This window comes from Pagrus major, chromosome 3 (genome assembly GCF_040436345.1).
Source record: "Pagrus major chromosome 3, Pma_NU_1.0".
Taxonomy (NCBI): Eukaryota; Metazoa; Chordata; class Actinopteri; order Spariformes; family Sparidae; genus Pagrus; species Pagrus major.
In genome coordinates this window covers 17,393,629-17,451,395 of record NC_133217.1, presented here as the reverse complement: position 1 = coordinate 17,451,395, position 57,767 = coordinate 17,393,629, and the positions used below count along the sequence as shown (strand labels likewise).

The following is a 57,767-nucleotide window of genomic DNA, read 5'->3' as shown; positions in this document are numbered from 1 at the left end:
TTGACCAACAGGATGTCCTTCTTCTTTTTTTTGTTCAGTTGTCACTGAGATGTTAAGGTGGGATATTAACTTGGGTCATATGAGATCATTTGGTTGTGTTCATGACTGTGACCAGTTTGAAGCAGCACCTGTTAGCTCATGACCAAAGTTCTGTGAGTTTCAATAGAATACAGATGACACTTACTCCGTAGTTAACAACTATGTATTCTCCACATCTCACCTCCATGATGATGTCGGGCTGTTCTAAAGCCCTCTTTACATTGCCAGAACCATCACTCTGGTGCAGGAATGCTAAATCCTTTTTCCTAATCCCATTTTTTGCAATGAAACTGTGAAATGTAAAGACATTCATTTAAAGAATCCGAATCATTTATTTGTATTTGCATATCATTTGCTCCTTCTCCTCAAGTCATTAAAAAACCCAAATTCAGAGAAATAAAATCAGAACATGACCTCTGTGTCCTCAGTTGTAGCTTCAGCCCTGAACACTGTTGTTTTCTGCTCACACCATTTATGTGTAATTCAGACAATCAGTGTGTTCAGCCTCTCTATCTCTACCGAAGTGCGTGACCGACATGCATTAAAGGGAATTGATTTTCTTTTATATAACACAGAGAATTCAGTAAATATGTAAAATGAGAGTCAGGGACCATGGGAAGGCTCGTTAAGATAATCTTAAGAGATGCAGTTATGTTCGGTCAAATCAAATAAAGACACTGATCGTCATCCAATGAAAGAATTATATAAAGTAAAGACATAATTTAGAATAACAAAGGAGTTCATGTCATATTCATTGGAATCATTAAAGCTAAGATTCTGCATGTATTGATTTTGTTGATTTTATATTGTTTGCTGTGAAGCAATGTGACACAGTTACCTTGTTAGTGTTGCTGGTATTGATGTGTGGATGATGTATGACAGTCTGCTGCACAACATGCCTGTGGCGTAGGCAGGACAAAAGACATCGGTGCAGGACTGTGAAGAGAATGGATGGCACCTGTTTTCTATTTCAAATTCTGCTAAGGTGATACCAAAATACAACACTATACACTTAAATATTTCCTCTTTTTTTTTTTTAATCAATGCTACTACCCGATTGTGACCACAGGCTTGACGTGATAGGCTGTAACATGCACTTGGCAGGCATAACTGTGATGAGCTCTCAGAGAAAAAAATGACAGCTGAGATGTGCAGACCAACAACAAAGCCAAAGGAAAACCAACCAGACCAAAAAAAACACACCATCAAGCAGCTTACACATGTCCTCGTACAAGCAAAGCCAACACATAGTGACAAACAATACAACAATGTGTAGACTCAAGTGCACTTTCAGTAACCGCCTCATATTCATCATTAACTATTAATGACCAGGGTCATTCATGAGCCACAGTAGGAATAAAAGTAGTGTTTAATTTTACCTTGAGACACTGCCAGCGTGCTTCACGGCATGAAGGCGGCATGGCTTTGAGTTCAACATGGAGATCATAATCCAATGAATCTGCCAACTCATGTCCAGGGACAGTAAAGTCACTGAGTGCAGATCAGTGCTGACCGGAGACGCTGGAAGATGTTAGTGGAACTTTAGCAAAGACCCTTGAATTCATACTCAGGCAAATATCTTGACAGCAACCGTCCAGCATCCACCATGAAATAGTTGAAACTGCTTTATTTATTTTCTGTATATAAACAGAAATAATAATCTGTTATCATCAGATATAGGCAGTTTGAACATTTTCTCCCACCCCACTGTTTGTGTCACCTCAACTCCATTACACCATTTCTTCACCTTACCAACACATCACAACCAAAGTCCAGTCCAGTCAAACCTCCCACCCACCAGATCTTGCACCCCAAACAGTAAGGAACAGAACAAAAGGCACATGAACATGAGCAGAGTACATGCAAACATATGTATATACATATAAGCAGTAACTTAAATTGATACCAGGCTATGAAATAAACAAAAGAGTAAATTAAAAGAAAAAAGGTATAAACAGAGGGGCTGGTGGAAGACTCCGCTACTGCTCACACTGTCATCAGGCGAGTGTGTCTATGAATCTAAATAGAGTCCCCAGGTCTCACCTAAAGTTTTTAGGGGCCTTTAAAAGAGAATCTTATTTCCAACTGATTTGCTGCTTATGTGGTAGTGGATGTCAAACAGGCAGTTCAGCTTCAGTTAAAGGGCCAGTATGTAGAATTTAGGGGGATGTATTGGCAGGAATGGAAGATAACATTCCTCATTATGTTTTCATTAGTGTGTAATCACCTGAAACTAAGAATCAGTCTGCTTTTGTTACCTTAGAATGAGCAATCTATATCTATATCTATCTCGTTTTGTGCACTTCTCTTCTCATGGATCCTTTCAATATCTTTGCTTTGAAATGTTAATTACAGAACGTAGTTCTGAAGCTTTTTATTACATTGCAAAGTCTGAATGTTTCTGAACCTTGACTCCTGATGGCACTTGGCATCAGCAAGCGCACACAAACATTTTTTAAAAGCAACTGTCAAAGGCCGCCCGCCCACACTGATACTCCAGACTTTAAGTTGGCGATCACACACTGGTGACATTTCCAGAAAACAGATCATATTCACAGCTGTTAAAAAATACAAACAGAAACAGATTTCCTGTCTTCTTTGAATTATACAGCAGGTCTAGATGTTGCATGAATATTGTAAAAGTATCAAAAAGCTCAGTCCACAAAAAAATGTACAAAGCTTGTATCCAGAAACTGCACCTTTAAACGAGCTGTCAGGACTTCTGTAAGGTTGTGATGTCACAACTATACAGTCACTGCCCTCAGCCACGCCCTCAGCATGACCAGGGTCATTATATCACATGCACAGCTGATGCCTGCTCAGGCCTGTGAGAGCTGACCAATCAGAGCAGACTGGGCTTTTCGGAAGGGGGGCCTTAAAGAGACAGGCACTAAAACGGAGTGAACAGACAAAGGTTTAATCAAGGTGCTGCAGAAATGGACCTTATGAGAAAAATATATGTTTTATGATTATTAAAGCGTATAAACATTTATACACCCAAAATATAATTATGAAACTGAAAACGATCATAAAATGGCTCCTTTGAAAGTGAAAGATTTATCTCCAGACTGTGGTCAGTATTATCAGTTGAGGCTCAGCTGTCAGTGAGTTAATCCAGCTGTGTTAAAGCTCCAACTTCTCCCATTCATCACTCCTAACTGTGCGTGTCCGATGTGGCTGCTGTCAGTTCAGATCATATGTGGAGAAAGTGTGCCATCATGCAGCCTTCACAAAGGATTTTTCTGTGTCTGCGTCAGCCCTGTATGATGAGCGGCGCGATCGCACTGAGTTCGGTGTCATTACCATGGAGACAGTTGCCGTTATTAAACTTTTTCTCTCTGAGCTTCTCCAGAAATGCATTAGGAGTTCTGTAGGTGGGCTGAACGGGAACTTGAGATGTGAGAAAGGGGAGCCAAATATAGCACGGCTACATATCCAGACGCTGTTGATTAGTGGAGCTGTTTAGACTCCTAAATGGCTGCGATTATGAAACGCTGTGGTTGATGTTCTGGCTACTGCATGCACTCAACTTCTTACTGACGTGAGCTTGTTCCTGTTTGTGCACATGAGTGTGTTTTCATTGAGAAGATGGACCATTTGCTGTTTTTAATTTTAAATCTGAAATTAGCCAGGCAGGAAAAATGGCTCCCGAAAGTCTTTTGTGGCAAATAAAAGCTACGGGATTGGAAATCAATGTGAACAAAAAGACTAAACACAACATTAGTGATTCGTAAGTTGATAAAAGCTTTTACATTTGCTTTCCTAATCACTCGGTTCCCTCTGGAGGAAGATTAGTTTACGTTAAGAGACAAATTATTCACCAATAGGAAGACCGAACCTTTAAATAGCTGTAATAAAATAACATCTATAAGGTTTTTTTCTCGAGTTTTCCCCCAGCTCTGTCCCTTTCCCTTAATGTATGAGTTGAGGTTTAGGCCAAGGCTCTCTAGCTCCTAGTCTGAGTGCATAAAAAGGAGACCAGTACAGGATTTGGTTTTATGGATTTATTCTCTGATGATTTCTTGGTAAAAATGAGAAAAGTAGTTGAACATTTGCCTCAGGTCCAAGGAGACCATGGAGACTGGTCACTGGCACTAAATGTGGACAGGATGGTAATGTTTTAGGTGGATTGTTCCTGGATGTTATATGCAGTTTTCATTGGTACTTTATATAATGACTGTGGGAACTTCTCCCTGTACTGTCCCCTGTAATAATCTGTAATATGGTTTTATAGACAGATAGAATTATAGATTCTTGCCTTCTCTTCTGGATGATTTTCTTACAAACATTTTTTCAGTCTGAGTCAGAAAACAGAGTGTCCATTTGCACTCAGGTGAGAATAGTCAAATGGCAGTTATTTAGCTATTTAAACCTGGGAACCTAAGAGTATTTCGCCAAGTCACGATCTAATGTGCTATGATTGGCTTGTACTTGCTTGCTTGATCAACCTTGTGAGTCCCGGGTAGAGATAAGAGCAGTTGGGATAATGTTGCGGTAAAGGTGATTGAGTCAAACACAGGAATTGGTGCTGGTGTCCAACCTGAAGCCAAAAGTCAACACTGATTTATTATTTTAAGACTTTGTTGACTTCACTTGTCTTATTGTTATGTTTTGGTTTTTTTTTTACAGTTTGGTTAGGTTCAGGCGCCACAAACTACTTGAGTCTGTTAAAGACAAGATCATGGTTTGGATTAAAATTATAAGTCAACTTTTTAGTTAGGTTGATAAAAACAACAACAACTTGGTCATGTTACCTGATTAGCACTGTTGTTGGCTACAGACACTTGTGTTTCAAATAGCATCTGCTGTCTAATGATCTCATTTATGAGACCAAAGTATGAATTTCCAGTTGTGGTTTGGTTCTCCTTCTCATCCAGGATGAGTTTTACAACTTTGTACTTAAATTTAAAGAACTAAGCTTAACAATAGAGAATTAGGTTGTGATAATACTCACTGTCAAACAAGACAACCTCCTGTACATCAAACCTGCACGATGCATAGGGAGGAGAGAATCTATATTAAAAAAAGCTTTGAAAAAAATATTCAAGGTTAGATTTATTATGATAAATGGAGCTTTGTTGCCTAATGTTAATAATTGCACTTACAGTACTGTAGTATGGTTATCTCAGATCAGTTAAATGCAAAATGGTGGGGAACCAAATGGAAGACACTTAGGTAGGAACTGTATACACAGGGGCTGACTGACAAACAAGACACAGGTGAGCACAGAAACAAGGGCGGGAAATCACACAAGAGGAGGAAATGAAAAGCAACACACGACACATGAGGGCAAAACTTCAAAATAAAACAGGAAATAAGAGAACTACAAACTGAAACATGACTGGCAGCTCAATAGTAAATGATGTCATGATCCCGATTACTTGATCTTTGCAGTGAATAGACAGCGAGTGAGTCAAACAGCTCCTTCAATGAGATGCAAAGGTTTTATGATTTACACCAGAAGTCAAATAATACGCTTCACAAGTCAGATTTAATGAGGAGAGAACTGGAAGTAAATATTAAAGACTTACACCAGGAAATAATAGAGAGTAGTTCTTTATTTAATATAATCCTCTTGCATGTTTAAATGACTGAAACTATATCCTATTGTAATTATAATGTCTTATTAAAATGTATAGTCTATGTTCTATACAGTCTTGATGTCTGATCTTTGGTTTCCATGGATCAATAAGGTTTTATCAAGGTAAGTCAGGCTCTCCATAATATCAGATTCTAAACAGAATGAATACAACTATGAAAGCAAAACAAACCCTTGTGTTCATTTAGCAGCTGTTTAGTAGCTTTCAGTCAAAGCACTTGACCTTCACCGGCACGCTTCACAACTTCAAGTGATTGCAACAGGCACTGAGACATTCTGTCAGAGGCGAGTAAGAGCACAAAAACCAATGCTAATGAAACAAAGTTAGACTTATTTAAAATATATATATACATATTTTATTAGTCTGACGGTTGTTTAAACTGCACATACTGAGCCTTTAGGTTTAGCAGAAGGGAGCGTGCCTTTTCAAACCTTTCCTGAAACCTTCCTGTCATCATTCTGTCCTCTGCTGATGCCAGGAGGTGAAATTCAGTGGTCACGATCATGTGTCAGTTACATAACAGCAGTGCTTCAGCTGCAGGGGATTAACTGCCTTGCTCAAGAGCACTTTGAGGTTTCGAAGCTGGTTGTGGAACAGGCTCTTCATGTTTGGATCCTGTTGTCCTTTTCTCTCTGCAGGGCTGAAGTCAGCTCCTATGGGGCCCCGAGGCAAAATGAACTGTGGGCGCCTTATACTTCCCATCTTTCTACTCTGTGTGGATTGTGTGTGTGTGTGTATTAATTGTAATTATTATTGTACTGATTATTTCCTGTTTTTTTAGCTGTGATCATACGTATATAGGAGTGCAGTATTGTATTATGCTGATTTACAAGCTCTGCCCTCAGCACACTGAGATTTAGTGACTACAATAGGGTGATTTGGGGCAATAACTAATAACTAGTAGAGCTCTGTGTAAATCACAATAACACTAAAGGAAGAACCCACATGAAGCCAGACTTGTCTATCAGTCTGTTGCCGCAGTGCATGCTGGGAGGCTTCCTTCAGGCCTTGTAAACTCATTTGAACTATAAATATCAGGTTGACTCCAATATGAATTTTTAATAGTTTTCCTCCAGCACAAATATAATATAGTTAAAAAAAAGACACTTCAAAAACTATAAAATCAAAACTTTCAGGCTAGGCAAGAATGAATAAAACACAAATCATTTTAGACTCTTGGAACTGCAGGATTTATTGCATCAGCAGCTGCATTGTTACATTTTTCATTTAAAAACTGAAAACATAAAGGCTTTAGAAATAGGTTGTGGGGCCCCGACAAGATGAGGACACAAGATCAGGTTTTCTTTAAAGGAGCAGCTCATCCAAAAATAAAAACACAGTCATTATCTACTCATCCCTGCACTGATGGAAAGTAAGGTGAAGTTTTGTAGTCCGCAATGTTTTTCTGGAGCTTCACGAGAAAACAGCGTGGCAGCATTCTCCTAAACAACTGAAACAGATGGGGACTTGTTTTAAAATGTAAAAAACTACAAAAGAAAACCCCCAAAATGGCTCCATACAGCTTGTCCGACCTAGTTAAAGTCTCTGGGAACCCCAAGATCCCAAGTTGATTTAAAAAGATGTTATTTACTCTCTTTTTTTGTCTCTTTGGCTGCAAAGCTAAAAGAGTGAGTAGAAGCAGATGGGGACTTATTTTAAAAAGTAAAAAAAAACAAAAACAAAAACAAATGAAAGAAAACATAAACTTATTTGAAAAACATGAAAGATTAAAAAAACAACATTATTCACACCCTCAACCATCATGCATCCACTTCAGACGGGGTACATGCTAACGCTTTTAGCTTAGCAACTAAGGAGAAGATTTTGGCTTTAAATTGGGTGTAAATAACATCTTTACAAGTCAGTTTGGGATCTCCAGGCTTCCATAGACTCCGGCTGAGCTGTGTGGAGCCATTTTATGTTTTTAATTCAGTTGTTTTTTACGTTTCAAAACAAGTCCCCATCTCCTTCAGTTGTTCAGGAGAATCCAGAAATGTTTTGTGGACTACAGAACTTCACCTGATGTTTTTATCAGCACTCTTATGAGCAGATAATAACTGGATTTTATTTTATTAACAAACAATTTAGCAATTACTCAAATTTCCACAAGGTATTTGCTACACTGTGAACTTGGAGTGAACCTTTGGGGCCCTTGAGGCTCAGAGGCAGAGGTGCTTATATTTTTTAAATTTATTTTTAAAATTTCTTTCCAGGCTGGATTGTCTTTAAACATCTCTGTGTGTTTATTCCTCCCTGTTGCATAAGACGCGTCTCTATGATTCCTCAGAGTGTGTGTGTGTGTGTGTGTGTGTGTACAACAAGTTAGACTGCATGTTGCGCAGCAGCGCTTCAGTCCATCAGCCTTCAGCACCTCGGACAGCGCAGCATTCTGAGCATCTCAGCCTGAACTGGAGCGCTGATCTCTCTCTGCTGCCGGAATGTAAAAAAAACACTAATGTGAGCATCCGAGCCTGAGTAACCCATCTCTGTCCATGTAATGAGTAGGAGTGGTCAGTGTGGGAGGGGTCGCTCGGTGTGCAGACGAGGGGGGGGATGCAGTCAGTCAGCTGTGCCCCAGCAGGTTGTTTTTTTTTCCCTGAGAGAAAGCTTCCCAGAGTCAGCAGCAGATACTCAGGGCCAGAATCTGGATGATTCGTGACACTTGGAAAGAGAGAAGAACACAGAGACAGGAGGAGCAACGCCCACCGATTAGAGTCTGGAGTGTGTGGAGACATAAAATGTGGAGCCTTCAAAATACGAGCAGCTCGTGACACGCATGGTTAAAGTCAGAGGCCCCCGCACGACGAGGGAAACACATGTATTCTATTTTTTATTCCTCTTTCTCCAAAATGAGCTGAAACTGATGAGCAGAGGAGGTTTGGATGTGCGCAACGGAGCATGAGTGCCACTGCGGGCACGGAGCGCGCTGTAGCCTTTCATCAGTGTGTTTACTCCTGCTGTAAAGTCTCTTCTTCCTCATCCTCCATCCTCTTCACAGCCTGATAAAGATAAAGATTCTCTCTCGTGGAACCTGTTGTCTGCTCTGATCTGTTGCGTGCTTGGAATATTTTTTATTTTATTCCTGTAACAAGTGGCGAGTTGATCCAGGAGCAAAGCAGCTGGAGAGGGAACTAAAGCTGTGTTCCAGGGGTTCGATGCGCTGATCTGCGCACTGTGAGAGCAACATTTCACAACTTGATGCTCCTCCGCGCTGCTCCGTGACCCTCCCGTCTTATCGGCGACTCAGCACATTTCCTGATGAGGATGTCCTCTGTTTGCGGGGAAGATTTGAGGATTTCACACAAATGGGATCTTTTGTGCGAGAGGGATGGCTGCTAAAAATAGGCTGACTGCTGATGAGGCTACAATGAACAGGTTGGTGTTTAGCTGAAACTTAGAGCCAGGATGCTCAGTGATAGGACATTTTAAATCACAGCACAGACAAAGTGAGAGTGGAGCATCAGAGGAAAAGAAAAGGAAAGAAAAAAAGGATCCATTAACGATTATTTAATTGGTTGGAAGAATTCACTCAGATCAGCGTTGTTCACTTGAGGGGAATAGAGACCAACAGGCGATCTTGGAAGCAGCTTGTTGATGGCACTGCGCACCGGGAGGACTTGGTTTGGGCAGGTCTTGCGCAGGGTCTTTCGGCTGCAGGGCTCCTGGTCCAGGCGATCGAGCAGTCTCTTGTGTCTCTCCGCAAACCAGGAGCAGGATCTGGGCTTCTGTCACCGGGATCACCACAAGGCGGGGGGGTACCACCGCTGCTCCGACTCCGGCGTCCACCGCGGCCACCGTCACCGGAGCGCACCTTTCTGCGCCTCCGCCTCCAGGCGCCGTCCACACGGCTTCCCCCACGCTTGCTGCGCCTTCCCGGGGAATCCGAGGGGACATGAGCCCCTCGGTCGCCGGTTCCTGTTGGCCATGAAGCGGCAAAACGTGCGGACCCTGTCCCTGATCATTTGCACGTTCACGTACCTGCTGGTCGGGGCCGCCGTCTTTGACGCCCTGGAGTCCGACTTCGAGATGCGGGAGAAAGAGCAGCTGGAAGCCGAGGAGAAGCGTCTCCAGGGGAAATATAACATCAGCGAGGATGATTACCGCAAACTGGAGACCATCATCATGGAGGCTGAGCCCCACAGAGCCGGGGTGCAGTGGAAATTCGCAGGGTCATTTTACTTTGCCATCACGGTTATAACCACCATAGGTAAGTGTCAGTCTCTTTTGGTGAGTCCCAGTCTGTAACACCAGTACAACCAAGCTGCCATAATCATTACAGGTGCGGATCATCACTGTTGCGCAACGGGACATGATTTATTATGAGGGGGATCAGTCCATTTTGAAGCACATGTTCATCCAGTCACAAACGTTCACATTGTGCCTCAAGTGTTCACATAAAGTTTTAAAGCAACATGTTGCAGCACTGTCTCCGCTCCACAGGGAGCTGCACCGCCACGATCGTCACACAATATTCAGATTCACACTTTTTTATATATGAAATATAAGAGTGAGGAGTGACGTAGCGCCCACAGAGGACCGTTCAAACGCACACACAGGACTTCCTGCGGTGCAGCTGGAGTACACCGAGGTTCAACTTTGACGGTGCGTCACCGCCACGCAGCTCCAAGTGTGGCAGAGCGTGTGGAGCTGAGGGGGTTAGACGCGCAGAGGTTTTTATTCTGTGCAGCTTGGAGAGGAGGAGAGGAGACGCGGGAGGGTAGCGGGGACTGGTGCGGGCGGTGCGGGCGGTGCTGAACGGACAGCTCCTCACGCAGGACCAAGAGTTCAGAGACTGAACTGTGACGCCGCTCCTCCTGATCCTGGTGCACTTTTTGATATTTAAATACAGGATTCTAACGTTTACTCTCATCATATTATCATTTTCACCTCAAACAAAGTGTGTGGCGTTCAAAGACCTGCTTTACTACAAGAACAGATGAGTAAAAGCATGAGGTCTGGCTCAAGCTCTCTCAGTTTCATAATATCATGTATCCGATGTGACCCCCCCTCCCCTCTAAGGGGAAACAGATTACATCAGTTTGACGCTACTTATGATGATGCATTTTCGTCATGAAGATGTATTCCAAGCTGTGAAGGAGGAGGAGGACGAGGAGGAGGAGGAGGGAGTCCGCTGAGTTTCTCCGTGTTTACGCTCCACAATCAAACCACTTTTCTCTCCCTGCGTTTTAATCACCACCACGGCGACGAGAAACGAGTCGGGAGTTAATTGAATTAGTCCAAATGTGCGCTGCACCAGCACCAAAAAAACACAAAGTTGAAACTGCAAACCTTTCAATCACGAGCTCAGATTGCGTGGCGTGCGCGCGCAATGTTTGAAATTAACTTCCCTCTGCTCAGAGGTCACACTGAGCCGCTGGCTCCATTATGGGAGTCACATAGTGTTATTCAAGATGAGGACTTTTAGCTGGGGGGGACTAATGCACCAGGCCTGTCCTCCAGTTTGCCAGGCAACACTTAAAAGGGGCGACTGCACCGAGCGGCGAAGGTGGATCCACTGTTGTTTCTAGGCTACAGCGACGAGAGCCATTGTAATATTCATGTTGTGTGAAGTGGTTACATTTACTGCAGGCTGCTCTGTAGGAAACAGGCCGCTTTTATGCACTATCATACTCTTAACAGTAGTAGGAACAGTTCAGGGGACATCCAGAGTCTGCCTGCTGAAATGGACAGATATGTCTCCTGTTTGACTGCCTCATTTTTTTTTTCATGCATATCCTTGTGGATAAAGAAGAGACTTTAGGCCCACAGTTGTTTAGACTGAAGGAAAGGAAATTATTTCAAGACAGTGACTGCATTTATTTTAGGAGTAGTAGCAGACTGCAATAAAGAAAAGGGATGAGATAACAAGTCTGGCAGAACAAGTGATTTTTCTTGCTGATTGCAAAAAAGAATACATTTCACTGCTCTGTGGATCCAAATTACACTGCTGTTATAAACACAAACACACCTCACAAACACTGACGACACAACGCTGAAAAACAGTGTGAGGTATATAGAGCTGCAATGTTTAGTTGATACATCAATTAAAAAAAAAAATGATGATGCCAACTATTCTGCAGCTCTTAAAATGTGAGGATTTGCTGCTTTTCTTTGTCTTTTATGACAGTAAATGAAGAGTGTTTGGGTTTTGGACTGGTGGTTAGATGAAAGAAGCTATTTGAAGACAAAACATTTTTCACATTTTTTAATAGACAAAACAACGAATCGAGAAAATAATCAGCTGGCTTATCGATAATGAAAATAATCGTTGCAGCTGCAGCCCGGGTTATGTGATACTATGGTTTGTAAACCTTCACTGGAGCTGTGTGGTGATGATAGCAGCATATTGTGTTATAATTACACACATATTACTGTCTAAGTGAATGAATTAAGGCAAATCATCATTAGAAACTCACAAAATGAGAATCTGAGAGGCTTGTTTTTACACATTTGCAGACTTGTGAATCCTGTGAAACAACAGGAGAACACAGTGCACTGGACTGAACCTCATTTTAATCAGTCCGTATATGACATTTTGCCTTCGTATGACATATTCTCATATGGAACCAGTCTAATAAAAAATACTTACCTCTTACCTTTCTTCCACTGACAATCAAAAAAACCTGTCTGATCTCATGTATTAGGATAGTGATATTCCACACTTTCGTTTTCATAAAACCCCACGAACAGACCATACTGTCACACTGCCACACTGTTGCACTGGGTTTGACTTCATGACCTTAAACGTTGTACTTTCTTGTGATTAAATCCTACAGTATATACAGACTTCTGTCGTGTCTATAGAGCACCAAATGTGTATAAATCCACAGCTGAATATAGTCCCAGACAAATGCACAGTACAGAGAGTCATTCAGTCTCATTTTGTGTATTTTGAAAAAGAAACTATACGTCTGTGAGCCTTTTTTCAAGATTTACGTCTTCAGTGGGAATAAATGGGCTGACAGTGTTTGAAAAAGTACCTAAAAGTCTTACTTGAGTAAAAGTAAAAATATCATGTTAGAATATTACACTGTTAAGTATCATTATACACATTTACATGTGTGTGTGTATATACTGTACTCCAGGGGCTGACAGATTATCAGCCTGGCTAATTATCAGAACGTATATATTTTTCAATCTGATTGCGGAAAAATTAAACCAATGTGAAAATGTGCTACTTTGGCTGTGATGCAGAATGAAATCTGCAAAGTAACTAGTAACTAAAGTTATGAAATAAATGTAGATGTAAATATAAAAAGAAACAAAGTTTGCCTTCACAATGTAGTGGAGCGGAAGTATAAAAGTGGCAGAAAATTGAAATAGTCAAATACCGATACCTCAGAAATGTACTTGAGTAAATGCAGTTACTTTACGTCAGTGGGGGCTGAGAGGAAAACACAGGCCGGAGAAGAAGGAAGGTACTGAAAGACGAGTGGACACACTTTTGGTTTTGGACTTTTCATGAGATCTGATGACAATAACAGAAGTACAGAATGTCACCAGACTTCTACTTTAACCACATTGTTCAATATTAGAGAGACCTCAGTGGGGCAAAGGCCAGCAGTATTTTTAAATTTCAGCCTCCTAAAAAAACAGAAGTAACTTTCTATAAAAATCAAGGAACTTTTTACAGAGAAAAGAGGAGTGAAGACTGTACAAAGCGGTCATTGGGTGCACTATGTTCAGTACTCACAGTGAAATCACTGCAGATTGGGACAGATGGAATTCTCTGGATGCCTCGGACCATGACGTTAAGACAATCACAGGAAAGTGTCTTGATGTCACTTTGATATCTTTTTGGTGATTTGCTCGACTATCCAGACTTCATAAGGCAGACCCATTTTATCTGGCACTCTGAGCAGGTTAAATCTAAAGCTAAGAAATATTTGCGGGCGGTGTTTGACCCAGCCATCCATGTCTTTAGGCGGTGGAGCTTTGATTTGATGAGCTCGCACAATGATTGGAGGAGCGTACTCAAATATACCGTTCAGCCGACGGTATGAGCTTCATCACCTCTTACTCTCACCTGTTAACTCCTCAGAATGAAACCTTCCTCCGAGAAATAACCAAACTAGATTTATTCTTCGGTGCAGTATCAATAGATTTTCTAATAATTATACCGCCCGGAAAAAGTGAAAGAATTGAAAGAAGCTTTGTGCAATGAATGAAACTCTGCTGTGAAGATAAGGAGACAATGTGCACTGTGTCAACTATGAGCTGTTTGTGGAAACTAATTAAATTTAGTGTCATCATGTGGGAAAGTAAAAATGGTACAAAGATGTCTATTAAGATATGTGTTGCCACATGCTCGAGCTCAGCGCTGGATGTGTAAGTTTACAGCGGGATAAATCACAAGAAAGACCAAACAGCCCTGAAGGAATGTAACAATACAGTCCTGTAAATCATGTGCACACAGAGCCATACACACTGATCATCTGTTCACTGAATAAATGAAGAGCTGGACTTTATTTTTTCTAATTATATCATAGAACTCTCCATCATTATAATTAACTGGGTATAACATATATACATTGTTAGACAGGTGGGAAATTGGAGGTAAAAGCTCAATAACTCAGTGGAGAAACAAAACAAATGGAGATGCTTTATACAGATCATGAGAGGTTGCTCTCTCTCTCCCCCACCATCCTCAAAACAGCCATCCCATCTGTGCATACAGAATCATATACATGTAGAATTGTTGGTTACACAACCAGCTCATCTGTTCTTCCTCACATCAAGTCTTCTTTATTATCTTCCCCGCACTGCGTTATTTTCCATCGTCATTATTATTCTAAATAAATAAAAGAAAATCTTATTTACACAAAATAAAACCTTCATAGCTAAGACAAGAAAAAAGCAGCGTGCGATAACGATGTTAAGGGAAAGTAAATGATGCAGTGTAGAAGAATAAGGAGTAAAAGTATAAAATGGTCTTTTATTTCCATTTCACATTTAACGTCTGATATCAGTTCTGCTGGACTCATCTGATCAGGGATGTTGCAGTTGTTTAGTCAGAGCTGCAATAGAAGTAGTGGTGATATTAGTGGCGGCAGTAATAAATACCCTTGTAGAAACAGTAGTAACAGCATTTATAACCTAAAGCAACACTATGTTACCTTTAAAGCAGTTCTGGAGAAAGACACATACTGATGCTGTGGGGTGGTGTTGGAGCAGAGCCACCAGACCAAAGCGTCAGTGCTTGACATCTTTGGGAACGAGTCTCAACAATTGACAGAACATCTTTTTTTTTTCTTTTTACAGAAGATTACATATTGTTGCTTAGTAATAGTAATAGTAGTGGTAGCAAAAGGAACCAGGAAGTCCCACTGAGATCAAGATCTCTTTTACAAGAGAGGCCTGTCCAAGGTAGCAGCTGTACAACATCACAACATAATAAAATGCAATATATAAAACATGATATACAGACAACCACAATAAAATAGGAGTACAGGTATTCAAACATAGTGGCCTTTTAAGAAAAACAACAAAATGCCCTTTTCACCCCTTTCCTAATGATGCCCTTATATTCATCAATAGATATAAATGTGTCGAATTTCAGATCTCTTTGCAAGTTATTCCATGACCGAGGTGTATAGCATGAACATCCATTTTCCCTAAATTTGTCAAAACCCTAGATACATTAAAAAGCAACCACTTTTGAGAAGCTGAGAAAGAGAAGGGTACAGAGGTAACTGCAACAGGGGTAACAGAGGTAATGCTTTTGTCTGTGGGTGGTGGATGATGTCCGACCCACTGAATCATGAAGATAAGGTGTTGGTGTTTTAGTTATAGTTGCAATACAGGCAGTATTAGCAATAGTAGTGATAGCAGTAGTGGTAATATTAGCAGCAAATTAGTACTAGTGGCAGTACAAATCACAGTAGATGTACCTACATGTCAACAACACAACAAAAATAAATCACTAATAAAACAGGCACTGCATATTTATTATGCAGAACAATTTCAATCAAACAGGACAATCCTGTATATTTTTCAGGCTTCAAGATAAAGTTAGAAAATGTGTCTGTATTAAAATAATATCTGATATTTCAAGGTCCCTTGAGCCAATTTATGGAAAACTGTATAATAAAGAAGAAACAAATGGCACTCACTTTGTACAAATCACACAGCTCACACAGTCTGTACATATATATTTTTTATCACTCACGTTACAATTATTTTTGAATCTGCCTCATTACCTCAATAACTAGAAGAAAACTAACAGCACCATAATAAGCACCTTTGATAAGTGGAAAACACTACATGGCTTGGTTTCAGTTTGGTCTAATGAGCATTTACAGTCTGACAGTTACAGTTGTTCAGTACAGTTCAGTACAGTTGGTTTTGACAAGAAAGTTTGAAAATGTATTATTTGAATTTGAATAACAGCTTCATCGGAGGTATTAATATTGCATAATAACACAAATTATTCCTGTAGAAATTCAACATATCAAAGAATGACTGAGACTCTTTCTTACAGTCATAATAGCGGCACCTGCAGCAGCAGTAGTAAGTTGTATAAAAATTTGTATCTTTGAATGTGTGTCAGGCCGATACAGTGTAATCCTAATGTGATTAAAAATATAATGGTAGATGTAGTAGTGGCAGTAACAGCAGTAACAGCAGTAGTTGTAGTGTCAGCAGCAGTAGTTATGGAAATAGTTGCAGTATTTAAAAAAGTCTGAATCTCAGGCCTGCACTTTAATTGAGTATCTGATGTGTCACACACACATACGCGCGCGCACACACACACACACACACACACACTCTTGGAGGATTAAAAAATCTCTAATCTACGCTGGAGGCCTCAACTGACAATAATTGATAATAGGCTATACACAGTAAAATCTGCAGTTTTAGGGAACTTGGTGGTAATCCGTGCTCATATGCTCATCATCATTATCATCATGCCTACATAAACTGTGTGAGCAAAAAAAAAATTTCTGCGACTGGAGCCCAGCTGTGATACTGTTAGCACATGTCACACCAGCTGTCTTGAGGGGCTCCATGTCGGTCAGCCTGATCAGATCCTCCCCAGCACCCCTCCATCCAGGCTGACCCTGCAGGTTGACGCCATTTATTCGTGTGACTAATTGAACCCAATGTGACACTTGGTGATGACAGCATGTGGTGAATGCAAGGTGTTCTCAACTGTGCTCGGAAGGAGAAAAGCACCAACAGCATGCAGCGGTGCGTTCATATACCTCACTGTCTCACAGTGTTGAGTCGCTCATGTTGCCGGGAGACTACAGACAGCTTTAAAAGGTGAAAGTCATCGCTGCTAAATGTCTGCAAATATCAACATGTGTATATACAGTAGATAGGCGGTTTCGGGTATGGTTGATATTGGAGTTTTGAAGACTGAGACCAGTGAGATTTTTGAAAAATAACTCCAAACGTTAGGAAAACTCTTCCTGCAACCCCAGACTGATGACGTTTAATCACGGTGAGCGGCTCTTTAAGGCAACATTAAATGGCAGACAAAAACATAATTACTTTTTAATGAAGAAGACAATAAGCTACAGACAAAAATCAAATGAAAAATGTTTCCAGAGTATTAAAATAATTGCTGATTTTACAGGCTGTTGCATCTGGAACATCCGTCACTTTGCTCATTAATGTTAAAACTGACCAATATGTAATTTTTAATAATAGACACACAAATGTAATGGCAAACAGATAGCATACATCCCCACTGTCATTGAGCAAATTATGACAGAGCTACATATTAGCATAGCAGTAACAATCTGAACAGAAAAAGAAAAGGGCGCTAATTAAAAGAAGAGAAAATCACAGAAGCTGTCAGAATACTGAAGGCTTTGATTGACAGGCGAGCTCAGAGAAGGACAGTGCAGAGACGCCACAGTAATGAGCCTTTTCACTTTTTTGTATTTGATTACAAATTCCTGATAATGATAATGAGTACGGAACAAAGTGACAAACAAGTAACAGTTGCATTCAGGTTTAAACATTTACTGAAATTAAAAATAATGTACATGTATTAATGAAGATTCTACTAATATAAAAATGTAATCTGAGTACTTTAAGGCCACATTAAACTGTATTAATGGATTTTTTGTAGAAGTTTTGTTCAGCAAATGGACACCACTGATATGATTTTGATGTGTAAATGCGATCGCCAGAAGTGAAAAGATAACATTGGGTACATATGACTACTAAGCTTCCGACTAAACTATACTATACACACTTTACTATAAATTGATCAATCTTGGTTGGAAACTTTGAGCAAGGATAGTTTCCGTGTGTCTCATTTATCCTCTTGTTAGCTACCAAAATTCAAGAGTGGAGCATTTACCGACATATTTTATGTTGTAGGACAAATCGTGAAAATCTCTTTAGCTTGTGTCAGCACCAAAAACCCATTGACTTGTCAAGAGAACCTTAAGAGAACCTTACTTTTTTCCAGGTTAAGGACTCGTTCCTGCAGCACCTCCTTCTATAAAGATTAGCATTTATTTGGATTTGTTCCCGACTACCTGGCAAATCTAGGTCCAATATTGACTCTGATTTTAGTTCTGTTGATTAAAAATATATACATGCATCAGTTTAACTTTTTTAAAAGCTTGGCTACCATGCTAACTTTGTTACTAACTATCTGTCTGCCATTTGCAGTTAGGCAGGTACATGCACACAGTTTGTCTATCAGAACTTTTTTTTGTTGCTCAAAGTAACTTAACCTGCTGGAAATGACGATGAGAGCAGAGTTTGTGGGCTTGTGGACCAAAACAATGAGCTAAAATGCTCAAAAACACTCACATAGCTGCAGAGTTGGATGATAATCATCTGTGCAGTTTTCACGATGAGTGAAGCCTTTCAGGTTCCACACAGTTATCTGATCCATTGTTGACAAAAATATTCATAAGTGCAGCTTTAATCTAATACTTGGTTACACATCGGTGATAAAACACTGTTTTCACACTAAATAAATACATTCACATGAGTCAGTGAATGATTATTTACACAATAGTAGCGTCAGATCCTTTTGCTTTCTATTGCCACACAAGTGTGTAACATCCTCACAGATCAATTAATCACCTGTCCTCTCTGATCAGACTGCTTTGTGAAGATGACTCAGATGCCGTGTCTTTGTTGGACCTGTTGTGCCAGTCAGAGTTTCCATTACGCTGTGCAGTGACTGCCACTTACAGTACAGCACGTCTCTCTGCAGGATTTCTCCACTTGCACTCACACATTATATCCAGTCTACATGCCACGATGAGGAGAGTGCATTATGAATCAACCCACTGAAAAGAAGACTTTAAAGCAAATAAAGTTCAAGGGTTTATTTAACTATAATTTTACAAAACAGGGTTGTGCAACAAAATGTAAGTTGTAGTCCCTTTATACTACTAAGGAAAAAAAAAAATTTGTTGAGGAGTCTCACAGCCTGAGGAAAGAAGCTGTTCTGTAGTCTGGTGGTACGGCAGTGGATACTTCGGTATCTCTTGGCAGACTGCAGCAGATATACAGATATGCAGCAATATCACTGATGCTCAGTAGATGGTTTCCAATGATGTTCTGGGCAGTTTTAATCACCTGCTGTAGAGCCTTCCTGTCCTGGGTCGCCAAAGTTTGAAGCTCTAAGTACCCTTCTAGTGTCACTTGTTGAAGTGCCCCTCTAGTGCAGTAGCATAAGGACCAAGACAGTCTCAATCAGGGGGTGGGTGGGTGCATTACTTACATGACGTTACCTCCGGAGACTGGGTTGTGTCTCGTTTGTGACCAAGAAGCATGAAGTGTTGTTGTACATTAAGTGACATAAGTTACGTCACTTACGGTAGGTATTTTAACCCAAAGTATGATCTTTTCCTGACCCTTACCAAATACTTGTTCATGCCAACCCAACCAAAATGTCATACAGTGCAGACCATTTGTTAGCATGCTTTATTTTGTCTAAAGTTTCTTATGACGTTTCATAGTTTCTGGTAATGTTTCATAGTTTCAAGCTTAAGGCCACTGACCGAGCGGCCGAGTTTGACGAGTTGGTAGTAAGACCGTGTTGGCACAAACCATGCCAGTTTGTGTAAGGCTATTTATAGATGATATAGTGGTTGACAAAAAGGTGTGTAAGCTCTAACTTCCAGTTGGTAACTCAAACTTCAACCATTATTTTCTGTTTGTGCTCTCTGCATTTATTCATCAATTTGCATATGACAGGTGTTTAACTTCCACTCCAAGACACATCTGGTTAAAACCAAACTGGTTCCACGGCACCGAAAAGCATTTTACATATGAATTAGATGCGCTGCAAGAAATATTTTGAATATTATAATATTTGCATAAAACATTGTATATTTGTATAATATAATATTTGCATATTTGAATCAAGCAAGGACATAATATAGCACATACAGTAGTAGTATATAAGGTGCCATTTCCATACCACATTCATGCTCTATGATTTGTCAGATACTCCACACAGACCAAACGCTCTAAAATCTGCACTTTGCCTGCGCTCAGCTGTCATCCTCCGGCTGATAATACACACTGTAATCTTGACAGGGGTTGTTGGTGGAGTCCTACAGATGTGAAGCATGTGGACATTGATTGCTGTGTGTTTAAGCGTGTGAACATGGGTAGCTAAGTTTAAGGGAAAACATGCAGATTGTCCATCTGTGTAGCGTCTCGATGAGCACTGATTTGAGAGCTGGCTATACAATGTTACTAAAGATTGCTTTTCCTGGCAGACAGCAGAGTTCTTCCATTCCCAAAGAGAGGTACTTGTTGGTTCTCGAGCTCTCCTGGTGCCATTTGTTCACGCTCTCATTTGAGCATCAAAAAGCACGACCAAGACAAGGGTCAATAAGCCCGCCTACTCATCTGAATTTCTTGATGACATTGGGGCTGTAATACCTCAGGTTCAAGGGTCTCTGCTAGAAGTCCTGCCTCTAACCTATACCGCTCCTTGATCGGCTGCCGGTTTCTTGCTAACTTACATGTGATTGGCTGTCCCCACTGTCACTCCTTCTGCTTGTAAAAACTACCTGCAACCTGCTAGTTGGACCGGACGAGAGGCAGTGCATGTTATCTGCAACTGCGAGTGTAAGTTGTCAACATGTTCGGCATTTGTTCTTCCTGGGTCACGTCAGCTAGATGGATTTTAATATCAGTGGCGTCATTTACATTTGTGTTTGTGTCTGTTTGCGCGCGTGTACGTGTGTGTGTGCGTGTGTGCCGTATAGGATTTGAAGGATGTCAAAGAAAAGAAAACTGGATATAAGAGACTTCTTTAGGAGTCAAAGTGTAAGTTACTTCAAGGGTGTATAGGTAGAGGCTCAACAATACAGATATTGAATAAAAGAGAATATTTAATGCCAAAGAGATACACTTTTTTTAATTTCTTTTTAATTCTTATTTTCACGTATTTGTGTAGAAGAGAGCAACGGTTTAAAAACACAAATAAAGAAAATTTGTGGTGGAAATACAATAAAACCTCAGATTCTAGATGATCATGGGATTTTATAATTATAAAATATAATTAATTAATATTAAGTAATCTTAATATTTAGTAAAAGCCTTTTTTGCTCAGGCAATAACTGTACCATCAAGCTCTATGATCATTGTATCCCTAATGTATCTGTTCATGTCATGCATCAACATATTTTTGTAAGGTGACAGACAGCAGAGAGGCTGGAGGAGATGGAGGAGGAGAGGCCAGAGAAGGTAGAGGAAGAGAGGCAGGAGGAGGTAGAGAAGGAGAGGCTGGAGCAGATGAAGGAAGAGAGGCAGGAGGAGATGGAGGAGGAGAAGCCAGAGAAGGTAGAGGAAGAGAGGCAGGAGGAGGTAGAGAAGGAGAGGCAGGAGCAGATGAAGGAAGAGAGGCAGGAGGAGATGGAGGAGGAGAAGCTGAAAGAGAGGCTGGAAATTCACAGGTGAATAATGATGGATATGTTAGTCATGAGATTCAGCACTGTGACAAATGTTAGTGTGATGATGATCTGAATAGCAATGCTTCACCCATGTGGCTTTAAAATCAGAGCTTTATATCAAGTCTGGTGTTCTAAGAGGCATGTATTACTAGTGTGTATGTGTTTGCATTAGCAATCATAATTTCACGTCATGCATGACGTGAAATTATGATTGCTAATGCAAAAAAACGTCAACTTTCAGGAGTGCTGCCTTGGAGCACTTTTGTGTCCCCACCAATCTCAAAATCAAACCTACTCCCTTGCTCAGGTTTCCCATTACTTCTATGGATTATGTAAATCTCCAATACATCAATGACACAGGACTTCCTTTCTCAAGCATCAGTCAATAAAATGATCGAGCATATTTTAAACCAAGTTGATTTGCTCATTCATAATGCATGACGCTGAGTTTCATAACAGGTGTTTATATAAGGATTAACGGCTTATGTCATGTTTCTCATGGTGTTCACGCTGTAATGGCAGGAAAAGAGCTTCGGAATAAAATGAAAACGTGTTAATGATGGTCTTTTTCCACAGATTCCATGTTGTTTTTGGCAATCTTTTGCAAAAAAAAAAAAGGAGCAATTCTTTACAGAAAGCACATTTCTGAGTGAGCTCAGCAATTTGTTCTGTTACAGTGCACCATTACATCATTATCAGTCTTGTTTGTGAGACATGATTAGCCTCCAGGCATTTATGTCCAACATATGGTTATTCTTTAGGGATTAGTTGACCAAAATAACAAAAAACTAACTTACCTCTAGAAGCACAAGCAAGGCAGGTAGTTTTGAGGTATCTGTTTCTGAGATTCATGCCTTCACACTAGTACAGTAGAGGTGAATAGAATTGTGTTTGGAGTGCTCACAGAATTGAAAACCTAAAAAAGAAAAACAAACAGAAAAACAACTTGTGCCCTCTTTACTCTACAGAACTGTTTTTTTATTATTATTATTTGTATTGGTTTGTGGCTGGTCTGTGAACAAAGTGTTCACAGGGAAGTAAGCAGAACATCTAAAATTCCATTCACCTCAATTTATTGAAGCAAAACTTTTCACATGCTGCTGTAGGTAGTCAGAATAATGTGTTTTTGTGGTTTGAGCCTGTCTTTTCAGCTGTGTGGCTCAGGGGCGATGTCAGTCTGTCAGTCTGTTCACCGCTTTGATCCATACAGGAATATCTCTGCGACTATAATAGACTGAGATGAAACTTTGGACAGATTTTCATGGATGAATCATGCTGACTTTTTGTGATCCCCTGACTTTTCCTCCAGCACCACCATGACGTTGATATTTTTATTTAAGTAAACTACCTCGACAAGTTGGACAGAATCACTGAAATTTGATTGTGTGGTAGACTCTTCTTGTTGCAATCCATCCTCCAATAGTAGAAACTTATGTTATTTATTAGCTCCTCTCTCCCACAGAAAATACTGCTCCTGAAATGCCTCGTCAGTAGTCCTGCCTTCAAGTCTGTGACTTCTTGACATCACCGTGCCAGACATTTGCATAATTTATGCCTAGCGGCTAGTTTGGCACATGAGAGTTTATTTAGCACAGCTGCTCCATTGTTGTTAGCAATGCTGCTGAGGCATGTGTGAGCTGACCAATCAGAGCAGAGTGGGTATTTGGGAGGGGGGGGGCCTTAAAGAGACAGGACCTAAAACAGGGCATTTAGGACAGAGGGGGAATACAGTGCTCCAGCACTGGACAGTATGAAAAGACTGCTGTGTTTTTGAGCATTAAAGCATGTAAACCTATTCTAGTAGTAACCCAAAATAAAATTTTGAACCTGAAAATGAGCATAATGTCTCGCCTTTAAACATCCACTGAAGCTGCAGCTAGTAAGACGGGAGGAAAATTAGCAGCGGACTAAAACATCTGACTTGTTTTGAGTGAAGAAGACTGTAATGTTCATCAAATAAATACAACAGACACAAACAGAAATGCCACATGACACTGCCCTGACTCTTTGACTGGCATGCATTTAATTACATCACCTTGTTGTACCTTCTTCTTACACAATGAGATAATTGCATATGCCTGGAAAATTGGTGCCATCCACTGCTTATTTCAATGAACCCATTATAACGATAGCAGATGCAAGAAAACAATTATTCACATTTTCTTTCAAAATAGTCTGTTAAAATGTGCGCTTTGTTTGGATGGAAACCTGGCTATATGTACATGAATCTTAATAGTAGTGCTTATGCTAGCTCCAGAAAATGTGAAATAACCTCACAGGGCCATGAAAACCCTAAAGGTTACTTCATTTCAAAGGGTCAAGGTCATTTTACAACACAGAGTCGTCTTGATCCTGGATGTTGTGGTGGAGACAGGTCTCTGTAAAGATGTGAACACAACAGTCTCCCAGTTTATTCATTTCATTTTCCTGCAACCAGACATTAGCCAGGAGCAGCCTTAAATCCAAGCTGGATTAACATGACTCTTATCCTGGATCTCTCCTCTCCTCCTTCGGGTGGTCTGGTTTGTTAGGTTGGATGGTCGAAAGAGGCCGTGAGCAGTGATCGCTCTTAATCCATAATACACACTTTCTTCTTTTCTTCAATGTTTCAGCAACAAAGCTGAAAAAAATAACAGTTAAAAAAACAAAAAACGCCAAATTTGAGGGAGGCACCGGCCACTGCACTTGCATGCACTGACGTTGCCATGGAGAGATTTGCAAGTTGTGAGATAACATCCATATCCACATGTAAAGAGATTTGGTGAGAAGTCCCAAAAGTTTAAATTGTATAACAGACAGCATTTCTCTCATAAGGCCAAATCTCCTGTGCCATTACATTAAATAGCTGTTGATGATCAGGGTGAAGCAGCTAAACACCAAACTCATTATTTAACGCACAACCTATGTAAGAGCATTGTCCTAATTACTTCTCTTCCAATTAATCTGAAACGTTTAACCAGTCATAAGCTCAGAGTGGTTGATGAATATGAACTGTGTGAGTGTGTTTCAGTATTAAAGGGCTTTCACTGAGAGACTTATTTGTTTACTTCAGTATTTGCATTTGGATTTTTGAATGATAGTGTTTTGCAGTTTTTAGCGGTTTGATTTAGTGCTTTAATGAAGGAACATTGATTAAAAACAAGTGGGACTATTTGCTGAATAGGTGAGGATTCCTCTGTTGTTATGCCCTACACTCTCGTGTTTTATTACCTGGATGTATCCAGTGAGATCTATCAATGATTAATGGAGTGTTGTAGTTATGTTCACTTGAGATTTTATTTCCATGTCCCCAGTTTTTGCAAGCTCAAATCTGTGCAGTAAATTAACATCTTGGCAGCGTGCAGTCATTCCTTATAACACTGGCTGCATTTGTACTCGCCGCACTTCTTAAAACAGGGAAGTTGTTAATGTATCGTCTGACTGCTGCTCATTGACAAATGATTCCAGCCGTCCACCCTGGTTGCACTTTGTAGCCAGTAGATTATTTTCACTTTGCTGGAGTGTCCTACCGGGAGCTTGATGGAGGTCCCCACACAGATCGATGGGAATGGGTTCCTGTGGTGCTGATGCTCTCTGTGGGAGGCGTTGGCTGTGGAGCCGGCTCGTCTATTTTCACTTCTCAGAGGGTAAACTGTGCTCACAAGGTCCCTCGCTGCAGCACAGTTTGCCCCCGTGGCTTCATCCTAAAAAACAAATGAGGCGAGCTACTATTTGTCTGAAAGAGCGATATAAGGGACTGTAATAAGTCCAGCTGTCGTCATCTTAAAGGGGAACTCTTTCCATTTTAAGTCGGTTAACTCATCATAAGAAGTATGACTCAGCCTGTGAGAAAGTATAATGTCGTCTGTGGCTCTGAAGGGAGCCTTCTGAAAAAAAAAAAAAAAAAGCCTGGTGATGTCATCAAAGGTTACCTCAGCTCAGGCTGGAGGCAACACATTTATTACAACACCTCTGTTACATACAGGAAGTGTGGAGTAGGAGAGACATGGGCATTAACACTCACCTGGAGACAGCATCCTTACAGCTACTGTATCTTTACCTTTGGGCAGAATGTGCATTTGTAAATCCTGCTGTGCTCCCCTCAAGTTGTTCTAATTCCTGGCTCATACTTGTCAGTCATCTTGAAGAGCTATCTACCTTGAAACAGCAAGTAGCCCGAGGCTGAGGTAAGCATCATCCAGGGAGCTACAACCAGAGGTGAAGCAGCAGCTGGGAAACGTAGGTAATCCGAAATAAACAGGTGAAATACATCAAAATTTGTAAAAACTTGTAGTTGATTTATCCTCTCTGCGCTGTGCTTACTGCTTTCCTCTGATGGTGTCGGCACTATTTGTCTGCAGCGTGCCTGATTTTATCCATCACAGCAACGTCACTGGCTTGTGACCAGCATTTGTTGAGCATCTTGTCATCTGTGTGAAGAGTGAAGTCTCTATCACAGAGAGATGAATGTGTTCAAATGCCCACAGGACAGCGAGAGGGCTTCCTCTCACCCTCGGACTTTCTTAGAGGACTCAAGCGGTGTCGACTGGCTGTTCCACTCAAGCGCAGATGAAACAGAGAAGAGCGGCGAGCACAGTGGGCTCTTCCAGGCTCAAGTGGGCCAGTGCGTGTGAGGAGAGGGGCTGGTGAGCTGTAGCATGATGAACCGTGGTGCCTCTTTGTAGTCGGGGGGGGGGGGGGGGGCCTTGGTCCAGGTGGTGTCCGTCTTAAGCAGCTGGCCGAGAGGGACCATGTTGGCTGAACGCTGAGGAAGGAAATGGAGGTCGATGGTGGCAGGAGAGAAGAGGATAAGGGGAGAAATCCCGTATGAATAAAGGGTTTGTTGGGATGGATTTCAAGGAAAACAAGCATTATTTTACATATCTCTGAGGGCCGCACCAGCTCTAATGTCTGGCTTTTCAAATCTCTCTGTCCTTGTTGAAATTCCTTCTGGTTGCAAATGTCAAAATACAAGAACAACATAGGTTATCAATGCACCTGCTGCACCAACTCTAACAAATGTGCACCGTGAACTCCTGCACTTTGGACTTAATAAAACAAGCACACCTTTTACCTTCCTGGCAGAACATACCTGCACTGAATGCCAATATAAATGTCATATTTGATAGAAAAAGTGGTCCAGGTAGAGAGCAGTTTGGACTGTCATTACTTTAAATCACTAAAGCTCCAGACCTTGATGTGGCAGTTTCATACTGTATCAGACATGAAAATAAAAATATCATGAAGGACACCACCGCAGAGGGCTCTGCTTATCAATTATACAGAAATATTAATGCAGTGGTTTCATTGAAATATTGATATGAGATTTTATAACATGCATGCTGAGCTAAAATGTTATTTAATATATGAAGAGAGAAGCCTAATGGAGATGAGATAAACTTTATTATCTCATTAGTCTACAAGAGAGACATTCTGGACTCTGATATGTATGCATTTACATGGTCTTAAGGCTAATATGAAGTTTAACAACTTGAACGTTATTTTAATAGCTAGGCCATCATTATCAAAGGTTAAAACAACCTTGCATTTCACAAGTTAATTGCTGGGAATGCTCAGAGAAGTCAGAAGGGGCAGGAAACACGAGCAGCAGCAGGACGACGAGACAAACAGACCTTGCAGGTCAGACAGATTCATTTGGAAAGAAAATTGGTAAAATTACTACCAAAAAACTGTGTGTACATCCATCACTGTTTACAATAATTGCATACTATCACCAAACTTTTTGCTCCAGTCACTTTCAGTTTACCTCCAAATAATAAAATACTGGTTTAAATAAATCTGGCTAAGCTTGTTTTCCTCGCCTCATTGGACTTTGTTGCAGTGGTGTTAACATTGGCACTGGGACTAAACACAGCTATTATTTCGAGTCAAGCCAAATATCCTGTATATTACTCCAAGGCTGAAAATGGTCCCCAACAAATGAACTGGTTCTGTTTTTTAACGTTCTTTTGTACTTCAAAAACTGTATTTTTAGTATCTTTTTTTTTTACAAAGTATAATAACCATGATCCTTGTATAACATCAAACTTTATATTTGTGCCCTTTTGTCATGAAATACTTACAAATTTCTTGAAATATTCTTGCTGAAGTTAAATTACAAGATCAACACCAATCTTGCCACTCTTCACTGTAGAGGAGGCCAGGGAGCAGAGAGAGCACAAGTCAACATAAAGGTGATAATGAAACTCAGGGAAGTCTCTGCGAGGCTGTCGTTGTCATGATGCTATATCTCTGTAGGGCTGGGCGATTAATTGAATTTCAATTTCGATTTCGATTTTGGCTTCCCTCGATCATGAAAACAAGATAATCGTAATAAAACGATCATTCTGCCGCGCGCCGTGTCTTGTGTGGTAAATGCAGCGAACCCTTCCATCTCCACCTGTGCACTCCGCTCCGCCCCGCCCCCGCCTGAACAGTTTCGCTTTCAGCCACGCCGGTGCGTGTTTGGAAAAAATGTGTAGAAGAAGACGGTAGAAGATGGCAGAAAGGAGCCTTTGGTCGGGAAGAAAGATAAAGCGAATTCTGTGGCGTGGAAACACTTCGGTTTCGAGGAGTCTGACTCGGAACAAACGAAGATATTGTGCAAGATAGGCATATCCACCCGGCTCCCGCAGGCATGAAGAAATAACGGATGCCGTCACATACATGATTGCCAAAGACATGTGCCCTATCAACACCGTTAGCGAGCCGGGGTTCAATAAACTGATTAACACAATGGACAAGCGGTAGTATGTGTTACCATCACGTCACCATTTCAGCAGAATTGCGCTGCCTGCCCTTTATGACGAATGTCGCGGAAAAGTTGCAAGAGAAGTGTCAACAGCATTATATTTTGCCACCACAACGGACCTATGGTTTTTTATTTTTACATTACATATTATTTAATTCATTTTATTAATATATTTTTCTTATTTATTTGCATTTTTCAGTTCAAACTTATCGTGTTAAAAGAAATACCAGAGTTTAAAGTTCAATAAATGCTTGTTCTCAAATCAATGAATAATCGTCTTTAATAATCGTGATTACAATATCAATCAAAATAATCGTGATTATGATTTTTGCCATAATCGAGCAGCCCTATATCTCTGTTCACCTAGCACCTGTAATTCAATGCGGTCTCTCATTCTGCCTTTCTTTACGTGATCATCCTGCAAAACTGAAGCATGTTCCTGAATGTTTCTTTCCATATTCTACGGTAAATCGGCATCTGCTATAGCACTTTCTTTTCAAGATGAAACCTTTGTGATGTTAACAGTGACTACTTTGTGAACTTACATAACACTACAGCTCCCATGAAAATATACTTGGATTCATCAGTATCCATACAATTCACTAAAGCTCTCTTTCAAAGTCATTTTCCCAACTTTTTGGCTGTAAAAAACCTCATCACCGTTTGGTCCTCCCTGTCCTGCTGTTATTACAGACATGTCTGAGCCCCTGGACTCAGCCAAGGATCGTCATTTCTACCTTTCAGATGTACAAATGGAAAAAAACAGGATGAAATGTGTTAAATATAAGTACATTTGTTAACTGAGGAGTGAGGTAGGCTGTCACCCTCCCTCCAGATAGAGAGATATGAGAGTGGGATCGGTTATGTCATCTAGCTCTCTGCAACAACACGGATATGTGTATTTTGAGAAAATGTCAAACTATTCTTTTGTTAAAAGTCTTTAGTAGCAACAAATGGACCTGGTTGGGAAGTCTAAATGTATTGAGAGAAAGAATACTGCATTGTTGCGTTTGTTCTTGTCAATCACCAGTCAGTCACCATCCTTTAAAGGTCCTGTATTGTAGAAAGAGAGACTTCCATGTCTTTTATGATGTGGAAACATGGCGGGCAGTGCCTGCTCAGACCTGACCAATCAGAGCAGAGTGGGCTTTTTGAGAGGGGGGATCTTAAAGAGACAAGCACTACGATGGAGTGAATAGAGGTGCTGCAGCAATGGACAGTAAGAGCAAAATAATGAGTTTTTTGAACATTTAAGTTTGTGAACATTTTCTAGTTGCCAACCAAAATAAAAGTAAGAATCTAAGCTTAATAATATTGGACCTTTAACTATCTTGCATTGTGAGGATATCTGGTGTGTTCCTCAAGACCTTTGAACTGTATCACCTGAATCTAACAGCAGTCTGTGAATCGAGTGGACACTGCAACAGTTAGTGCAACACTAGTTCTGACATTTATCTCACGTCATCCTTTGGCTGCTGGTTGCATTTTGATCCTCTCTGGCCGCCCCAGGCTGTGAGTCAGCATGACACAGTACCCGGCAGCCGAAGTGCTCGGTGTTCCTCCTCGCAGCTCAGGCGCAACACGGATTTGCATCTTGTCTTATTGTTTTGTACGTACACTGTGCTCCTGCAGTCACACACTCTGCTCTCCTTAAAGACCCTGCACATGAAACTCCAGCGTGTTTTATGTAATTTTGTCAGTGTGTACAGTAAGAGTGCAGATGACCGGTGCCGCTCCATCACTACCACCTGCTGTTAATTCTCTCTGGCTGGACCCTGACAATCATCTTCCCTCTGTATAGCTCTGCACTGTAATGCACTCCCACACGGTCTTATCACAACCACTTTATTCCATCTGCAGAAGGAGTGGGAGTGTGTGGTCTCCTGTATGAGTTATTGCCGCGGAACAGCAGCATGAAATCAGCGTCGGCGGCTTGTGCACAGTGTGTGGTCCGCTAGCGTTTTTTGATACATGAGTAGTGTCTCTGATACTAAATGCGGTACCCCCAGAGGGTGGAAAACAAATACAGCGTGATAGCACAGTGACAGTAGAATTACATAGGGTGGAAGAAACAAATAAAGCAGCAGGATGAGGGCTGTAATTCTCACAGCACCTTCAGTCACCGTTCCTATTATTAATTCATGGTAAATGGAAGGAATTTAACATGCAGCTGAGTTATTATCATGAAGCATGATATGCAACATGAGACTGCTCAGATTGCTGTAACATTATGCATGCAGATGTTCAGTTTGTGCCAAGTAAACATGATATAGAAGATGATTTATGTAAATACAAAGCCTTATTAGTCTCATGTCATTGAGTGTGTTTTGTAAACGCTGAGCTGCTGCAGAATTAATTGCCATGAAAACAGACGTGAAACCTACGGAACAAAAATAAGGTGGAAGAGCCAGTCTACAGTCTCTTCTGTTCCCCATCTTCAGCCTTCAGAGGCCATGTGACACAAGCTGTTGCGTGGAGCCAAGAGGCGACCAGCTGACCATTAGTGAAGGACGCCCGGCTGCTGTGGGTCAACACAATCACAGACCTGCTGGGACTGACATCACATGTCAGTCCCAGCAGTCAGTCTTGCAAAAAAAAAAAAAAAAAAACCCACCCGAGACATCAGTTTGAGATGACCCTCTGACTACAGCGAAACACGTCCCTGTTACAAGTCTGCTGGCAGAGAGGCAGCAGGGCACACTAGGCCAAGTGGTGTCAGTTTCTCTGGGGAGGTGATTTTAGTGAGAACAACGTGAGAGCCTGTTGCTTAGCAGCACTCAATGGCTGTATTTCCCAACGCTGGGCAATGAGCTTCATTAGATGAAGCCTAACAGGGGATATAGAGTGGCACCTGGGACAGCTCAGGGTCCTGTCAGCAGCAGGCTGCAGGATGTGAATCTGACGTGACCTTAAATATCTGAAGATATTGTACTGATTGTGTATCGAGAGGACTGTGATGACCACGCAGGGCTACAGCTGCTGCTGAAAGCATCCAGTGTAAAATTCTCTACAGAGGTTTAATTGGTATTTTATAGGAAGCGAGAGGAGATTATGCTTAGAAGTTAATGACAGTTATCAACACTGAGCAGAGCTGATGCTGTTACTGTATTCCAGGTTTCCCATGATCCTCTTGTTCATCTGGTAGGACATAATGCTACAATTTAATCTTGCCTGAAGCAGTTTTAGTCAGGTTTGTATCGCTATCACCAGAGCTGGAGAACAAAAATGTTAGCTTTCTATTCATATATTCAATATTTGCCCTTATACAACCATCACAAAGGTAACTAACGGATGTAAAGAGACACCAGACACCAGAAGTCAAGAGGCCATAAGCTTATACAGAGGACTTCAGAAATATAAGACTACTGTATACAAAGGACATGACTTAATTCAAAAGAAATACTTCTAAATACACATTTAAATTCAAAATGAACTGAACAAAGTAGACACTGATCATATACATACCCTCATGCAATGGAGATATACTTTCCATACAGTATGTTTCACTTCTAATATATTAACATTCTAGTTTTTTTTCATTATTTGTGTTAATTAGACAGCGTTTTGTTTACCTTTTAATTACATTTTACATTGATATGTAGAGTTGACAGAGGCTTATGTTTGAAATATGAAATAATTATTGCTGTTTTTCATATATTGTTAAATATATTACCATATATTTTCTGAAAATATATGATCTTGTAATATGCAAAATGTATTTTAGGTAATAGATTTTCAAATACATCAGTATATATTACCAATTCATCACATTATATATGTAATAAATTGTTGAAGCACAATGACAAGATATTAGTATTTATTGTCAAATAGACTGCATGTGGATTATTTAAAAATGTTATTTTTAATATATTACATTATATTTTCAGAATAAGTCAATATATGCTTGTTCCGTAAGTGTATAAAAGAAAAGTAAATGCAATGCACGGTGTAAAAACCAGATAATTAACATACCAATGGCAAATTGTTGAAATGTTGAATGTGTGCAGCTCCTTATCTCAGGAAATACTGACAATGCCTACTTTATAAGAAAGGTGAATGTAAATAAGGCTAATCTATTTGGAAGTAAGAGAATGAATTTGAAAAAATAGTTTCAAAGCAGCTATAATCACTGATCAATGGAATACATGACACCATATGAGGGTAAGCGGTTGCTCATGACAACATGAGATTTCATTCCCTCAGCTCCTCCTCAGCATTTTAGGATCTTTCAGCTCATTAATTTGGTTTGACCAGTAACGACTGTTTTCAGTTAAACATCTCTAAAACGCCACTGTATTCTTCCTGCCCAGCATGAAACAGCAGGCAGAAACATTTAGCAAGTAGCTGGTGAAGTCTAGCAGAGCATTTAACTGTAAAAGAGACACATTGTCCTCAGGAGTTGGTGGAGACAAAAAGGGATGTCCAGAAACAAAATTAAATGAATGTTAATGTTGCATCTGTGTAATCTTCACAATTCATCATTTTTATAATGATAACAATGGAAGTGTACCCTCCTTCATGCATAATTGACGCACACCCCACACCACCATCAACTCTACACCTAACACTGATTAAGAAAGCATAAACGGTTCCACACTTACATTTTACACAAAGCCTCAGTTTAAAATGTTCCATCCGTTAACACGGGTTAGGCTGGGTTGCAGGTGTGCTAATGTTCTTGCAAATATCTGAGCATAATTACACTAAACAGGAGTGTTGCAGTGGCAGGGAAATAACCCCTGCAAAGTTTCAAGCTGTTAAATCAGGTACAAACTGTGAGCTGTAACATGGTGCAGAACCCCACTCTTCCATGATGAAGCAGAAATCCATATGGGGCTCTGGCCCATAATTGTCAACTAAGTACAAGTAAGCCTCCCCTGCACAGCACTAATTACTGGCCTTTACATTATTGACAGCCCATCGACATTTTGCATCACTGTTTATTGGTGAAATAACATTGGAGTATCTGTCTCTGGAAATAGCTTTTTCTTTCGATTGCTTCTGTCTGAGTAATCTGGCAGCTCTCTCTGCTAAATGTCAATTAAGATGGTAATATGTTTTTTTTTTTGCCATGAGCTGAAAGGATCCAATAGCAAAGTGGGTGGAGGGATATTGATTGCATGAAGCAGAAACCATATGGTCAGTGTGGCATATTATCAACTCTGGTGAACTTAATGAATAATCTAGATTTATTACAGCTTACAGCTACTGAGATCTGGGAACACAATGAAAACAAAATGTTGGTAGTTAATGCTCACTGCATTGGAATGCATGCACACCACCATTACAAGTATTTTAAGTCAAAGTTGGTCTGTAAACAGTGTCTGAACAGTTTTTACTGTTTGCTAACATTGGTGGTTTGTTTAAAACCTGCCTGATTGTTGAACTGCTCGTGTTTCTTGCCCTGTCTGACTTCTCACCCAGATCTTAGATATTAACTCTATGAGTATGTTATGATCACTTTGGGAAAGTTAAAGCAGCTACAAGGATTTTTTCTTTGTTGTTGATTCTGGCGGCCCCTGTGGACAAAAGTGGTATAATCTGACTAGCGCTTGGTTTGGAAGCAAGTGAGAGGAAGCAGTACTACCTTCCTCTACTCATTACTGAAAACGACAATCACATTGCTGTAGTTTACTGTTCCACGTTAGTTGTTATTACCATTTTTGCTTCATGGACAAAAGTATGTATGTAAGATGCAAGTTGTTATAAGCTTAAACTATCCATTTAGGCTTCCTTCCACATTTTTTTTTTAACTTGGCACTGACAAATGGAAGCAAAAAAATATTCTATTAAATTTTGGAGGTTTGAACACTCAGCAGTCCTGTAGGTGGACATCAAAACTGCACACAGCACAGACTGGTCTGTGATCATTTTTATACCAAGGGATATATTTCACTGGAGGTTTGCTTTTTTGTTCAGTTGTTGTGGCTTTAATAAGAAAAAGTGTCAATCTGTAAACAGACAGTGTACTGTGGGTTCAGCTCCCCGAGGGTTAATGCAGGTTTTTACTCATTAATTCACAAATCAAAACAAACCACACACTTCTGACCCGGGTAATCTCCCAAACCAATCCCTGCGTTCGGTCACCCGCTGCGAGAGTCACACGATCACTGCAGGCTGCCGCTGACAGCTCAGCATCTCGTAGTGAACTCCTCCAGTCATGTTTATCAGCAGAGCCGCTGTAGTAGCTCACTCACAGACTGAGATCAGTGGCAGATGACCGACACAAACAGGCTTCAGAGGGGAGACTTCAAAGACAGCTCACAGCATGCATTTAAAAAGGACAAAATTAGTGAAACATCCTTTCAGATGAAATATGGAATTATGATTTGCCTTGAAGGTTGCAGAAGCATGAGTCACCTTTGTTAATACTCATCTCCCCCGTGGTGTTTTATCAGTGAAATTGCTCCCGGGCAGCGTTGTGCTGGGAGCTGAAGTGAAAAACAGAAGATTGAAGAGCGGCGCTACAATGACTATCTGATAAGGTGTTGGGTGACTCATTGTTGATTAGTGGTTTTCAGGTGTTAGGTAGGCCTCTATCCCCCTTTGTGAAAGTATGTGTGTGTGTGTGACTGAATGCATATGAGAAAGTGTCGGAAAGATAAAGAATTGTAGAAGAGAATCTGAGTGGGAAGCTGTGATTTTTAAATCATTCTGATTTACCTCAGACGCGTATCATTATGTCTTATCACCATCGTCATCCTGACTAAAAGCTTTTTAAAATCTGATACCAAAGCTTAATGCATCACATCAAAAGTTAAAACGTGTTAGGAGGGTGTTAGACTAATCTCCCTGATGGAAAATGAAAGATTATACTTTTTTGTGCAGTGATCCTGAACTTATCTCCTCTGATCCTACAGTATTTGTCCGTTAAGTGTGCTTGAAGTGGAATTTTGTCACAACAATAAGTAATAGTACACCACATACATACCCGAGACGGTTGTCAAGCTCGGCCTCTGCGGCAGCAAGCCTGCTTCATTATCAGAACAGGAACAGTGAAACACAGCAAAGGGAAAAACGATTAATAATGCAGCCAAAACTTGGAAGCTACAAGATGACTGAAATGTGCTCTGATGTTGTTTTGTTATTGTTACTCTATGCATCTGTGCACCATCCTTCATTAGAACTACAAAAGCAAGAACCACTGTATTAGCAGTAGTCTGGGCTGCAGTGAGAATGTAGCCTGAGTCTGTGTTGTTCTGCTGGTAATCAATCTGAGCAGACTGCCACAACGTCATCGTCATATTTGTTAGTCAGACAAGTTCTGGCTGACCTGGAAAAAATGCTGATGGTAAAAAGGGTGAGTGTATTTGTGGGAAATGTCATCGGCTGCCTAGATATTGAGCATACAAATACGTCATAAAACATAAAAAAAAGAATACATGTTTCCAACCTTGGCTGTTTATATTGTCTCTTCATTTACATATAGATGGCAATATACAGGTTTAAAAGAGCCAACTGAAAGAAAATGTCTAAGAGTTAAGTGCACATACCTCATATAAGTACATATAATTAAGTTTAACCTCTAAATTCATCCCCAGCACTTTGTGTCTGCTGCCTTTTTAAATATTTTAGTCTATCTTGCTGCAACCAATCTTCTGCTCTGCACATGAGGAGTAAGAAGACTAAGAGTCTACAGCCATTCAACAGGCTTACAATTACTGTCATTTATATTATTAAGGGTTAGTGCCTGACTTTGTAGAAACCTGACTTGGAATGGAGGGTGGCTGAATATCATCGGTCTTGTAATTAGAGATGTCTGCTTTAATGAGGGCAATTACCTACTCGGAATAATCAAACTAAGTTATGACATCCTTGAATGATCTCTCTTGTGCATTTTAAAACTGATCAGACCGAAACCCACACATTTTTGCCTGCAGAATGCTAATATAGCGCCAACACTTACTGTACCCACAGTCAAAACTGATTTGTATTGTCAGACAGTAGACTGGTTCACCGCCTTCTGTTTCATAATGAAGCATAAGGTCTGGCAGGGCAGTGACATCACTTGCACAATAGCTGATCAGCTCATGCACTGCTACAATCACACTGGTCATTATTTCAACATGTAGGACCTGATTTATATTAAAATAGTCACTGAGATGCTGTTAAAGGGCCTTAGTTTACATTTGCAACATGAAGAATGTGAAGAAACAACAGCACTGACTTTTCATCAAAAACATCTATATACTTTGCTGCAGAGATATCTACTGAACTTAGCATGCTATCCAGCTAGCCGTCCTGTCTTGTAAAACCACATTGTAGGAGGCGATAGTGCAATAGTGTAGCCCCCTGTAGTTTAAGCTGGGAGATGCTGCCAGCAGGGAGTTTGCTTTTTTTAGTCTCTGTCAGCCTTGGAGGATGTGTTCAGTCCCAGTCTGGTGTCCAGCCATGTTCAATTGGAGGCTGCTGAGCTCCGTTGAGCTGAGCCTCGTTGCCAGTGGTGATTCCAAGCAGCCTCCAGTCAGCCTATTAGGGCAGCTGGTTCCATGGCTAACTGAGCTAGTCAGCTAACGGCAGCAGTTATCTTTGTTGGTTGGGTTCTTTTCGTTTGACTCAAACTGTTCGGTCTTTGCTGCTAGAGTGTCTCTAGGCAAGGCAGACAGAATGAACAAGCCGGGTGTCAGCAGGGCGGGCTGCTGCAGGGCTGCACTGGTCTGTTAACTAGCCTAGAGACACTGCAGCTGTGACATCCAAAGAGGGTGGTGTGTTCACTGGGGGGACTACAGCTCAGAATGTTGCTGTATCAGCTCCACTCCTGGCTGTTTGCTTTACAAACCAACAGCAAGAAAAACACAGACATAATCCTTTAACACCAGAGAACCATTGAACAAACTAAACTCTTGTCTCATCGTAGCCCACTGACCTCTCTCTCTCCAGGTGCCTAGTGGACTATCAGGACAAACAGGGGCGTGTGAACACTGGAGAACAAGCACTCGACTGTGGGCACCCCACTGACCCTCCCAGGGCCACAAGTGGCAAACGTGCCAAAGATAGCTAGCAAAAGAGCTGCAAATGTTGGTTACTCAGGTGATATGCTGTCCCCTGTATTTTTAAAAACTACATTTGAATTGTTGCCATATCTTACAAGTTGCCCCTTTAAAAGCACGTTAACCCAGTTTTAACTGTCTAGAAGTTCTCTGACCGGCAGCTGCTTTTTGATTTCACCAATCACGTTCCAAAAACACAATAGTTGCTTTTTTTATTTCAACCTGATAATCTTTGACTCTCACCCATGATGACCTTGATGCTTGTAAGGTCTTACTTCTGCTTGTTACTTCTGCCTACTACACACCGCTGTCTCAGGCTGTTTCCACTGATTCTCCCTCTGCCATACCAGCTCCTTCCTTTCTACTCGCTCATTACCATACTTGGCGATGGCAACTCTTTTCAATGTGTCCCATATCTCAGTGATGTGTGTCTGTTGGCTTCTGTTCTTCGTAGCCTTAGGGGGTTGTTTGTTGCGCTTCCTGCTGAATCCTGCACTGCTGCTCAGATTCACCAGGGAGCACACTCATGAGGAGAGGCCTGTTTCACAAAATAAGGGTATAACCATTCATGAAATAAATGGATCTACATCCTTTGCTGCCAGTGTCATTGAGAGAATTACAGTCAGGATAGGGCTTCCTTGTGAGATGGATTACATACCCAGCATACATTGGCCGTACCTCAAGATTTAAGGAAGCTGAGATTCTCTGAGGAGCAGCAGTGCCCAGCTTCCACAGACAACACCTAGGATTACCAGCATCTCTGTTGAGGCAACTCAGCCTGTAGCCCAGACTCCTTTTGTAAACTGTCCATCTTGTCTCTCCAAGAAAAATCAGCTCTCCAGAGCAAACAGACAACTGAGGGACTCCAAAGTTAAAGCCACACCGTCCTTATTGTAAGTTGACTCTGCAAGGCTCCACTCGCATTTCTTAATCCGGCTGATTATCGCATTTTCTGCTTGGCACACAGAGACAAAATGACCCTTCACGTACAGAATTTGTTTTCTGTTTATTTAGCCTTAATTGCCGGTGCAGGCAGTCCAACACTTGCTTACGCAGTCACCTTGAGAACTTCTAACTTCATTCCCTGACAGGAAATGTGTAAATAAGGATACAGGCAATGAGAGCTTTTGATGTGTTGGAGCACTTTGGCAGGGGCTTAGCATATCCTCTCATTGCATGTTCTTGATTTGGGTATTGGGTCTGTGTTTGCCTATGACTCATTTGTCAAGTCACTCACAGGCATATGATGATGATTTGAGGCTCGGAGGGTGGTGTACTGCTCGGTGTTTTATTTATTAGTAACCATCGGGCCAGAGAATTAAAAACTGAATGAAAATGGTAGAGCCAGGATGGAAATTGAGATGAAAACAGCAAACAGAGACATTTACTCATCCTCTTATGGGGCAATAGATGTTGTTCTCTGTAAAGTAGTAAAGTAGGTTGGAGTGTTTGGGTCAGCAAAGTATTTGACTTTGCTTTTTTTTAAATAACCTTAAAGCTGCACTACTCAATATTTTTATGTTTACAATGGGTTGCAATAACTGTGTAATTGAAAGGGGTCACTCAAAGGGAAAATCAGGAACTGCAGTTTCCCTCAGCTCTACAGAACATTTCAGTATTTCTACGATAAATGTTTTGGTTTTACGGCAGCTGGTTTAAGTGAAAAAGCTCTGATAAATCCATCATATATGCGACCTACTCAGCATCAAACAGCAGACAGACATAGTTAGCAAGCAGCTAGTGAACATAACAGAGTGTCTTGCAGCTACAGAGCCAGATATTTCCCTCAGGATTTGGTGGAGACCAAAAAAGAGTGAAAAGGAGAGTGAATATTGTACTTAGATTCATTACATGGACAGAAACACAACTCCAGATGTGTCTGCTGGATGTGTAAACTGGCAACTGTTTCCTAAAATGTTAGCTAAACAACTTCATAAGGTGATAATATGTGGACATTGTGTTTATGGGTTGTTTCCGCTGCCACCAAGTGATGAGAAATGTGTAAATGCTTCTTTAACTATTATCATTTTTACACCCAAATTAGCACGTATATGTGTATATGTTTTGATGCGGGAAAACCCACTAAAAATAGGTGAATGACTCCCTCCCCATTGCCAGTCGATGAGTTTGCCTTTCTGTTGTTTCTCTTCTGTCAAGTTGGACTTCACGAATGTGCTGAAAACAGGGAGCAATAGAAAGCAGCATGGAGGACAGTGACAATGTTACACTGGTTACTTTTACGCAAGTGTCTCTTTCAAATTTATCACCAACTGAACAATGTTCGAGCGCAGAGGGAAGGAAAGTGATCATGTGCCAAAGTCCTTCATTTCAAGGCTTGTCATAGCATTGTGCTGGAAAAGAGGAAAACAAATATGTTTCCATCACTGTCGATCAGAGCTGGAGACGATGAACATCCAAGACTAGTGGGTGTTAATTGGTTTTTGCCTGGTGTGAAAGGGGTCTTTTTTTAAAACCATGACACAATCATGCCCAAAACGTAACTAGATTTAGTTGCCATAAAGGTGGGAGATCAATGCTACTCATGATTTTTGTAATTTGAATTGAAACTATTTTGCCATTTAGATATGAGAGGTTGTTTGTAATTTGCAGCCTGACACTATGGTCTAAGACACCTGTCAAGTGAACACGTCCTCAAACTAAACCCTGTCCAGTCCTGGTGTAACAGTAGTCCTTAACCACTACCAAGACACACATTAGAATCCATGAAATTTTGACACCTTAACTACTTAAAAATAGTGAAGTACTGTTTACTTAAAATAGAAATATAGTTTTGACTTCAAAGGAGCAGTTTCAGTTTCACACTCACTGTTTTCTTGGAGCCAGAAGCTGCAGTAGCTGCCATCAGTAGAGCAGCATCTTCTGCTGCACAGCACTTTTGTGTCTGCTTTGTCCAAAGCTATAGTGGGATTGTGAGACAATTAAATTGGCAATGAAATCCCCTTCCCTCCATCTTTTCTTCCTTTTGTATTGATTAGGTCTGACACTCTGTACTGTATGTGGAACTCTGTGTGCTCGGCCACGATGGCAATTCACATTAGCTTCCCCTTTTTCCTTCTGAATAAACCGACAACAACAACAAAAAGATAAAAAGCCCTGAGCCAGAGGAAATTTCTCTGGAACATCGTTTCACTCACAATAGATGGAAAATCTTCCGTTTGAGTCATTTTTGTGTTAAATAAGTTTGTTTTTGAGAGCAGCAAAACACTGAAACCATGTAGCATGATGACTTTAAGTTGAATGTGCTCGTTGTAAAGTGCATGTTCCTCTATGTGATCCTGCGTTCATCGTGCGTCTCTGGATAACAACTTTGGACAAACACTTAAAATGTAAATGTGATCTTTCTGAGCTGCAGGCAGGCATCTCTGATATCACTGGAATTGCCTCTTTGTCACATAGAATTTTATGTTTGACATTTTCCCCTTAACAATAGAGTTAAGATGACTAGCAGCTGAAAGACCATCACCATTATGGCACCATAACACAGTAGAATTGTAGGCAGACTTTTGTTTTGTTAAAAAAAGCTGATTGCAAAAGGTTCCCTGCCTGTAGTAGGTAACCATGGTGCTCCCACTTCCCAGACACATTAAGCTCTTGTCGGTGACGTGGTGGAGACTCAGGCAGAGAGCTGAACAAGGTGTTCTCACCTCTGCGCTCCCTGCTCTTCTTGACCTTCATTAAAATGCCATGGCCTGTAGCAATTAATGCCACCAGGGCGGCTGAAATAATACGAGACAGATTAACCTGCGGATCAAACAAGCAAAAGGTGTTGGTTTAAGCAACTGCTTGACACTTGTAGAGTAACTACCGGGGCTGTGTGCGGGTGCTAATGAGGGACTACCTTGATAGGGTTATGAATAATGAATGATACAGATTATATAACCAGCAACATGTGAAAGTGAATGAAAGCCAAAGGGAGATATCCTCTACTTTACTGTACTCTCTGATAAAATGATGTGCTCAGATGTTAAGCGGGTCTCAACTATGTTTCTAGTCCACTTTATATGCTGTTTTCCAAGTGAATACTTATAGATGAATATAGATACTCCTATAGTTAGGTATGAGGCAGCAATTTTTGTTTCAAAAGGTTCAGTTGAAGAATTGAAGTGTATTTGTCTTACATTAAATGAAAGTGACATTTCCAGTTTTCTTATAAAGAATACAAATAACATACAATTAAAACTAAGGTTTGAAGCCATTTACTACCCTTATACCTGCACTTGGTAATAAGAAAACAAGCTGCACTAATCTTTTTTTTTTCAGGCTGCCTCATCAGAAAAAATACCATGTAGATTGACTATGACTGCAGCTTATTACGGCCCATATTTACATTTCTTGTTTGGCCACGATCTCTAGTGGCTGTAATCATTGTTAAGTCAGCGAAGGAGGAAGTGAGGCAGAGTAGTATAAAGAGCGAAAAAGTCAGAGGTCAGGGATGGATGGTCTGGTGAAACAAACACTGGACTGGTTTTCCTAAACCTTATCAAGTGGTTTTCTTGCCTAAACCTAACCAAACTGTGAGTGTATGATGAAGGCCTGGTATGACTGTAGGATCATGTTGTTTTGGCAGTCACTGGCAATCAATCTATTTAGTCGGTAGGTGTGAGGATGTGCTGATATTGTCATTAAACAATGGATCAGATTTTTAACTAAAAAGAGATCACTAACTTTACAGAGACTAATCTGTAGTTCCTAGTTCTCAGCTCTTTTGAACATCTTTCTTTTTCATTAGTAGTAATGAGGTCTTAAATTAACACAGTATAATTTGCCAATAGTATATCTTTTATTTAATGAGAGATTTCTGTATTTGTGCTTTTGTCTGTGCTTTTCTCACTAGTCTGAGTGGTGACAGTGACTCATTAGAAAAAGGTGACGTCGCATATTTGTGTGCACTATTCAGGATCAGATGACAGTTTAGAGGTTGTTTGTTTTGTGTTAAACCGTGTTAAAGGTCTAGTGTGTATGTGGATTTATTGGCAGAAATGCAATATAATATCAATTATAATGTTTTCAGTTCCTCTTCCATGGGGTCTGCTATGTTGCAGCTCCATGTTTATACAGTAGCCCAGAATGGACATACCAAACGCTGCTTTAGCCTTTTATGTTTTTTGTGGCTACCGTACATTCTCCTACACGCTTAGTAGGGGGGTTGGGGTGAGGGGTGTTCAGTTGGTTGAACCTTTAAAATCTTTATAATAAATTCCCAAAGATTTTTTCACACACTTTGACTTTGATCGTCTCTTATTATGTCATAAATAGTCAATGTTTCAGAGAAATACATAATGGATTTCAGTTGCTTTCAGGATTAATGTTGATTCACTACTTAGCAGAAGAGAGGCTGTTGGATCTTAGCGCCTGAACTTTTACTCTTTCAAGGTGGAGGCTGTTGGTTTATTCATTAATCCATTATATGACCGTGAGATGTTCCTTTTTCCAGCACAGAAGAAATTAAATATTTATGATATAATAATAGAATGATATAATAATTGGATTCAGGCTGCCAGCTGTGTCAATTCAGAGTTGCAGCAACAATGACTCACTCTCACTGACACGGACCTATGGAGATCTCATTGTGGGTGTGGGCAGACATTCAAAATAAGTCACCGTAAAGTGGATTGGAGCCAAACACAGGTTGAGTCATGCGGTTTATGATGAGAGCTGCCTTGGTATATAGAAAATGTGTAAAGCATTAGAGGCACTTTGGATATGATTGTGGAGAGCCGCATGGGGAGGGGTGATACGTGTATTCAATTATAGATTTTTTGATAGCTTAAAAAAAAAGAAAAGAATAAAGAGCAGCCACATTTTGTGTGAAATGGATTATATTCATCTGTTTGTGTCAGAGGGTTTGATGAAGTGATACCCATCTTAAAGCACTGGAATAATCTATCTAATATTCTGCTCTTTGGTTTTCAACAACGACAATCTTAGTCACAATCACAACATCCGTTACGATCATTTTTCACCCTGCTGGCATCATGGCTCTAGTCAGTTGATCTACCACTTTAGTCCAGACTGAAAATCTACATCTTTTGATGGATTGCCATTAAATATTACACAGAAATGTACAGTCCCCAGAGGATATGTTCACAAAGACTCCAGTGATGCCCTGACCTTTCCTCTAGCAATAACAAACATACATTGTCCGTTTACACTTTCAAAATAAAGTCACCTATACTACTTTGCTAAGGGAAACATCATTGGTATGCTTAAAATAAGTACTTATTTTCAACAGTAACTATTGACTATTTGCTTCTCACAGGACTCAAACTCGCCATTATCGCCCCCTGTTGGTGTTAGACCTTCATACACGTTCATACTTTCTCAGCTAAGCAAGGCAAACTGTCACACTGATTAGATGTCCTCTAGGTGATCAGCGGGACTGTTACATGCTTTTGTGTGAGACTGGGCCAACCTTCTACCTGACACAGGTGAAGAGACTCCTCAGAGGGAGCTCTGAGGAGAAGAGTTTGGATTAATATTTGCCTGCCTCACAGTGACAGTGGGACTAGTAGTCATTCATTTGCATCAGCCTAAATAAAAGAATTTGGGAAGGTTGGTGCTACAGTAGAAGTAGCTTAACAAAATTGTTCAAAAATGTTTTTAGCTGTTTGATAGAGGATGTCCTTGAGATTGTTAACGCCTCCCTACATTCTGGAATCTTCCCCTCATGTCTCAAACATGCTATTGTAACACCGCTGTTAAAAAAGAGTAATCTTGATCCACTTGTATTCAAGAATTACAGACCAATATCAAACCTTCCATTTTTGGGGAAAATTCTTGAAAAGGTTGTTCACCAACAATTATATAGGTATCTGTCAAACCACAATTTGTTTGATGTTTACCAGTCCGGTTTTAGAGTTAACCACAGTACCGAAACTGCCCTGATCAGAGTTGTTAATGATCTTAAAATTAGTACAGACAATCATGAAGTTTCTATTCTAGTACTTCTCGACCTCAGTGCAGCATTTGATACTGTTGATCATGCAATTCTTCTTCAGCGCCCCAAACACTGTTTAGGCCTTAAAGGCACAGTTCTTCATATCTTACTGGAAGATCCTTCTCTGTGTCTATTGGTAATTGTGAATCTGATGAGGTTGGCATTTCATATGGAGTCCCTCAGGGGTCAATTCTCGGTCCTTTGTTGTTCAACTTGTACATGCTTCCACTTGGGTCCATTATACAGCAACATAATATTTCATATCAATCATATGCCAACGACACACAGTTATACATTTCTGTTTCTATCAATAATCTAAGCCCAGTGAATGATCTCATCCAGTGCATCGCAGATATCAGACTCTGGATGGTCAAACATTTTTTACAACTTTACAACAAGGACAAAACAGAGATTCTTTTGGTAGGTCCTAAGGCTCTGAGGCAAAATATTCAATCCCTGTTAACTCCTCTGTCTGTAAAACCATGTGAGCATGTCAAAAACTTGGGTGTGATTTTTGATGTTGATCTTACCTTCCAAAGGCATATCTCTAATATTTCTAAGACTGCTTTTTATCATCTTAGAAACATATCAAAAGTTAGATGTTTCCTGTCTCAGTCAGACTCTGAAAAGCTGGTTCATGCTTTTATTTCCAGTAGATTGGACTACTGCAATGCTCTTTTTGCTGGACTGAAAAAGCAGACATTAAATAAACTCCAGCTTATTCAGAATGCTGCAGCCAGAATACTAACAAAAACCAAAAGGTTTGAGCAAATCACTCCTATTTTATCATCTCTTCATTGGCTCCCAGTAAAACAAAGAATTGATTTTAAAATACTTCTTTCTGTTTTTAAATGTTGTAATGGCTTAGCTCCCTCCTACGTTGCTGACATGCTCACTGAATACACACCAGAGAGATCCCTTAGATCATCAAATAAAGATCTCCTCACTATACCTAGAATCAACTCCAAATCAGCTCATGGCGCTTTCAGCCACTATGGTCCTACTCTCTGGAATTCTCTTCCACATAAACTACAGTCTGCTACAACAGTGTCCTCTTTTAAAAGCAAACTAAAAACATATCTTTTTTCGCAAGCTTTTAGTTATGTTTAAAGCGTGTGTTTTATTTCTGTCTTTCTCCTTTGCTTTAAGAATTGTTATTGTTATTATTATTATTATTATTATTATTATTATTATCTCCCTTTTTAAATGATGATAATAATACATTCTTGTGTGTTTTTATAATATCCTAAATGTTTTTTATACTTGTAATATTTTCTTATCCTATATGTTATTTTATGTTATACAATGTATCTTTGTTTTTATTTTTGAAGCACATTGAGTTCACGCTTGTCGTATGAAATGTGCTATATAAATAAATTTGACTTGACTTGACTACAGTAGAAGTAGCTTAACTTACAGGTAGCAGTGGAGAGTAATGAAAAATGGAGTGACATGAGTTGCCTTTGGCTGGATGAAGACCGGACGTGCTGCTGCATTTTGGACCATTTACAGAGTGTTTCACTGTGCATATGAGCAGCCCTGCCAGGTGGGTGTTAACAGCAGTCAAGTTGAGAGATGACCATGCCTAATCATTTCAGTGATCCCAGAGTGCCAGCAGCAAGTCAGAGTTTTCACTTATCCAGTAAAATATCTCAACACCATTTTTTTCACAGACATTAATGCTTCCCAGACAATGTCTAATATTTACTGTGATCCCCTGACAGCAACAGTATTGGCTAAATTGCTGTGACAATGTGATGTTTACCCTCATCGCCTGGCTTTTCATCTTGAGCCATCATGATGTCAAAATTTCACCACGGCCATTTCTTTGCTTCTTAACAAAATACCTGCAGAACTAAATGACATTGTGTTTAGTGCTATTTTGCAAATGATAGCATGCTAACATGCTACACTAACATGGTGAACATGGTAAACATTGTACTTGGCTAAAAGCCAGCATGTTAGCACTGCCAGTGTGAGAATGCTGGCATGCTGACACATTAGCATTTAGCTGTGCTGTTAGCATGTCTGTAGACTCTTTGGCTCAATCCCATATCCAATTTTTACCCCTTCCCCTCCATTTTGAGTGCCCGCTTGCCCCCTGGAACAGAGTTACCAGGGGTAGTGGGGTAGTCAGTGGTGTTTATGTAAACTCACGCAACTGGACATTTCCAATATGCCGTCCTCAGCTGTGATTTCTCTTGTGTTATCGGCAATCCTGGTATGGCACAATGCCGTTTGCCATTTATCTGATGGAGATGGAAAAACATGGATCATTGAAACAACATTGAAGCGCAAGACAGGCGTGCACAAATCAGCAATAACAACGTGACATCAGCTAGCTGCTTGGCTACCAAGGCATCAGAAAACTAGTAGTGACTATCTAATGCTTTTTTATAAAGAAGAGGACCATAATACATTGAAACGACAGAGAAATCTCATAACCCTCGGTTTGAAGTGTGCCTTATGTAGTCCGAACACTTCACCTTACCCCTCTATCTTGACAAGAACGGTGACACCCTGCATGAGGACGCAAAACAGAAGGGTAAGGCTAAGTGATAGGGGAAAGGGGTGTGTTGAGTACGAGCCGTAGTCTTGTTTTATAATACAAAAAGATAGTGACATGAAAGTGTATCGAGCTACAGTTTTTATCTCTTCCTACTCCAAATGACACTAAAAATATTCTCATGAGTCAACTTTGAGTAGACATGTTACAACACTTCCCACTCTGGTTTGTTCAACATTTAAAGAGTGACTCAACAGATGTGCAGTGATACAGAAGACTTCAAACGGAAAAGTTCAGGGAGAGAAGCTGCTGTGCTAAACTGCCCTGAAATGCTGTTCTTAGCTCACGCTGAGGTTCACAGAAACTAGATAGACTTTCACTTTACTTTCTGCTGTTTATTTCTACACAAATGGCAAGCAGATTTAGTTTTAGTCCATGGATTGGCTTATGGAGCAATGCTACGAGCATTGCAATGGATTTTTTATGCAGCTGTTTTCTTTACAAAATGTCTTATTGTTACATTGTTTATTATAATCCAACATCCTTTAGTATTAATTTGCACTAAAGGAGGCCCAAAGACTTTCTGCTTAAGGCAAATCTGTTTAGGAGACAATTTCTCAAAGGTTTCTTCTGATCGTCTCCACATCAGATTTCCATTTGGGCAAATTTACAGCATCTCAATTAGTGGATTGTTGAGCTCTTCTCAGTCGCAGACAGACTTTGTGCTTCTGGCAGATAAGACTGATGTGTTTTTGCAAACAAATCTTGTCTGCTGCAGCTTGTAGAAGAGTATAGATTGAAAACATGCCATGTCTTTTTCTTCCCCCTTCAGGACGCCTGAATGGATGTCCAGAACATCAGCCTTCAAATGTTTCGTATTATGTAATATTTGAGTGGCCGCGCCTTCCTTGTGCCTTTTGTCTTTCATTAAAGAGTGTGATTTTCTTTCCGCTGCGCTACACGCCGCGCTGAACACACGCGTTCACCTGTGCACACATGAGCACAAAAGCACCTGTGCAGGGCAGGCCTCTGTGTGGCAGAGCAAATATGTCTGTTCCCAAGACAACAGCAGATAATAGAGTCATTATAACAGGACAAACAGATTACACAGTGCGGCGCTGCCTCAGAGAACCACACATCCCATCAGCGACATCAAAGAAATGCTTTAAGAGACTGGCTAGGAAAAATAAATAACTTTAATATGAATCTATAATAATCTTTTCCCTCTCTTACTTATTCAGGGCTAAGAAATCATTTTTGTGTGTTTTCTTGTGTGAAATTCATCAGAAGTTGTGCAGCAGAGGATTTCCCAGACAGAAAAGCAAACCGAAAACCTCTCATGAACTCTTGTCTTATTGTCTGGTATCAATCAATGATAAACAGTAGCCAAGTGGACATTATTTGATATGATGTCACAGATGATTACATTTACAAGCAATCATACAGTACAAGTATGCTCTTCAGGTCTGCAGGCTGTCTCACTGAGTCCCTGCTGGTCCCTGTTAATCATCCTGTATTATTGCATTGGAGATGTAAGGACAGTAATGAATGTGGGAGCTAAAGCTGAAGCAGAGCTCGAACTGATATGACATCACTGTAGGACGGATTTCATTGTTGAGTCTTGAGTGGTCCTTGTTATAAGCATTAGTTAATAATGGTAATAAGGCCCTTGATGATGCTTATTAACATTACTTTATTTTACTTAGACTATATAAACCCCCCATAGAAAACACTTTCAGCCTTGACTATAGTTAGTGCAAATTCCAGGTTGAGAAGCTGTAAAAAAGCATTGTTAAAGTAAATCAGTGCATAATAAATGTTTGTTTAACCTTAAAGGGGTACTGTATAAGAAATTCAAACAAAGAATTTTAATATTTACAATATTAATGAGGTATTAAAACAAACTCAGAAATATTTCTTTTTTCCATAACTGAATAAACAAGCTGTTCTCAGAGGAAAGTAAGGTCCCAGAACACTGTTTGAAGCTAGAAAGGTGGCAGGGTCAAATATAAACAGTGAAACAGTATACAATTGTGGTGTTCTTTGAGGTCAGTTTGTTTATTTAGTTTATTCAGTCATGAAAACAAAGAATTTGTTTTTTGCTAGTTTGTTAATAATGCAGCTTTAACAAGACAGAGTTCTTGCCTCAGATCGGATAGCTGCAGAAAGGACTGTTAATGGTTAATTAGCACATGATAGAGTATGTATTAATCCTAATAATACAACAAAAACAACTTTGTAAAGGTTTAACAGTGACATTATAGTTAGTTAAAGTCAATAAATGTGTTTGTCATGTCATCTAACTATAAAGTAAGTTCTGTCTGTCTGTCAGTCGCATATCTCGAGAACTGTTCATCTGATCTACTTCACACTCAGCAGGTCTGTTGCTGAGGAGCTAAGGAAGTGCAGTGTCAAATTCAACATTTCTACACGCAACACGTTCAATATGAATACATTTTGAATAAACAGCAAACACCGCTCTGTACAGCAGCAGCGGTGTGGCTTAGGGCCCAACTCAAGTCACCGAGAGGCTGTTAACATTTGGTACCAACATCCGTCCTGAATGGCCCGATCACAAATGGACAGCTGTAAGCCTGTCAGTTCACACCCCGCATTGACATGCGCCCTGACATGTATCTTGAGTAAACACTGCTCTATATGCAAATAAAGACGTACATCAACGGAACAAACGCACATATGCATTTTGTCTTCAGGTAAAACATTTGCCGAAATAATAGGAAGGCCCAAATAGTTAAGAATTTGTTGTAGACAGCGTTTCACTAAGTCTATAAAGTTTCTTGTAACAAAATTTAGCGATTTCTTAAGGGAGTTAAGCTGCTCATGTTGGGAGGGAAGGCAGAGTTTAGACACAGAAGCAGTCAGGCTGGAACAGCGATGCCGTGACAAACTGACACTTTCAAGAAGGCTTATAAACTTAAAAGGTTTTGTTGACTTTCTTAAGTGTCTATAAACTATTAACAAGTGCATTTTTATGTCTTATAATTTCACAATAAACAAGTTAATGCTGCCATTATTAACACTTAAATAGTCTTTTGACACAATAATTTAAATAAGCATCTTAGAAGGACGAAGCATCACCATATACTGCTTTCATGACTTGGCTAAACTGTTATCACTTACAGATCCAGACTTTGCATATCACGGTGCAATCAAGCATCACCCCACGGACACTTAGGTCCAGTTTTAAACTTTTAAAGTGGATGGCAAATCTAACAGGAAACACATACCAGTGTGGTGACCCCGCAGTTGGCGGCCGCTGAATCGATACTTAATACACTCCACTCTGATTGCAGCAGGGAGAGGCTGCTGAGAGTGAAAGTCGCACACAAACCTCTAATGACTTTTCCAAACAGAACTCTGTGTTTTAGTCAATATATAACATGTTGGAGTGTAAAAACATAATGTCTAATGATTAGTTACAGACAGGAGAGTTGTGGTAATCTGTCTGCACAGTGAAACTGGAGCGCAAATCAAATGAAAGCTGTCATTTCTTCACAGCTGCCACCGTAATTCATTATGTCCTAATTACCCAGTGAGAACAAAATTTAAGCAATAAGAATCAATATCAATTAATTTGCAAATTTTCAGGGAAGGAGGGAAGAAGACAGATGTCTTGGTAGAATACAAATCTGCCCGGAGATGTAATTATAATTGACGAACACTTTTGGGGTGCCACAAGCATGTTTCGCTACATCTTGCACATAATGTTTTCATCAGCAGTATGGGAGGGTTCTTACATATGTTTTGTTCTCCTGAATTAATTAGATTAAACTTAGATTAGGAGGTATTTCACTAGTGACAGATTTGTTTATTATTTGGTTTAGTTATCTTTCACAAAGCACATTACTGTTAACATCTTATTTGCATCATATGACACAGCAATGAAGATTTGTGCATTTTAGATACTTCTTATAGGATTGTTCATGTATTTGAAGGAAGCCGCTCTCCCTTTGTGTGTATGTGGAAACAATGTGCACATCGCTGCTCACTGTCTGAGGAATTCAATCAGCTCATTTGCAGTCAGCACACGCCGGTGACACAGTGGGTTGTTGCTGACCTGCAGCTGATCCTTCAGCTTCCTGCGCGGACCTCAAACTTCAAGGACCGAACACTGATTCTGAATCTACACTTAACATTTGTTACAGCCCAATGGCCAGAATAAATGTTGGCAAACTTAACATTTCTTTACGTTGCAACTTATATTTCTTTGGGTTCAGTTTTCAGTTTTATCTTGTGACAACGCTGTTATGCTCTGGTTATATTTACAAAAATCACTTGGTTAGGGTTAGGAAAAGATCATGTTTTGGCTTAAAATAACTGTTTTGATCACCAAAAACATGGCTGGAGAAGTCCCGAGGTCTCGTCAGATTTTTTTTGTTGAAACAGACTCTGTGTCACATTTACAAATGTTGAAACACAGTCTTGAACTGAGGTCACTGGCTTTAGAGCCTTATTGCCTGTTATTTCATCACTAGTCCCTCTACCTCCAGACATGAAAGTTATAAACAAGTCATAAATACGAAATGTGAACGTGATATGATACGTTTTGTTGAAATGTCAGTATGGTATGTAGACTATGACGTGCAAATGTGAATGTATCCATTTGTTAAAAATCATTTTATCCTAGTGAATGGGCTGCATTTTCCAGACCATGCCATATTGTATTTTAGATTTTTGTTCTGTACCTTCCAGCTGCCCTCTATGTCACACTCATTTCTGCTCAACATGAAAGTTGGCTGAAAAACTGTAGATAATCCACCCCTGCTGGTTGGAGCTTTTTATGGAGCTTTCTACCACATCTCATGTTCTTCATCAGCAAGTGGCAGATGCTCTCTTGTCATCACATGACCTTAGCTGCAGATATATTAACCCATGGTTGTATATGGGAGGGAGATTGTAAGTCCGGCAGCTGTTCAGAATTATTTTTCAGTAAATTGACCTTGAGTTTAGATTGTTCTTTGAGACTACTTTTCCGAGGTCAAGAATGATCTCATACTTAAGTTGTATTGTTGCTGGATGCTGTCCTGCAGAATTTTCTAATCAGTTTGTACCCACAAGCGTATTTGGATCAAATGTATTTTCAGTGTTTTGAAATAGGTTTTGACTGATGGCAAAAATAGGAATGAAGGAAAAAAGGAAAAACTGCAACATATGTTGAAAAATGTTTTTTTTTAAGTATATACTGTATATAATTTGCAGTTAGAGAGTAACCCCCTGACTTGACTTTGGAAGGAGGAAAATCATAATTGCTCTGGCCTCTAAGGTATAGCATTACAGCTAGGTGTGGCTGATTGTGGTCTGTTGTACTTGTGACCACACCCATATGTGATGTAGCATGGTACTGTAATGCCATACAACGTCACTGTTGCACAGGGTGATGAGTTGGCAGACCGGGTTAAGTTACTGTTTAAAGTCATAAACAGCTGTTTAAAAAATGCTTTCTCCAACACTGTCACACAAAGAGCGTAGAAGGTGGACCCAAATCCAAGAGATGGCAGGCAGGCAGACCTTTTATTCAAACTAAACCTCAGGATCAGGTAAACTGAACAGATGACTCGACAAAGACTGAACTGGAAACTGGAATTAAAACAAACCAAACTGATGAGGGGATGAGGTGCAGGTGGAGAAGGACAGGGGAATGAGTTGAAGAGGCAAGAGAGCTGGAACGAAACTGATAGGCAAGAACACTGGGAACAAAGCACTGCTAATGAGGCTGATGCAGGACAGGTGTGGAGGGAAAATCAGGCTGTAATACAGGAGGGAAACATAGCACAAACTGCAGAGAGATCACAAAAACCTGGAAAATACAATAAAAGGAAATAGACATGACAGGACCGTTACAAACAAAACAAGCGTAATAACATTTTGGATTATAAAGTTCAATCAAGTTCAGGGCGAATAGGATGAGCAAGATTATATCAACAAGTGTTTAGTCATGAAGATAAGCATTGGACTTTTCCTCCAATTGTTGCAGGTCTGTGTAGGAGATATGATCTGTGGTTGTTCTTTTCCTGAAGATACCATCAAGGCTGGAGGGGTACGAATGTTTGTGTTGGTCCCCATGCTTTGATTTTATAATGGAAAAGATTTATCACCACTCAAAGTTGCATATGTAAAATGACACAAACTCACCATCATGTCATTTAAGTCTACAGAGGATGAGGCAGGGTTTATGGAGAGATTGAACCCAAATACAGTACAAACTAGGAAATGTGCTAATAAGCTAGTTTTTGTTTTTCATTCGCATCAATTAACATCGCCGAAATAAAACTTCAAGGTGAATTGCTGATTTTGTTAGCAAACTGTGGGCGAATGCACAAGGTGAAAACATAGCAGTAACCTTACCTGATAAAGACACACAAACACATTAGAATTCATTCATATTTCTATTCTATTTCCAACATTTACTCTCCTTTTTTGCTTTTTTTGGTCTCCACCAACTCTTGAGAAAAAATATACAGCTTTTAGCAGCTAAATGTTCCACCACAGGTGGGCCAAACAGGTGGACACAGGGTTCATCAGAGTTTGTCCATTAAAAACCTGCACAAACAACAGGTGGACGAAACAGCCTGAAAAGAGCATTAATTAAAATATAGTTTGCTGGTGGAGAAACAGAAATAATCAGCTAAAAGAACCAAAAAAAACCCTGTGGATTAGCTGTTCATCACTAAACGTGACCCTCACATTATGCACAATGGTCATTTGACCCATTGTGAATATAAAGAATAATGATAGTGCAGCTTTAAAAAATCTTTGATATCTTTAAAAGCTTAATAAATCAGTATTTTTACAGTACTGGTACTCGATGTTTCCTTAAATCCCACTGATGAAACCTGAAACCACTAACACTCGCTGCACATGCAAATACAAGTGCTCTGGTTGCTGGTTCAATCAGATCGCCAGAGCTGAATGTTTTTTGTTTTTTTAAGTACATAACTAAACACATGCTCGAGTGGGTAGGAAGCCACACGGGAAAACACAATATCAATATTTGTGAGCTCAAAACACGGAACTTGTTCAGGACATATCCAAACTAAATTAATAAAAAATGATGTACGGTTCACCAAAAATATGATGTCTCCATTTGGAAGGCAGTTGTTGAAGTGATACACATGCCAACTGATGGTGGGTGTTTCTTGGCTATGATTTTGGTGTTTAATACTCACAGTTATGTGCCGTGGTAGAGGAGAGATAATCAATACGACACTCTGTTTTCAGCGCTGCATATTCAAGAGATGTAGGTTTCATTCATACTGTAATTTCTGAAGTAACTGTAAATATCGAGCAATGCACATAAAATCATTTATATTACACTGAAGGATGAGATGTAACATAATGTATGAACCCCATTGTTAGCCCCTTTTCAGAAGTCTGTTTGTGTGTGAGTCAGCAGCTTGTGGTCTAAAGATAAAGTTTAATTAAGCTAAAAGCTTCACTGGCTCCCACATGACTCCTTTCCAATCCCTCCTCCAAACTCTTCTACCTCGCCGGAAACTTCTGACTAATTGGACGACCCACTCGCCATAATCTTTGAGCCCAAATAAGATTAATGAGCAGACACATTTCTGTGGCATGCACCTATTCAATAACCCTTTTGGCAGCGCTCGCAGACTCTTAGGCAGATTTCTTGCTTGGTCATGTTTGTAAACAAAAAGGTGATCTGGGGCTTTTTGAGCAGCGGGAAGCGCTCGCGACGCCGCCGCCGCTTCACAAACGGCCGGCAAAAACTTCCTGCAATACTAACTTCTGCTGTCTGTCTGCTCTCTTCTCAGGGTACGGGCATGCAGCGCCGGGGACCGACGCAGGGAAGGCCTTTTGCATGTTTTATGCCGTCCTGGGAATCCCTCTGACTCTTGTCATGTTTCAAAGTCTGGGCGAGAGGATGAACACTTTTGTCAAGTACCTACTGAAGCGCATCAAGAAGTGCTGCGGCATGAGCATCACCGATGTGTCCATGGAGAACATGGTGACCGTAGGATTCTTCTCCTGCGTGGGCACGCTGTGCATCGGGGCTGCTGCCTTCTCCCACTATGAGGACTGGAGCTTCTTCCAGTCATATTATTACTGCTTCATCACATTAACAACTATAGGCTTTGGGGACTTTGTGGCCCTTCAAAAGAACCGGGCCCTCCAGAAGAAGCCCCTGTATGTGGCCTTTAGCTTCATGTATATCCTGGTGGGCCTGACGGTCATCGGGGCCTTCCTCAACCTGGTGGTGCTCCGCTTCCTCACTATGAACAGCGAGGACGAGCGGCGGGACGCCGAGGAACGCGCCTCGCTAGCTGGTAACCGGAACAGCATGATCATCCACATCCAGGACGAATCACTGCCGCGGGGCCGGCGGCGGCGCGAGCCATACCGGGCAGAAGTGACTGATTTACAGTCAGTCTGCTCCTGTATGCACTACCACTCGCATGACTTCGGCAGCTCTGGGGGAGGGATGGGAGGCCTGGGCTGTGCCTTCTCCCATCAGAACTCGTTCAGTTCGCAGCTGAATCCCAATCAGTACTTTCACTCGGTTTCCTACAGGATCGAGGAGATCTCGCCCAGCACCTTGAAAAACAGCTTCTTCCCTTCGCCCATCAGCTCGGTGTCCCCGGGCCTTCACAGCTTCACAGACAATCACCAGCTCATGAGGAGAAGGAAATCCATCTAAACCCTAACACAGACAGGACAAATGAGTTTCCATGTTTTATACACAAGGTCAAACATTTCCAATGCTGCTCCTTACCAAATCTTATTTCAGCACTTTTTTTCCCCCTTTTTATTAGTTGTATGTAATATAAAAAGTATTCTTGGGAACAGATGAAGAACACTACGCAGAACAGCAAGCGTGGACACAACGGGATGCAAAGCATGAAGCATGGATGTCTATTTTTTCAAGAGATTGCTCCATTTACACAAACTACAAGACCTTCCTTATTTCAGATTTACAGTACAAAATTGATATGAATTGATAACTTTGGTTACATACCAAATGATGCACACTTGGGGAAATGCTATTTTTCAAAAGGGAGTATGCTTGTTTCACCTTAACTTGAAGAAACTTTTGCCGTTATGTACTATTCCATTGCCTCACTGCAGACAGAGATTTTAAAATGACTTAAAGCATCAGGTATTGTTTTCTATAAGCAATCATATATTTCAATGGTTTCACCACACATCAAGCCAAAATATTGTTGCCAATGTTAGCATGTGCATTAGATGTCATTTAATGAGTGTGCCATGGTTTTTGTGACATTCGTCTGTTTATAGAACAGCTGTACGAAGGGCGTTTGTTTGTCTTGGATTTAAAGGATCATGCTGCTGTTATTGATATTTCTCCCTCGTCCAGAGTCAGATCTGGCCACACAAGCTTTAATTCCACCCACAGCGTTTTTCATAATGAGAGTTAAAATTGACCTAAAGGAAAATCCACCCTCTCTACTACACTGGTAACCACATTTGTCAATTATGGTCTGTTTTGTTTCCCATTGACATAGAATATCAGTTCAATCAATTAAAGTGCACTCCTCTCTGCATTAATTATTCTACACAAATACTCTACAATAATACAGGGATAACACCACTGTAAAAGAGGCACAGAGACCAGCTCCTTCATTTACAGTCGCCTTAATAGATCAGAATGCAGTGCAGCTAAAGACATCTAACAGAATGGCCATTCAGTGATTTAGTATTCCATAAAGCTGGGGGAGACATGAGACTGATAAAACTAGAATGGCACTCAGTAGAGTGCATACCTCCGCCAAGGCCCAACAGTCCCCTTTAATTCAATCAAGCCTGATCCAATATCAAACTCGTTAAATTTTAAACCACCCATAACTACTGAACGATAATTTCAAGCTCATCATATCTAGGATCCAAATCAAATTGTACTCGCTCAGATTCTTTTCACCAAGATCTGTGCATTATTCCCTGAGAAATTAACAAAGATGTATTAAAATGCCCTATCTTGCAATGTTTTTCAATGTTAAAGAAAGTTAGAAAAACTCCTGGATCCTTCCTTTCTTTCCCCGGATCTGCACAGAGAGTTAATGGGGTCCATTCTGGGCCGAGACCCATCCTCTATCCAAGTTCTGTGGATATCCAACAAACAAACAGGCTTGGATCATAACATAATCTCCTTGGCAGGCAAAAATGGTCAAGATTGATGCTGCAGAGGCTGAGACATCCTGTGTTTAGTTCCCAGTATGGATCGAGCTCTAAAAAGACTGGATCCTTCCCACGATGTGACTCAATAGCATCATTCATTAGATCCTCACTGCCTCCTAAATGACAATTCTTTTGCAAACCTTACACCTTCAGTTTGTAACACAGGCTTTTGTTTAAAAATGTAAGTTTCAAACCTAAACTGAGATAACCTTGATTACATCACTACGACATCATCAGGGTTATTTTTTCAAGCTGTAGGAAAGTTGATTCTTAAATCTCATTCCCAGCTTGTTGAATACTGACGCTTTGGGAGTGTAGGTCTGGTTGGCCACCATACCAAGTTTCAGTATTTGAGGAGGTTGGGGATGAGACCTGTAAAGAGCTCCCTGCAGAGCCACAAAAGACAGTCTACAACTATAAAAATTGGTAGAGTGCCCCTTTAAGGTTGTGTTGTGACTAGGTTCACGTGATCACTGCGTGAATGTAGTATTTAGAACTGAATATGGTGACCTTTCTTTCAATTGTCAATTATGATTGGTTCTACTATGAATTTCAGATCCATGGAGGTTTTGTATTTGTACAAATTGCCCCAAGATGTAAAGTCTTTGGGCTTGGCCAGCAGGAGAAACTTGTTGGACTCAGTCTGATATCCAATTCTAAATAATACATCCATGAATCACTGACATGTGGCCAGGTAGCTGAACCTTTGATTGGGTGCCACAAGTTTTATGATCTTTTCAGAAGCATTGTTGGACTAGTTCGGGCCAGTGAGTTGGGTCGTGGGGAGTGAATTCACAGGTTTTTGGAAAATTATCAAACAACTCAAATGAGTGAAGTAAGTATCATAGTGTGATGATACAACACAGCGTAAGAGGATCAGA

At 40.4% G+C, this 57,767-nt stretch overlaps 1 protein-coding gene across 1 annotated transcript; it reads left to right on the top strand.

Moving 5' to 3' along the window:
• The first annotated feature begins 9,233 nt into the window (after positions 1-9,233).
• On the top strand, positions 9,234-55,390 carry kcnk9 (potassium channel, subfamily K, member 9). The gene is made up of 2 exons (XM_073463410.1): positions 9,234-9,846; positions 54,507-55,390. Exons 1-2 carry the CDS (start codon positions 9,234-9,236, stop codon positions 55,388-55,390), a joined length of 1,497 nt encoding a protein of 498 aa, XP_073319511.1.
• Positions 55,391-57,767: the final 2,377 nt, after the last annotated feature.

Coding starts and splice junctions, on each gene's coding strand:
- kcnk9 (XM_073463410.1), top strand. CDS start 9,234: ATGGCACTGCGCACCGGGAGGACTTGGTTTGGGCAGGTCTTGCGCAGG. Junction 9,847..54,506: donor CACGGTTATAACCACCATAG/GTAAGTGTCAGT, acceptor CTCTCTTCTCAG/GGTACGGGCATGCAGCGCCG.